The following is a 72,089-nucleotide window of genomic DNA, read 5'->3' on the forward strand; positions in this document are numbered from 1 at the left end:
TCCGTGGGTTTTTTGAAGCGGAATCTAAATGCTTTCTCAGAAGAAGAGTGTGCTAAGGATGCTTAACCACGCCATGTATCTTTTTTTTACAGAACACTGGAGAATTACTTGTGGCGACAAATTTAAAAAAAGTGGAGAGGTAATATTTTTTCAGCTTCAAATCGATGGACATAAATTCTTAAACATATGTATGAAATTCAATTTGATATATTCGTGTGAAAAAGTCCAACAAAAGTCCTGCATAGGACAATTTCCCCAAAAACTATACTACTATAACTCTAAATAAAGTGAGGACGAAGATGGAAATACGTTAGTTGAAAGTTAGTTTGATTAGCTTAGGATAGTTTAACATATGTAAGGATAGGCAATCAAAATATATTAATATCAATAAAATTTTCTTTGATTTTTTTAAACTATACGTTTTCATTCCGATACCCTGCGCAGTTGTTGACCATGAAAAATTTTTCATTTTTTCAGTGAAAAGTGATGGCACGCTTGCTCTGCTTGATATCAGGCACTCTTCCAAGCATCTCCTTCGATAAATACATACAAGGGGCAAATAATGAATTACATTTTAAATATAAAACTGTTTGCCATAACATTTAAGAGTGCTATTTTAGCCCCCAAACTCTTTCAGTTAAGAAAATGCTTTGATTTAATGCCCTGATTCGATTTCTTGTTGTCGCTTCAAATAACATTTTTTGCATTGAATTGCTTTTTTTATTCACTTTACTCTTCGAAGCAAAGCATGCATGAATGCACACATACAATGCATACAAACACATGTAGGTGGGACTGAACTTTATTTTTACCCACTTTGCTTTATAGGGGCTACCATTCGGCGTGATTTACAGACATTTCCCTGGAGTGTAATTTCGTAGATGAGTATTTTGTTGCCACAGTTACTGTGTTGATTTAACTCTCACTTTCGCATTTACAGGTGCGGATAAAAAATCAGGACTCTCTTGCAGTAATGTTTTCGCTAAAAACTTATTAAGAACGAAATAACATTCTTTATACTTTTCATAGAATATATTTGGTATTTAATTATTTATAATGACGAAGCAAAAATTATATAAATTTTAATATAAGTGGTAAATGTTAGAAATTCGAAAAACATCAATTAATATTTTCTGAAACTCGTTCACTTTAATAATACATTATTGAACATTCATAAACACTAAACGAAGGGCAATGATAACTGGCTGCTGGCCCATAAGTCAGCAAGCATCTACATAAAATGGGTATCCATAACAATTCATACTGTCATAGTTGTAATCAATCGGGGAAAAAGGAAACCATCTTCCACTCCCTTTGAGAATGCCCTGACGTATGGAAGCCGAGGTTATTAACCCTTGGCAAACCGCTTTTTGAGAACCTCGAAGAGTTGGCTGGTACAGACATAAGCAATCTTATAAGGCTTCCCAATTGCACAGATTGGATATAGTCATGTAGGAATAATCGTACAACTTGTTGGTAGCGAGGATGTGGCAACAAAATGGTGCGGGATCGCTAATTGGATTCTTGGTGAATCACCACTTAAGCCAACGAACCACCTGTCATAAAGACACTAAGGCATCTCCTTCAGGCAGATTCTGGAATCGGAATGAAAGTGAAATTATTCCAAATATGAGTTCCGTCATCGTTCGGTTGACGTTTGGTTGTAACATTCAATTTGTCAAAATTCTTCGAGCTTCGAATTCCACTCAACTCGGTCTTAGCCTTCTCTCAATACCTGCGCCCTTTAAATGCGCCAACAGTTTTTTATGGGTGTAGAATACGTAAACTAACTAGCTAGTTCCTAATTATGTCAACCATAAAATTATACTGCGAAACTTTTATAAGTTTAGCATGACTCGGAATCGTCTTGAGAGTTGAGCTCATATAACTGTGAACAGTGCTGTCTCCTTCTTTAATATAGTTTACTGTCCCAGACATTATGATCAGCTGCTGAAAATGGTAAGAGGAAGAGCAGCCTAGATCAATTTGTTACCATCTTGTCTAACATTACGTTGAAAGTTGTATTACTTCATCCACTCAGGACATTTCTATCGTATTTTCTTTGCTAAACCGTCAAACCAGAATATTAAAGCCCTGAACGAGACTATTCCTAATTTTTTTCCTAATGCTTTCAACAGGTCTGAATTTGTTTTGTGAACTTATGCGCTGCATAAATCCTCTTCGAACCGACCCTCCTATTCCATTACTCCGGCATTTTAAAATTCCTTCCGGAAATATAAGATGACCAATGCGCAAAATCCTACTTTTTCCCCTATTTCAGGGAAAGTATATTTGTATTTCTGTTGAATCAAATCTTTGCTTTTGTCCCGTTGGCGCATTTTTTGTCTCTAAGCTGTTCCACTACTCTTTTCAAATGACAAATAACTTATGATTTAAAAGGCGCGTATTGCGTCAATTTATGTATCTTATACCTGCTAGCCTCTATAACCTTATAAATGTAAGCTTTTCACCTGCACTTACCTATTTTTACGTTCGCCACTATGCTTTCTCTGCTTTTGTTGGTATTATTGCTGTTACGATTGTCGTTTCAAATATTTTTGAGTGATGTGTTGCAGTGGCAGCCCTCATCTGGCTTCCTGATGGGAATTGTGCAGCTCTTCATTTTGTCTTTAAATCCCTTTAAAAAATTCAGTAGACTGCTGACATTTTTTTTTCTTTTTTGGAGATTTAGTTTCTTAACAGTTTTAGTTTCTTTTCTTTCCTCTTGCTTTTCTTAAGGTTTGATATACAAGTGAACATACATACATACATATATCATATATTGCAAGAGTTCGGGACCTTATGAATGTTGCTTTGCTATGACACTCGTATTCTCGGCTTTGCATAGGCGTAAGGGCTGAAATGGCGCGAGGAGATGAACGACAGATGATGTATATGTATACATGTATGTATATGAGTGTATGTATGCATGTGTGCTCGTAAGTAAGTAGTTTGAACAGTAAATTTTTATAGGCTTGGCGTACGAAAATCGTACAATATTAAGAAGTTATTTAACGGTGATTTGTAGCAATACATTCGGATTTTAAATGTTTCTGAGTTCAAGTAATAGCGGTTGCTTTGGTTGCCAGCTTTTAAAAACGCTGATTTTAGGTTTTCCTTTATGTGTTTTAAGGTATGTATGTACTCGTATATACATTCATGTATATGTAAGCTTTTTGACAAACTCGCTTAGCCAGAAATGACTTATAAATTTGCTAATTTTTTTCAAATTCACTTTCGACCAGAGTATTTTCAGAAATAAGTGCATCTCCTTGCCATCTGAACATTGATTAGCAAAAATTTTGACTACAATTTGTTCAATACTATCGAAAAGTATGAGCGAAAATGGCGGGATTAACCCACCTAAATCTGGGAAAACTGACTTCAGATGAAAGGATGTAATGTCAATTTAAACGTTACTCGTGCGGATAATGAGACATCATTTAACCACCTTCTCTTTCTAAAGCAATCTTTAGCGCCGTAGCAGACTGTAATTTTTGTGGCAATCCCTATGCGAATGTAAGATATAAATTTTGTTTCTAAACTGTTAATAGAGGTACCTATAAAAGAATGATAGATTTCCAGGTTTGTCCTTCAGGTATGATGAAAAAAGAAAATTCTGTCCGCTTATTTAACACGTATTTACCAACACAATCTCAAGTTTTCGTTTTTTCGCTGTCATGACCCGTCAGCCATTCAGCTGTAATTAAAATTTAATTACGAGTGCAATATTAAATGCGAAAATATGAGGTTCTTCAAAAACTGGGTGAGTTTGTAAATTTAGCGACCCACGTAAATATATTCGGTATTCTAAATATGTGTTTTGTTACATTAGTCACATGTCCCCAGCATACATACATTGATATTACCAGCTACTTACCATTTATATGTGTACTTTCTGATTTTTCCTCCGAAATTTGTAAATTCTGAGGAAAAGGACTATCATTTGAACATCGCTCAGAAATTGTCGAATGACGACAGCAATGAAGAAGACTTGCTGAAAAGGGTCGTAACTGGTTAGGAATAGAGGCTATGAGCTTTGAAGCCTTATCATTTCGATGGAAGCAGCCAGAGGAGCAAAGATCTAGAAAATTACTTCAAGTTCGGTCAAATGTGCAGGCTTTGTTCACTGTTTTTTTCAGTTACAATGACGTTTCGCATCGTGAGCGGTCACGAAGAAATATATATAGTATTACGAAGATATAAGATGATATTAAGAGCTCAAGGCACTACAAAAAATATGGATAAATAAATATTTTCGAGATACCGGTCGGTCAGGGATGCCCACTCTCCGAAATCTTCTTCTAAAAGAAATACCTTTATTTTATATTTTTTTATGCCCGCATTTCATACTAGAAAGGAGATGCGCGCGTTACATTTGCAAGAGCAGCCGAATCCGGTGGTTCTGTATCATGAATGCCACTAATTAGTGAATGATTATTTGTTAAAAAAATAATAATATTTGTTTATTCCGTCCGCGTTTTCCTATCGACCTATCGACAGGTCAAGTAGAGAAACTTCAGGTATTGTTATCTAGCAAGTCCAGCTGGTTTTCTTTCAGTTACACAAAAGATGTTAAAGCCTCAAAAAACTGTTTATATTGCAAAAAATTGTTTTATATTTCATTTATCAAGTCTCGGATAATAGAAAATTGTGTTTACAAATTTTGAAAATCGGCCATTGTGGTACAAAAATAAATTATTAATTACTTGAACAGCACTTTCTAGATGGCAAAAAGAAAAAATAGGCGAAAAAATCCGAAAGTGGACCCAAGACAGTATAATAATGACTGCTCGAAGCAATGCGTTAGGGATACTTACTGCATCTAAAAAAAAACGTGATATCGCATACAACACTTCATAGGCTTGATAGAAAAAATATTTCCAACAAAGTTTGATTGCGAACTAAGTTTTCATGGAAGGTTTGAGGAGGAACTTGTTAAGGATCTGTTAGAAATCGGCTCGAGATAATGGGATCTCCCAAGGAAGATGTACGCTCTCTGGCCTTCTACGGGACAAGGCAAATGCCATTTCTAATAAATTCCCATTGTATATAGAAAGTGCAGGCAAAGATTTACTCGATGGTTTCTGTAAGCGCCATAAGGGTGTGATAAGTTCCCCTTCACCAATCAGTACTTGATCTAATAGAACCAACGGATTTGCAAGTGGAACCATTAAAGAATTCGAACTCAGGTTGTTTTTTATTAAAAGTGTTTATGAAGTCCTATTTATGTTTCATTTTGTCAAGCTCTAAATAACTGAATCCGGTATGGCTTTTTGTTCACTTTAAAGATTCTTTATTTGAAAATCAAACAATAATGGTTCCAAATTGTGGAACTTTATTTTAAAAATAAAATTAATAAATCTGTTTGCAAAGTTCATGGAGCACTGGCCTCCCTTATTTACGGTAATGGCGAGAGCTATCGAGCCATGCTGACTGAATTTTTGTTTCCAAAAACTAATCAGCTAAGTATGGACGCGCTTAAAAATCGATGTATTGCAATATTCAAGACATCATTGACGGCATACGGCCAGATTTATTGTAGTACGAAGAAGTAGTCAAAAATTGGACTGATCGAATGGACCATGCCACTCGTAGCCGCGGTGGACATATTCCGGATATCATATTCCAGAAGTTAATACCATGAAATCATCTACCAGATTTTAATAAAAAAGGAGTTCCAACAATATTTCTGTTCTGAATGCAAACTAAATTGGACGCCATCCACACGAGTTTATCTTCCGTTTGCAGTACATTTCGTGAAGCTCGGCGGTATTTAGTACTTATTAATGTTCAGTTACGAGTACTAAATTGAAATTAATAACATTGGCAATTGTGCGGCAAGAAGTAATGTTCGGATATTAATATAATATATAAGATATGTAACTACCCCAACGTTAAGAAACTTGTGAAATAAAATGCATCGTTTTGTTTTTGTACATTGAGTGTTCCTTTTTTATTTTCCTAGTTTCTTTACTAAACTTATTGCTTTATATAGGAGGAGGTGTATACATAAAGGTGTAAATAAGTATAAGTTTTTTTATATGTGTTGTACATTGAGAACACAAAATAAATCTTTCAATTTCTAATTTTTAGTTGTTTCTTCATTTCTAACGTTCAATTACAGTTATAATAAATACTACATTCGAATTTTCAATTATTACTAATATATAAATCTCTTAGGTATTTAAATTTTCTAGTGCTTTACATTTGGCGCGCATTACCGTTTAGATCCTTATAATTTTATTAAATATTGCTTCCACATACCGTAGTTGGCTCGCTAGGAGCCTTTAAAGTGTATAATATTGCAATTTTGGTGGAGGATATATATTCTTAATTATTTTATTTATTAGTACATGTTTCTAAAAGAACCCTGCAGGGAAAAGCCAAACTAGTCCGCACACATTCTAGTACAGATTCGGAGACAGATACTAGAAGGAATAAGAACTTGTTCGTCATTGACTAGAATATTACCAGTAGTAAAATGATAAATTTCTTGGTAAATTAGTTGATTTTTTAGATAAGAAAGTTTAAGACTCTTTTATTTGTGTTACTGAAGTGAATACCTCCAACTTATAGTGTAAAATTTGAACCAATTGTGGAGTGTTATCCAATTAATTTTAGGAAAGAAAAAAAAAGCAATTCTGTATACACTTTTAACATAAATAATAGTGTGATGGAATGAATGTTTTTCATATTTTTACTAATATAAAACTGGTTATTTTAGAAAAATTTTGTATTCGATTTTTTTTGGCTAGTACGAGCTGGTATTCGCTGATGTATTACCCATACAATTGACATTTCGTAGAACATCGCCACGTTAAAAATATCCCTCGCTAACTTGACGTTTACACGGGGCAGTTTTACAAATTCAATTGCAATACATTCACACTTTCTTAGTAATACATTCACAATTCTCTCATCGTCTTCGTCACAGTCTATAATTTTTCGACGATAGTAAATTTTGCAAATGATTTGATGTAACTTGTCAATTCCGCGACGTTTTGTTATAATTTGCGCAAGAAAGCAAAACCTAATCACAAAAGAGCGTGCGATTTGTATAAATTTATTATAATTTGGGGATATTGGGATCAATTAAAAGTGACCCCAAGCAAATTGAAGTCACAGTCACACGAGACTAATGGCTTAACACTAGACTTACGAGTGTTGATTATGCACCTATTTTTACTGAAGTGAGCCAATTTGACTTATACAAACAAAAATTGAAGCTTTTTGCAAAAAACAGGTCCAACTATATATACAGATGGTTCAAAACAAGACGGCAAAGTGGGATTTGGAATCTTTTCCAATTCCCCTCACATCAATCTATCATTTAGATTACCCGACTACTGTAGCGTATTCCAAGCGGAAGTATGCGCTATCTGGTATGCTGCGAAAACTCTCTTAGAAAATAGAATATCACTAGAGGATATCCGCTTTTTCACCGACAGTCAATCTTTCAGTGCTCTCGGACCTGAAAATCGAATCTCTCATCAAATTCTCGAAACGAATTAATATCTTTGACCAAAATCTACAATAAAAAATCTCGGTTAGGTGGGGAAATCATATAACATAATGAGCTCTAGGGCAACACAACGGACCCAACTTGCGGTCTATGTGGCACTCCGATGCGGGGTCACCCTTAAACCAACCAACCAACTAAATTGAAATAAAAGATTTATTATTAAAAACTTCATGGGAAACATTTTTTTTTGCATATAAACTCTGTTTTGGAAATACATTTTCCGGAAGTGTTCTCGACATCGTCTCTATAGCTTTCTCTTAGTTCTTCAGCTAATTGGAAGGTGAAATCCTTTCTTGAAATCATTACATCTTTATATAGAATCTAAGCATTGATTGTTAGCAGCATCTAGCAGAATCATTCTTAGATTTCGCAAGTGAAAGGCTTGTAAAAAATTGTCTGTTGTGATATCTCCGCCACAACCTAAATATGGCACTTCAAGCTTAGTTTTTTAGCAAATAAAATTTTTCTGATTTGTTCCTATAATAGCAGCCCTAAGTAATTAAATGTAAAATAGGTATATATTAATTGAAATACTTTGTCAAATAAATATCGAAATTACCTTTTATAAAATTATTTCAACAAAAAATTTCTGTTCACACGATATATAAAACGGAATTATGAAAGAGTTGGGTAAATAAGACACCTTTTGACACCAGCTACCTAATAAATTGACAAGATTAATCAAGAATATTTAAGCATCAGCTTTCTTTAGAATCCTGATAAGAACTTTCCTTATGTAAGCCATAAGTTTAAATGTAAAATCATTATATGAGTCAATTTGGCTCATAGCCGTAAAAATAGGTATATAGTACGACATTTACCTACTTTTCATTACGTAACTAAGAATCAATCTGAATTTGGTATCCCCGCAAAACTAATACGGCTATGTAAGATGACGTTGCTCAACACCAGCAGCGCCGTCAGAGTTGGGAAGGACCTCTCCGAGCCGTTTGATACCAAACGAGGTTTCAGACAGGGTGACTCGCTGTCGTGTGACTTCTTTAACCTGATGTTGGAGAGCATCGTACGAGCCGCAGAACTTAATCGCTCAGGCACAATTTTTTATAAGAGCGTACAATTGCTGGCGTATGCCGATGATATTGACATCATCGGCCTTAACAACCGCGCTGTTAGTTCTGCCTTCTCCAAACTGGATAAAGAGGCAAAGCGAATGGGTTTGGTGGTGAACGAGGACAAAACGAAGTACCTCCTGTCTTCAAACAAACAGTCGGCGCACTCGCGTATCGGCACCCACGTCACTGTTGACAGTTATAATTTTGAGGTTGTAAAAGACTTCGTGTATTTAGGAACCAGCATTAACACCGATAACAATGTCAGCCTTGAAATCCAACGTAGAATCTCTCTTGCCAACAAGTGCTACTTTGGACTAAGTAGGCAATTGAGCAGTAAAGTCCTCTCTCGACGAACAAAACTAACACTCTACAAGACTCTCATCATGCCCGTCCTAACGTATGGCGCAGAAGCTTGGACGATGACAACATCCGATGAAGCGACGCTTGGAGTGTTCGAGAGAAAGATTCTGCGTAAGATTTTTGGACCTTTGCACGTTGGCAATGGCGAATATCGTAGACGATGGAACGATGAGCTGTATGAGCTTTACGACGACATAGACATAGCGCAGCGAATAAAGATCCAGCGGCTTCGTTGGCTGGGTCATGTCGTCCGAATGGATACAAACGCTCCGGCTTTGAAAGTATTCGATGCGGTACCAGCTGGTGGTAGCAGAGGAAGAGGGCGGCCACCTCTGCGTTGGAAAGATCAGGTGGAGAAGGACTTGGCTTCACTTGGTGTGTCCAATTGGCGCCGGTTAGCACGAGAGAGAAACGACTGGCGCGCTTTGTTAATCTCGGCCAAAATCGCGTAAGCGGTTATCGCGCCAATTAAGAAGAAGAAGAAGAACTAAGAATCAACATATATTATTGTAAAAAAATGATATTTCAGTTTTACTCGTATATAGCAATAGAATTTTAAATGAGTTAAATTGGCTAAGTCACAAAAACAATTTTTATCTTGTGCAAACCCAAGGTAAGATGAAAAAATTATAGGACACAAACTGGTAGTATTCTAGTTCACATCTTATATTTTTCCCTGCAGGGAAGTACAGATTGGGCATGCATAAGTTAGATACATTACTAATGGAGGGACTAGTTTTACACTCAATTGTTAAATAAAGAGTTACTTACATCACATTTATCAATTTGTTTGAGTGCTCAAAGTGGCCATACTTTTATGTCCATAACTATGATTGTAAATGAGAGAGTTGGACATGCTTAAAATTCTTGTTACTTGAGATTCCGTAATACGAGTGCAGCGATAGTCCCTTCGTCAGGAACTAGGGACTAAAAATCAGCAAATACATAATTTAGTTCTATCTTGAGTATTAATCACCAGTATGTAAATATTTTCGGACCATTTTGGAACTCGGCTTCGGAAGTGGTCTTCAATTGCTTGAAGGCCTTCAACGTTTTGTGGTATAAAATTCTATTATAAATTATATTAGTAGAATTTTTTCTAAAACTCTGTTTTTCTCTATTTTCCTCATCGAATTTTCAACAAACAAAATCAAAACACTTTCACCTGCCAAATTCTAATTGCGTAAGCTAAATTGTATGCAATTTAAAGCTCAATTGTCTCAGCAAATTGGGCGGTTTGAAAATAGGCTCATAGAGGTTACGACCAATAAAAGTTCTGCTGTATTTGGATTACCATTGACCCAAAACAATGTTCTGGAAAAGGAATATAATTTCTCGTATTCTGTGGTAATATTCCATTAGAGTAAATATAATTCAGAGAACTTGGTGGATGCCAATGAAATTATTAAAGGAATAAAAAGAGATCATAAACTTTGATTTTTTTAACGTTTCTGGCACCACTCTTATACACATACACACTTACACCTACAATTTATCTTTAAAGAAAATATAGATTCACAAATTTTGTGAATAAAGATTCGTTTGTAAAATTCTAAGTAGTACTCTTAGTTATTTCTATTCGTTAATTCCGAAAATCGCATCAGCAGCTGATAATGAGATTCCTAAGCTTCCTACCTAATTTTCAGTTAACTTGCACTGTTGAGTTCTTATATTTCTATGCTTTAGTACTTTTGTGATTTAAAAGGAGTTTTGATTCTTACAAGTAAATATTCAAATAACGTTGTACAATTTGCTTATTTATGTTTATACACATCTAGTTTCTAATGGATTGTCAGTGTAAAAGTATCAGGTGGACTTTGAAATGGCTCAATAGTCGCGGGGGGTTTATTCACTAAAATTAAAACTTAACACTTTAATAAAAGTTTTCACCCTAAAGGGGTAATTGACGAATTATTGGAGTTTTGATTTCTACTTACTTTAGAATAATCATACTATTTAAAAAATATTAGTTTTTAATTCAATAATAGTCAGGTTTTTGTTAGGTTTGTCCAAATCTAAATATAAAAGAATACTCTTTGTACATACAGACATGTATGTAAATAGTTTGATTAAGCTAGTCCACCGGTTTTGCAATTTCGATTTCGATTATGTCCTCAACCTCTCCCAAAGTAGGCGGACTATTGTTTTCACTTGGCGTTGCACTGAGTGACAACTTTGACTCGGTAGTCATCTCCATCGATTTCCAGTTTCCTGCTAAAGTAGTGCGACCCAACAGTACTCGCTCTTTCAGCGGTATGCTACAGATCTTATCAGGCTCCTCCAACGCCCCTAAGCTGCATGTTGGCACCACTCGATGGGGAAACCGCGGGGATCCACGTATTCGTTCACGTATAGTGGCCTGCGTTTGTATGAAGGATGGTTGCTGATTCGTGGGTAGCTGGAAGTTGACTTTAGTCTCGTGCACTTTGGTATAGCGCGCCACACCCATGCGCTCTAGTTCGATTTCGTCGAGGGGCAGTATCAATCCCATATGTGTGGGCTCCTCAGGTGTTTCGGCGGATATGGTTGGAATTTGGAGAAAGTTAGGGTCAGGCGTGGCAACATCCAAATGTGTACCACTTTTTGCAAAAGGCAATCGTTTCATGGCTTTGAGATGTGCACCATTGGACTCCGTCGTGCAGTCATCGCGACGCACAGTCTGATTATATATAGCATTGCAGGAAGCGGCCTGAGCGGTAGGCACATGCCGTGTAAAGAGTCCCATATGCGATTTGAATGCTGCACGAAGACTCTTTTGCTCGCCAAGACTGCAGCTGGAACCTTTATTGCTGGAAGCTGCTCGAGAAAATATGCCACGTAAGCGATTTATAAATCCGGTTTTGGTTTCGGTCGCTTGTCGGTGCGCAATTCGTAAGTTGTATAAATCTTGCTCGGCCAGACAAGTGGCGGCACTCTTGCGTTCCTCTAGCTGGGGTTGAGAGGCAAAAGCGATGGAGCGACGCATGGAAAGTTGCATATACTCTGCGGACGGCCAACTGGCACGTGGTATTACAGGTGGCAAGATGGATAATAAGAGATTTGGAAGTATGTCAGAGATGCTAGGTGCGCGTGATTTGTTACTATTGGGTGGCAGCGCCGGAAATACTGGAGGGAATGTTGGCGAAGATGGTCGCATGAAGATAGAAGTATCGCTAGTAACGGTTAACTCGGGCTGCACGAATGAAAGTCAGTAAGTAAAGAGAATGGTGCAGTATCGGCGTACGGATTAGAGAAAGGTGAAGCAAACAAAATAATCGAAGTTATAATTTTTATATGTACTATTAAAAAAACATTTTGAAAAAATTCTAAACATAGGCGGGCCAAAAGTAATATCTTGTGGATTTGATAAATTTGTTTGAACTTACTTTCTGGTGTCCTCCTCCTAAGGAAGATGAAGAAGTTGCTGCTGAAGTAGTGCCCATTTCAAGCATGCGCTCAAGCTTCCGTATTTCCTGATCCAATGTTGCTATTTCCTTCTTATAAACACGATTTTGCACTTCCACGCGGTATTGCAGTTCCCGTCTATCGTCGATTACAAACCGTCGGGTGTTGCATTCCATCTTTAAGCCCATACTGTGTATCACTGGATCGACAATAACGTCTGAGTTCGAAAAAGGGGAGTTAAGGGGAAATTTAAATATTTTTTTTTAAAGGGAAAGACTCCGTCAAAAAATAAATAACAAGCAAGTAGTATTTCACTTTTTTCAAACTTTGTGAAATAATAGTCTTATGCTCAAAATAAAGGCAGTGGTTTTTTTAATATAATAGCTTTTAGTGAAATTCATTTTCATTAAAAGAGTTTTAGAAAAATTTCAGACAATACATGTAGTTTCGTACAGCAGTTTAATACAATATTATAAAGAAAATAAATTTTAAGATTTGTCTCAAAAATATTGTATAAAGCTATTTTTTGGTTAATATTTAGTTGATCTGCCCTTTTTTCAATATTTTGTAGTTTTATTTATATTTATATTTGTATATTATTCCTTAAAATTTCGTCTTCCATTTAACGTACGCACCGCTACCTCATATTTTCTATGTTTCCAACTATCTTTTCTAATAGTAGGCAAGTTTCATTAGACTGCCTTCAATTCTTTATTCGCACATCTTGCAATTGTTGGTTTTTAGTCTACAGTCAACAACAACTCGAAAGGAAGGAGAATAAAAAGCTTCGTCCACGTTTCGGTCGCTACGCAGTTATTATTCGGGATTACCAATGATGTAATGATGACTTGTAAAGAGTGGTTTCGACGCTTCCAAAGTGGCAATTTCGAAGTGAGTAATAAAGATAATGAAGGGGCACCGACAAAAATCGAAGATACTCAACTACAACAATTATTGGATGAAGACGCATATCGAACCCTTGATTATATATGTAAAGAGTTGGATGTTGACAGATCAACCGTCTGTAAGCGTTTGCATGCGAAGGCAACGGTCCTGAGAGCAGGTAACTGAGTGTCACATCAATTGAAAGAGAGGGCTATCGAGAGACGTTTGGTGACGTGTGAGATGCGGTGAGATGCGTCTTGAACGGCAGAAAAGAAAAGGTTTTCTGCATTGCATCATCACTGGCGATGAAAAATTAATCTATTATGATAACCCTAAGCGTCGAAAATGTTGGAGTCCGCCAGGTGAACCAGGGTCATCGACAGCGAAAAAAATTTCTTCAAAGGTTATGTTGTGCATCTGGAGGGATCAGAAGGGTGTCATCTATTACCATATGAAACCCTTAGTGGCGATCATTACCGCTTGCAGCTAGTGCGTTTGAATGGGACGGTAGATATGACAAACTGATTTTGCTGCATGATAACGCCATAGATATTTAAAAGGACTGAATTGGGAAATCTTGCCTCACGCGTCGTATTCCCTAGACATTGCACCTTCGGATTACCATCTGTTCCGATCAATGCAGTCAGCCGTTATTGAAGAGCGGTTAACTTCTTACGAGAGCATCGCAAAATGTTTAAATAATTCGTAACTTTGGCTAAGAATGAACGCAAACTTATTCCCACACCAATATTAAACTGATTATTTAGGAAGAAAAGAGGTTTACATAAACCCAGAGAAGAAGAATTGTGCTCAGGCTGCTTTAGAATATAAAGAAAGTTTTTGTTACACAAAAAGTTTGTTAGCTCCAGTTATGTTATGCCAACTGAAAAATACTTTGCGGGCGGAGAAGCGGGTAACATCTATTGTTTTTGTATATCTATATTTATGTCAAAAAGAAAAAAAATGATATCTGGGATGTCGCTACCAATTTTTAAATAAGGAAATTAACAAAAATTTTTGAAAATAAAAATTTAAAATTCTTATACTTTTTATAAGTATAATACTTACTTCGCCCCCAAATGTCGTTGAGTTTTGGTATAAATGATAGGCACAATGTTGCCGTTGTTGATGCCAGTATAAGTGATGTTATCGTTATGAACGCCAGAGTGACGCGTTCTGAAATTAGGTTGGCCAGAACCACTACTATCGCGCTTGTGATAACTACTAAGTACACTGACACGCCAATATATTGCGAATCGTTGAGCGCTGGTATAGTCACGTGACGTGTTTCCCACGCCATGTATACACCAACAATGAGCAAGAGACCTTTGTACGCATATAAAACGCCCAGCCAACCTTGCGTGTATTGCGAGCGACAAACTTCTACCTGTGCAGGCAGACAAAGTAGAGAAGAATATAAAAAAATCTTTAATTAGTTATGATTTTAAGGTTTGATAATTGATTTGGATTGATTTCATTTTTCATTCAAATATTCAACTACTTTTTTGACCCTAATATTGTAGGGTAGATAATACTCGTACCGAATTGAATAAATTTTTTATTTAAAACGGTCCAACAAAACACAAAAAAAAAAATCGCTGAACTCATCAACATCTGGCTTTACTAGGTTGAAAAATTAGTGAAACTACTCCAGCAATGCCGAAAGTTGGCTTGCTTGACGATAATTTGGTGTGGTTTATAAGCGCAAGCCAGTGACTGGTTTCACACCCACTAAAAGCTTTCAAATTACCATTTCAATGGTGTTTGGACTTGCATTAAATTTAAAGCAGGCAGGTTTAGTTGGATTATATTATATAATATAGGTTATACTGTGTGACTAAGTACATTTGGAAATATTGCCTGAGTGTTTGGACATCCACAATCTCATTCCAGTTCCATATTGTGACCATTTCATGGCACCCTAGTACAAGCTGTAGTCCTGGCAAAATTAAGAAAAATTGTATGGGGATTCCCATAACTCTTCGTATTAAAAATGAATGCAAAATATTTAGCGAAGCGCTTACCTCCATTTGGAAAGCGACCGAAGAGTCGTTACGTACGTTACGCTACGTTAGTACGCAGTTATCGGAATCCCACTATGAAACTTACAGGAATTACTGATCACAGTCAATTTGTTTTCCTAGAAACTTTAACCAAAAAAAATATTTTTTTTTGCCAAACAAATGTTTTTAAAGAGACATTAAGACATTATAAAAGTGTTAAAAAGAACCGAAGACAATTTACTTTAAAAAAATTTGAATCCAAAGTGTTAACATTGAATAAATCTGAAAAGTAGGTATTCAATTTGTTTCTACATTTTTACTGCTTACTTCTTATTATCCATCAATTTTCAAAAAATCTACAACAACCTCCAAAATACTTGGATTACTTGACATTTAATCGCTTTATTATTTAATCTTGAAATCTCGTTTTATGCCTAAAAGTTTTTTATGGGCAAGTTGATGTGATTTGCTAATTCGTATGCGATTGACAATTTTTTTTAAATAAAATCAGGCAAAACTGAAATTTAAAATATGTGCAATTTTTCCGTTTTCTTTTTAATTTTTTAACTACAACTTGTGCTAGGCCTTCGTTTAAGTGCTTGTAGTTTTTTATCACTCAATGGTTTTTAACTTTGACAGTTAAACAAAAAAGAATTATATACAAAAAAGCAGTTCACAGTTTTAGAACAAATTAAATTATTTTTACTTGTCGAAAGCCTCTGTTGGCAGTTGACAAATATGTGCTATATAATCACTTATAAATATAATTGAAGTAAATAAATATAATTATATTCCAATCTTTATGCTTAATCAATAACTTGGGTAGGGAAAATTTTGAAATTGTAAAATGCAAGCAAGACGTCCTTTCGAACCCAGCACATCTCGCTTCTTTAAATACAAAAAGGAGAACTGAAACACGACTGGGCTCCTGAAGGATACATTATTAGTCAACATAACTACTTTTACCATTTTGTTGAACTTTGTGGAAGAATAAGGAAGGTAGGTAGGTAGGTGAAATGGTTGAAGTACCACTCTGGCACCCCCAAGTAGCACTACACCGCCGTTTGGATACCATTAGACCTGTAGATAGGCATTAGGCAGATATCTACAGTCAAACAGGCTTGTTTATGTAATAGTGAATATTAATGGCATTTAGGTTGGTGCACTGCCCGAGGCTGTCGAAGAAAGGAGTACCCAGTGACCTAAATTGTCTCCTGCCAAACTCGAAAATTTACAGAGAAAGTATTCAATATGTTAATTAAAAAAATAATAATAACAAAAATGAACGATTTGCGATATATGTACTATTGATTTATTCAAAAGATCAAACACTCCCGTTTTTTATGGAACATGATTTTATTCATAGAGATAACTACAGGGAAAAGAGATCGGAAGAGAGGCGCCTCTTCAGACGCAAGAAACGAGAACAGGAGAAGCGTGAGCGTGAGCTGCTAGAGGAGTACCGGGGCAGGAATGATGCTCGAAAATTCTATCAACAAGTCAAGCGTCTGACACAAGGTTTCAAGACCGGAGCATCAGCCTGCAAAGATAAAAACGGAAACCTGGTTATGGATACACAGTCCACACTGGGCATATGGAGGGAACACTTCTGCAATTTACTTGCTGGCGATGACGCACACAATTCCGACCCAGTAGAAGATGACCCGATACCGCCAATGGACAATAATTTGGACGTTCCACCACCTAGTCATGCCGAAGTCAGTGTTGCCATTCAGCGGCTCAAGAATAACAAAGCGACTGGCGCTGACGGCTTGCCCGCTGAATTGTTCAAGACTGGCGGCGATGTGCTGATAGGGAGCATGCGTCAGCTCATCTGCAAAATATGGCTAGCAGAAAGCATGCCCGACGATTGGAATCTCAGTGTCCTTTGCCCTGTACTGAAGAAGGGTGACCCAACGATCTACACCAACTACCGGGGCATCAGTCTTCTAACTATCGCCTACAAGGTCCTGTCTAGCGTCCTATGTGGAAGACTTAAGCCGTTTGCCAACACACTGATCGGGCCTTATCAGTGCGGCCTCAGAAGTGGTAAGTCCACCACCGACCAGATTTTCACATTACGCCAAATCCTGGAAAAGACCCATGAAAAGCAAGTCGACACCAATCATCTCTTTGTCGACTATAAAGCTGCGTTCGATAGCCCGATAAGGGATTGCCTGTACGCCACCATGTCTGAGTTCGGTATACCAGCGAAGCTCATACGGCTTTGCAGAATGACGTTGACCAACACAACCAGCTCCGTCAAGGTAGGAAATAACCTCTCCGAGCCATTCAATACCGTTCGAGGTTTCAGACAAGGCGACCCACTGTCATGCAACCTCTTCAACTTCGTGATGGAAGGAGTGCTCCGAAAAGCAGGTGTGCATCGTAATGGCACTATTTTTTACAAATGTGTCCAGCTCCTTGCGTACGCCGATGACATTGACATTATCGGCCGCTGTAAGCGAGATGTCACGGCTGCGTTTTCTGCTATCGAGAAGGACTCATCACGAGTGGGTCTGGCGGTGAACGAGGGTAAAACGAAGTATATGTTGTCTACAACGCGGAACACACGGCGTGTAGGAACGCACGTCATTGCGGACAACTATACTTTCGAAGTTGTGCCAGAGTTTGTTTATCTTGGCACCGCCGTTAACAGCAACAACGATATCAGCCTGGAGATCAAACGGAGAATCACTCCTGCTAATAGGTGTTACTATGGGCTAAGTAAGCAATTGAGTAGTCGAGCCCTCTCTCGCATGACCAAACTGACACTTTACAAGACGCTCATCATACCCGTGTTGCTTTATGGCGCAGAGGCATGGGTAGTGTCACAAAGCGATGCAGGCGCTCTTGGGGTGTTCGAGAGAAAAGTTCTTCGTAAGATCTTCGGTTCTGTGCGCGTTGGCGAAGACTACCGTTCAAGAATGAACCACGAGCTGTATGAGCTCTACGCCGACATTGACGTAGTTCAACGCATCGCCATCCAACGCCTGCGTTGGCTAGGGCATGTCGTGCGTATGGATGAAGAAGCTCCAGCAAAGAAGGTGTTCGAGGGCGAAGTCCAAGGGAGCCGACGAAGAGGAAGACCATTGCTCCGGTGGAAAGACCAAGTGGAGGAAACCCTATGCTCACTTGGTATACAGAATTGGAGAAGGCGCGCGCGGAGCAGAGGCGCCTGGAGAGGGCTAGTGAGGTCGGCCGTAACTCGGTAACGGGTTGTTATGGCCACCTAAGTAAGTAAGTATGATTTTATTCATGTAGCTCTCTTTACAAGAGTGCATCCTGTAGACCCAGTTTTCCAAGGCCTTGGTTACGGTTGCTGGCTCTATCTCAAGAATAGGTTGCTCGATATTCACGTTAAGGGACTGCATCGTTAACGGATTGTTTGCATAACATCAGTTGTTCAGGTCATTCTATAAAAACAAGTCTAACGGCGTCAAGATGCAGCTCCGAAGAGGCCAATTGCCATCGCCGAGATGGCTGATTACTGAACTTGCACGCGAAAGATCGATTGTGGCATGAGCTGTGCAGAAAGATGCGCCATGCCCTCTAATTTCGACCACATAAAATCGTTTTTCATGTCTCAGTAGCCCTCATCATTGACACGAATAGCTTTTCACCATTTTGAAAGGAAAATATGTGTCAAAAATACCACCGCTCCGAAATCCGCTCGATGGCTTTTCGATGATCAATTGTGAGCTTTCCGATCCCCAGCCTTGACAGGTTTCCTTATGATATTAAGATAGTGGCCGAGATGAAAATGAGCATCGTTAGAAACGATAATTTTGACTTTTTTTCATTAAAAGCTTTGTTTGGAATACACAATATTGGCTTTGGAAATAAGTTTGCAATATTTTCAAGTGTTCAAGAGTAAAGCGATCCATTTCATTTCGCGGAGATATACTACCGACTATTTGTCAACATTTCTAGCAGGGAAGAGCTGTCGCTACAAAAATAACATATGATTAAAAAATAATAATTAATATATGAATTGTGCAGTATATTGAGCTGATTTACACTGTGTGGCAGCATTTTTGGCGGAGGGTGAAACATTTTTTTGTGGAATAGTATATAACATTTCAAAACCCCAAAAGGGTTCAGCTCAATATTATTGTTATTATGCGGGGATTCAGCACTGGGACTTGAAATATTGTGCCGCTTTATGAATTTAGAATGTTTATCTGAGTCCAACACCCTGAAGAAATTTTAGTACAATGACGACAGTATTCCCATCATCACCCAGCTGTTTCTGTACTTATTCAACTCAGCCTATTAGCGTTTAGTTAATGCTTATAACTAACAGGCAGAGGTGTGAATTTTAGTCGCCTCTTACGACAGGCATCCGTTGACGAAGGAAAATTCTAACCCCTTAACCCGCTGATGGTCGCTTTGGGATAGTCCCCTTGGAAGTTGAGGCATCCTTGGAGCACAGTTGTCTTGCGCTTTCCATTCTTCCATTCGTGAGTCTGTTACTGTACGGAGCTTAGTTTCTGTAGGCGTCGATCCAAATTTATCACGTGTTTTGGTATATTTGCTCACAGTCGTCATTGCTGCTCTCCAGGTGGGAACTGGTATCTGGCGATGATTTGTCAGTTGAGATGCGGTTTTCAAACTCGCCAATATTTTTTATTTAATTAAAAATTTACTGAGGCTTTAACTTAAATGAGCTATAAGTAGCTTAATCTGCCATCATTACGAGCATTTTAAAAGCAATTAGCAACGGCTCAGCTAATAGCGAGTTGGCGACAAAATCGAGAGCAACGTTAGCGCACACAAGAAAATACCGTACATTGGGCTTAATGGCACCGACATTTTATTGCACATTTAGGAAAAGAATAATTGGCGAACTTGCCCAACAGTGCGATTAACAATCGATGTATTGCATACGCCATACGGCCAGATTTATTGGAAAAAGTAGTAAAAATCGAATTGACTATGTAACTCGTAACCGCGGCGGGCATATGCCGAATATCATGTTCAAATAATAAATGCCATGAAATTATCTTATAATACAAAAATCTTTCCTAAAATATTTACTTTCTGGAGCTCTTAAAAAGAGCACCCGATATAAGCAATTCATTACATGCGCGTAAAAAACTTGGTTTAAGTGTAAATAGCGCACACAAGAAATTGTCGTTGTATTCCCTGCATATATACACATATATATATGTTGTTGCTTCATTGTCACAATTCTATTGTCAATATGTCATTGCCAATATCAATAGGTAAATTTTATAGGTACTTGCTGAAGCGGGATGTGCAATCAAGCTGATTATCCTGTATATCTTGTCGCTGTACTCACGTGCACACAACCACTCATGCCTATCTAATACCTTAATTGAATACTGTTTAAAATTTACGTACATAAATGTGTGTGGACGTGTATAAATATAAACTCGGTATTTCACCTGTGGCTGATAGACGACGCTTCGATCAATGCTGCTGATTTCCAATGTTAAATTGTGCAAATGACGTTCCATAGGATCGACGAATACCCAGAGGGTGACGAGGAGGGCATCCACCACCAATAGCGTGCAAACCAGCATTATTAGTTGCGCATCCTGTAGCATTTTATCCTTGAAGACACTGCCGGTGCGTGTGAAAATGCGATGCACCCGATATGTTTTGGCGAACATCGAACCGAAAGCCAGCGAGAAGCCTGCACAAAGCAAATAGACACGTGCCTGCAAAGGTGAAGAAAAATTTAAGCAAATGCCGAGTTGTGAGTTAAAAAGCAACCACAAGAGAAATATTTATGTCTACACATATGTATGTATACAAGTATATTAAGGTGCACCATACTCCATAATAAAATCGGTACTGTGTTTTTTATCGGAATTATAATATTTTTACACTTCCGCCAACATTTTTTCGAAAAAGATGACGCTTCACATTACATGGGCTGATTTGAAAGTACTTCCAAACTTCTCACTACTTTTATTCCGGTGTTAAAATTTTTTAACAGTTTTAGGCAAACCCTTTGGGCATAAACTGTTCAAACATTTAAGGGGAGTTTTTGGGGAAAATATTTTTAAAAACTAATTTTATTTATACCTCGATTTTTCGAGGTACTTCCAAATCAGTCCAGCTCAGCTAAATCTTTATATTTTTCCGAAATACATTTAATACTCGTAATAATAAATTTTATAAATCCGTCGGAAAAGCACTAACTTTTTTGGCGAGGCACCCTAATATGCATATGCACATATATATCTCTGAATTTGTTAACGCTGAGTTTGAGATTATGCAAATTAGAATTCGGCATTGTCTGTAGCAATTTGGTCTGGCTTGATGTGGGTTTGGTTGGTGTTGCCTAACAATTTTTAAAATTTAAGGAATTTATTTATGTAAATTAAGGGGATTTTGCCTCTTTGGTTATGATTAGAAGTAGAAATTTATTAAATGAAAGGGATGCGACAGTTGTGCTAGGAATTGCCTAGAATTAAATTCCACTAATAACGGTTTAGCTATATTTCCTCCAATATGCTGTTCGTGCCTCCAGAGCAGTAGAGTCTTAAGTCGCGTAAGAACGGCACATGCGTGTCCCAAACAAATTTTCCATAGCAAATACGTACTCAGATGATTGTCATTGACTCCCAAGGATCGATGTATTTTGCTGTATTTGAGTACGGTACTTGATTGCCGAATATGCTTATTGAGGGACATGTAATTTTTTTTGCTTGTAAAGTTAATATGTGCAGATTTTGAGTTATTCAACGCAATTTTCCATTGTGTTGTCCAAGCCGCTATTTCATCGACAGCGTTTTGGAGTTCCTGTGTTGATTTTATTTCGGTGTTATCAACAGTAAAGATTGCAGCGTCATCTGCCAATGTGGCTATGAATGAATCTCTAGGTGATGGCATGTCGTATGTGTAGAGTAAGTATAGAACTAGTCCAAGTATGCTGCCTTGTGGGACCCCTGCTTTGATTGCCTTTAGTTCAGAAAATTCATTTTCATATTTTACTTGAAAAAATCTGTCTTGTAGGTATGACCCTATAATGTCACAGAAGTCAGGTGGAAGAATGCTTCTTAATTTTTTAACTAGACCTGCGTGCCAAACTTTGTCAAAAGCCTTAGCTACGTCAAAAAATATAGCAGAACAAACTTGTTGGTTTTCAAAGGATTTTTCAATTTTACTAGTTATTCGATAATTAGCTAAACGCTACAAATATATAATCTTAACAGCTGCTTCTGTCAAATTGCTTACGAGCTGAGCAGCTACAAAATTATTCGTTAGATGAGCAGCAGCATCGAAAGTATTCAATATTACGATATAAATTTCTACGTATGTATGTACGAGGTGTGTTCAAAAAATAAGGGGAATTTTAATTTTTCTCAAAAAATATTTATTCATCAATTTCTATTTTATCTCCTTCAAAGTAGTTTCTCTCAGATATAATACACTTGTGCCAGCATTTTTTCCAATCCTCGAAGCAGTTCTGATATGCACTTTTTGGTAGGTCCTAGAGTTCTCAGCGATTCGGTTTTTATCAATCGTCGCAAAACGCCGTCCTTTCATAGCTCTCTTCAATCTTGGGAACAAGAAAAGGTCGCAGTAGGCCAAATCTGGTGATACCGGTGGCTGAGGCATGATAAGTTGTTGTCTTTGGCCAAATAATTCTCACAAGTAATACGAGTCAGTAGGTGCATTATCATTATGCACGAGCCATGCATTTTTTCCACAATTTGGGAGTTTGTTTTTCGTATTGCTTCACGCAAACGGCGAATAACTTCAAGGTAATACTCCTTATTTACGGTACAACCTTGTGGTGAGAACTCTTGATGCCCTACGTCATAGTAATCGAAGAAAACGGTTAGCAAAACTTTGACATTTGATTGGACTTGGCATGCTTTGTTTGGTCTTGGCTCTCCTGGACTCTTCCATTGGAACGATTGGGCTTTGGTTTCGATGTCATAGCCATATACCTATGATTCGTCACCAGTTATGACCCTTTAAAGCACATCGGGATCATCATTGACGTCATTCAGCAATTCCTGAGCGATGATCACGCGATGTTGGTTTTGGTGAAAATTCAGCAATTTTGGAACGAACTTTGTTGCCACACGCTTTTTGCCCAACATTTCCGAAAAGATTGCATGGCATGAGCCAACCGATATGTCGTTATGCCGACATCCTCAGCAACTTCTCTAATTGTGATTCGCCGATTATCCATAACAAATTTTCTTCACTTTCTCAACATTTCCATCGGTTGTTGATGTGCTGGGGCGTCCAGAGCGAGCGTTGTCATTCACATCTTCTCGAACTTCTGTGAAAAGCTTGCAGCACTTCTAAACATTTTTTTGACACAGAGTACTCTCACCGTATGCCACTGTCCACATTTCAAATGTTTTTGAGCACTTAATTCCATTTTTTTCTCAAAATTGAAAATAACTCCTTTAATCCATTTTTTCAATAGAAAAAAATCGCCGAAAACGCAAAACACTAGACTTATTTAAGCCTCTCACGAACAAACTAAACATGTTGTATAGCTAAAACCGTGAATATATCTTCGAGACGAGTGTACCAACATAAAAAAATAATAATTGAAAGTCGAATGTACACCTTGTGTATTATTGTTAATGTAGGTATGAATTTATTTGTATATAAATATAAGTAGAAGTGAATGAGAATCTTTCTGACTGTTTCATCCTTTCGTTGGTAAATACTTACTGTGCAAACATTTGAGTACGATGTTTCTGGTGTGGGTAGCGTAGAGTAGTCCAGTCCGAGCAGAATCACAGCAACATACACACAAACGCAGCCCACTGCAGAAATGTTACTCAGTTTCGGGCTTGACAGTTTAATTGCTCTTTGTGCAGAAACATTTGGTTTAGCAAAAAAAGAAAAAAAAAAACGAGAAAAAAAAGAATATCAAAGTTAGAGAGCTTTTTGAATTGACGGCACTTAAAAAAAAAGAAGACGAGGCAGTACAACAAAATGAGCTTCCTGGATACTTGTGTTAAGCACTTTTATGATGGTTTCACTTTGACTTCGTTCTTCTCATTTTGCAGTGTTTTGCCCCTTTCTGAAACTAATAAAATGTTTTCATTTACAACCTGTTACTTACTTCATTTTCCGAAAGTGCAACGTAAAGGCGAGAAAAGCAATTGCCAGTATGATGCCAACCACTGAAAGTGTGGCTATGGTATAGAAGGCACTCGTTGCAATAGTGGCGACACGCATTTTGAATATCCGTCTGGCGATTGGCACTTGCCCCGTGTGCCAGCGCACGGAACGGCAATAAGGGCAGTGAAAATCTAATCGATGAACGGCTGGATAGTAAAGAGCAATGAGAGTGAGTGTGCCATTTTGAATCTGATAGAAGGCGGTGGTACCGACCCGATCAGGGCCACTAAATGAAACTGGTCCCTGCAGAAGAGTTGAGATAATGAAGCAGAAGGGGGATATTAATAAATAATAATAAAAAGATACTTGCAACGACCATTATTACGCTTGTATATGATAGTTTTTTGTTGTATGATAACGCACAGCCAATAATTTGAAGCATATTCTTTATCGCACGCATACTTACCGACACGCCCAAGAATTTCAATTTAGCCATCTGTTGGAGAAATTCTCGTGCCATATCCGCGCGCATATAATCGAATTGATTGAGTTTTGATTGCATGCCCAACTTCTGCCAACGGTCTTCGGCGGCTCGTAATGCCAAGGCAATTGCCCAAACGGCGTCATAGGTTTGTGGCGCATAATTCGATATAGCAATGCCATTTAGGGTGGGTATGTTGTTGGTGTTTAATGCATTGTTGAGTGATGAAAGAGTTCTCTGGAGTTCAACAGCATTCAACTTTCGCTTTTTGTTGACGTGGCGTGCATTCGGTAGGCCGCCAGATCGTTGGCGCAACTCAGACAAAAACATTTCATTGTTCTGTTTAAAAGAAGAGGAAGTTTTCGAAAAGAAGAAATTTCTAAAATTAATTGGGTCCACGATGGGGAGGTACAAACCCACTGAATTACATTCCAATACGGTTTTGTAACCAGTCTATCAATATTAAATTAAAAGGCCATACTCATTAAAAAAATCATAGATCAAATTACATCAAAACCATATTGGTAAAACATTAAACAATTTTAAATAAAGTGCTTGGATACGCTCGTTTAGTGTCAGATTCTGAATTGAACACAAAAGTAGACGTAAACAATTCATCTTTACGTGGATGTACCATAGGAAAATAATATTCCATATTTTGAATAGTAGGCAAAACAATGAAAAACAAACAAATTTAAACGAAAACAATTTTGCTTTTGTTGTGTTATGTTTGAAATGGCATACACCACCAATAACATCATGAGCTACACCATCGCCACCAACATCTACACTATCAACAATAACTTCCATAGGTATAAAAACACTAATAAAGAAATAAGTAGATTGATTATGCAAACAATGCAGACGAGCGCTAAAAAGTTAGCTTAAATAGATAAAAACTTTGAAAAAATACTGTTTCTTTTTAATCCTTAAATTAATTACGTATAGTAATTACGCATTTGATAAATACTTTCGTCTCACATTTTGCTACTACGTGTGCGTTGGGGAACAATGTAGATAACTCCAATGGTATACGAAATCGTCTGGAGACAATTTGTTCGTCTGATCTTTTGTTCGCAATATACTATAGAATTAGGCTGTTAAAGTGATCCCTTATAAATGGCTGTAGCAAAAAGGAGTATGAGCTAAAACTTCGGTTATTTTCTAAAGGTTTTGTGAAATCAACTATAAGAGAATAATAAATGTAGTAATAGGAATGGACTTAAACCCGATTTTAATGAATATTTAAACGGTTACTTATACATACGAGTATATACTTATTCGTACGAATGTATCTGTGTAACATTCAAATTTAGGGCTAAGCTGCCTTTCTAACGATCGCTTTTTTGCGTTGTCAAAATGTTCATACCCGCCCATCAAAATGAAGGGGCGTAGGAATAAACAAAGAGTTCAAACAAATACTTTCGAATCTGAAGTTTAAGCCAGTTTTTAGGTGAAAATAGAAAATAGTCAATATGCCTTCATCTATAAATATTCAGCAAAGGAGGGAATATCACATGAGGACACATTCTCATACAGCTGAATATTACAATTCGCATAGATTTTGGGAGAAATTGTATAATGATTAGCAGAAAATTTTTTGAAAAAAAATTAGAAAAAAAAACTCGTCAGTATGTTGTTTTATGATTTTTGAACAGTGGCAATAAATAAAAGGTTCCTTTAATCATGTTTGACAGCTCCTAATCAAATTGTCAATCTATAGTTGAATTAATGCAGAATTACCAGCTATAAAGGGATTAAGGTCCAGTGGTGTGCTTACAGAGCCTTGATTAGTCAGTTTGTCAGCCAACTCGTCCCCTGCAATATGGCAATGTCCATGCATCCATATAAGACAAACTTTGTTGTGTTTTGTAACACTGTTCAGTTTTGTCTTACCTTTACCGACTAATTTCGAAGAGCAGCGCGTGTTAGCAAGGGTTCTTCGTGCAGCTTGGCTGTCACTACAAATTCTAATATTACTGCCACAGTAGTTTTCGTAATTAGCCGCAATTAAGCTACTTTCAAGATGACATAGACTTCCGTTAAGAGTACCGTAGTCATCTTTTCTGTAGCGTAGGAGTAGTTAGTGTCTTCGTCTAAGTACCATCACTGATTTCGGATCCGTCGAAACGAAATCCCGTTAATGGGATAAGTGTCTCGGATCAAAACCATCGTACTTCCAAACGAAGTTAAGATAAGGCACCCGATTGCCCGCTGGCATCGAGAACAGTGTGCACCAGTCCGACAACTGGTGGCATAACTCTGACAGAAGCCAGTATTTTCTTCGTTTCCCCAGACTCCCTTTAACTTGAGCCTGTACGCCGCCTTCATCCTTTCCTTTCGAATTTGAAGGTCTTGAGAGCCGTGAAAAGAAAGCATAGAGTTAAATACGCTTTATAACAATTCTTTTATTCTTTGTAAACTAAATCAAAACCACATTTCTAAAAACTGAAGCGCATCTTTTATAAATTGCATAAATTCCTTGACGAAACCTATTTCTTATTACCAAATTAATTCCACTGCTAAATAAATACAATTCTAATTCCATTTCCCATTCAGTAAAAATCCATCTGCTACCACCAACTTGTTTAATCAAATAAATCATAATCGTTGACCAATCAGCCACAAAATAAACAATCAAACAAACATGTAATGAGCAAATCAACACAAACGGCCTATAACATCAGGAACGTGCTGATGTGTTTGTAAATATATGTATACTTGCACGCTTACGTATTCGCAACTATGTAAATAAAATAAATAACCAAATGAAAACAAACAAATTCATGCAATACCATGCCAACCCTCCTTCGGTGCTATAAAGCTACAAATGTCCTTTTCGGCGACAATCGTTTTTATTTCTACTTAACACCCACTGCACTGAAGCTGTTTTTTATTGCGAGTCTAAAGCCATAGAGAATTCCCTGCTTTTGCATGTCTTGTATTAGAAAATATTATGGCAGCACAGTGAATTGTTGATGTTGCTTTTGTGACTGTAATCGACTTACCAATCCACTGTAGCTGGTATTATTTCCGACAATCCTATTGTGACTGGCGATGATAATCAAATTCTCTACAGCTTCTTGCAGCTCTCTGGCGGTACAGGTGGTTCCTGTGGCCGCTATGACGTTCCACCATGGCGCGCCCATACTCTCGTGCAATATCCAAGCATAATTGGCACCAAACATGCGTAGACGAAATGCTTCACAAAGTACTTGTGGCGCTAAATCCTGGGAGAAGCTGCCTATAATAATGCGCGTATCCGTTTCCTGCAGGCAGGTTGGTGGTAGACAATTGGTCAGATGACAGCGGAGACCGTCAGGTGGCGATTGCGATGATTGGTAGAGGATATGGAAAGCGTACAAGTAATTGTGAAAATAGGTTGATTGAAAATTAGGTTGATGAAATTATAAATATGTAGATCAAGTAAAAAGTGGTGATCAATTTGTCCTTTTGTTTCGACAAATAAATTGTAACACAGAAAGGACTTAGACAGATTTAGATCAAATGTATACTGTTTGATTCGAAAACTTTTGTTTGTTTTGGAGGAAATATTAAATGTAAATGTAAATCTTAATTGAATTAAAGAATACCAGCTTACTTCCATATATCACTTTTAATGTAATGCTTGTGCAAATGGTTCTGAAAGCACTAATTCATGCCACTGCGACTCTACGATGAATTTATATTAATTTTACACGATTTCCCTGACTTTATAATATTTTTCCACAATTCTCCTACAAAAGCGTGTTGAACCTTCGATGTCAATAATTTGAACTGACCGAAATAGTTTGAAACTATCGGTTTGTTATTGCTTTTGATACTGTATTAGGTAGGTAAACTGGTTGAAGTGCCAGTCTGGCACTCCTCAAGTAGCACTAAAGCGCCGTTTTGATACATTAGGAGACCTCCAACGGGTAGATATCTACAGCCAGCCAGAGCTGTTGATATAATGGAGAAGATTGATGGGATTTAGGTTGGCGCACTGCCCCAGGCTGTTGAAGAAAGTAGCGCCCAGTGACCTTAATCCGCCAAACCCGGACATTTACAGAGAAAGTGCTCAACAGTCTCCATCTCCGAAAGATCCCCACAACTTCTGCGATGGGGGTTAAATGGTAACCCTAGCTTTTACGCGTGTGTGCCGATCGTTCCGTGACCGGTAAACACAGCTACGAGTTTGGAAATTGAATGGCGAGGAGCACAAAGTACTTTCTGAGTCCTTCGTATATTGTACTGGGGCCAAAGGGTTTTCGAAATAGCACATGAAGAAATGGAGCTCCATCTTTTCTGCGCTTTCCTGAGAAATAATTTGTAGAGTTCCCCTTTAACAACTGTCAGGGGGCCCTATACTGTATTGGGCCCATAAATTACACATATTTTGTTAATTGCTCCGATTTTTTAACTCGCTTGTACTAATACTGAAGAATGCAGCAAATTTTCTCTTTTTCTACCAACTCTTTGGCCCGATGTACAGAATGCAAAGGTGAGGCAAATATAAAAACCGTTAATCGGCTATCAGTGAATTTGAAGGTATTAGCTAATTTGTTGACGTAAAAAGGTATATGACAGCGAGTTGCTTACAACAGAGCTCCACTAAAACTATGTAAGTATGTGCTGGTCATGTGCGAAAAAATCAGTGCAGCCACTGCCTATGTAACTTCGTTACCGTCTGAATAACGACTCATTGAAAAAGCGTAAAAATTCGTGTGAAATGAGCAGGCGTAATTGTACTGTCATATATATACTATGAACTATCAGTTAAAGTTACTCTCCCAATTTTGCTTTGGTTGACCAAATCACGTAATCTCGCAGAGTTAAATAAATAAAATAAATAATTGGCGCGCACACTTCTGTTAGGTGTTTGGCTGAGCTCTTCCTCCTGTTTGAGGTGCGCGTCTTGATGTTGTTCCACAAATGGAGGGACCTCCAGTTTTACGCTAACTTCGAATGGTAATGATTTTTACGATTAACTTTTTCATGGCAGAAATACGCTCGGAGGTTTGCCATTGCCTGCCGAGGGGCGACTTTTTCTATAATTTTGCTGTTTCATACACAGAGATTCGAACCGAATGGTAGTCACGCACCAACCCATTCAGGCACGACAGCCGCAAAGTTACTAAAGTTAAAGTTATACGAGTATAATTCACATCCATACAGCTTATTTTTAAGCTATTTTAGAAACCAGTGGCCACCGAAAACAAGTTAGTTTGCATAGGAATAATTTGGATAAGACCCGGGAAAGCAGTCCACCAAGCACATAAAATACCAGTCTTCCATTGGGGGGAGCAGTAGGTCTCTGTATTTATTTAGAGCAGCTCGGCCAAACATCAAGAAAATTTCATAGACTTTTTACCAAAAATCTGATTTTTTTTGGAAATATTTACTTGACTTTGAAAAATCGTCTTTAAGTCTATTTCTTTGAATTTGAACTTATCTGAATCTACTCATTTTCCGACTTTCGATGATTTTGGCAAACTTTGTAAGTTCAATGGAAGAGTTCGCGGAAACAAATTCATACGGATTTTTAAGTGTCACCATCTTTTTTTTTTTTGAAGAAAAGCGTAGTATGATATTTTTAGATATCATGATAGCCTTACAATAAAATTATTTCTGATGCTACTGACCTGATATTTATAAAAAAAAATTGTTTTTCGCCGTTTTAGGTAAGAATATGAAAAATAAATTTCTAGAAATCACGGTGCTGTACAAAAACAAATTGAATACTTTTTTTTTAAATTTTTACTTATATGTAATTAGAATTACTTGTTCATGTGGAATCCGCGATTGGGCTGCATGTGACATAACTTTTTATCACACATACATTACCACATCTGTATTCTTGTATATTTTCACATACACATCTATGTTTGAGTCAAAAAAATAATAAATTTATGGGTGTTATGTGTGAACAAACTTAATTCGTCTCATTTTAGCCCATAGTTAATATACCCATTATATCAATGTGTGTGTACATCTTATTAATACATACACATTTATGCCCAGCTGAGGGCGAGCAATATACAAATATACCTACTCTCAGCAGAAGCAATTGCTCCTTGAAATCCGTCGCTGCAAAAGTGATGGTTGCCGCACAAGAGATATTTGCCGTCTCCAGTTCAGTCACTAAATCATTGACAGCAAGCGAATGGACCTCTTCATTTTGGGAAAATGTGGTCACCGTATCCCAGCCAAAGAAACGAATGAAGGCTATACGCGCGGGATTATGTGATGAGTCTGGCGCAACGGTGCGGTAAAAGTTGGGGAACTCTTTGCGGTCACTGAGCGCTGGTGAAGTGGAGCCAAATGAAACCTTTAAGAATAAAAACCAATGGAAAGACATATACTTACGCTTAAATATATTAAATAAGCAGTCACTTGTAATTTCTGTTAAGGTATGTTCATATGTACATAGTTGTGTTGTATAATAGCTACAGTATAAAAATGTGGATTTCAAAAGGCCAATAGCAAATTGTTTTTCAGCAATTTTATTGAAAGTTTAATTAATTAAGGATTACTTTTTGTAAACAATTGAATTGGAAAGAATCATTGAAGTGGAGGAAGGTTAGTGGAAATGCAAGTCATATAAATTAAAATCAATTTTCAAATAAAATATACCCAAGAAAATATTTTCAACCGAGCTGAAACTACGTGACTTTGGCACGAAATTATTTGCTATATAAACGCTGAGTTTCTATCGCTACGCACAAATGTAAAGTCTTGTAAAAAATAATTCGTTTTTTAACGCCTTTGGGCAGATTGCGCGTCCACGTGTTTGTGTAAAGTTTGCATTGCTTCGACATCATTTTGTTGAGTAAATTTTCTAGTAGGTTTCCATCAAAAATGTGCCTTAATGAATATATTTTTGGGTCAATGAGCACTTGGAAAGTGTGTAGATTAATTAGAAGTGAAAGATTTGGAAGCGAAAAGAAAGAAGAAAGCTCAGCATCTAATGAAAAGATACTCCAGTTGAAGAAAGCTGAAATTTGGAAAACTTTGATCCAAGGATTTTGTCGAAGGACAATACTCCATAGAGCGATTTCCTAACAGCAAATGCAGGTGGACATCTGGAAAGCTCGGAAGTGCAAGCGTGATTACAATGTGAGACAATGAGATAGTAGATGAGTTAGCAAGAATAGGTTCCACACTAAACTCAACAGAGGCGGTAGAAGTTGCTATCCCATTCAACACAAAAAAAACATCCATTGCTTCAACATCCAGAGGACGAACTACCTGCTAGGATGCTCTCGCCCAAATATTTCACGTATCACTGCAACCCTTACAGGTCGCTGGAAGGTGGGGAACCATGCAGTCAGACTTAACTTTCACTTCAATCGCATCTGCAGAAGCTGTCAGGCAGAGGGGATAAAAGAAAGCCTTTTATGCGAATGTCCAGGTTTAGCTAAAGCCAGACTTCGCTCTACAACAAAAAGGATACCACCCCAAAATTTTGACCAGTTTCGATTATTTTGCTTTTTTTTAATGTTTTTATATTTTTTTATAAGAGATAGTTCTAACAAAATTCACACATACCCAAATTTCATATTTTAAACAAAAATTATGAAAATTCCACAAACTTTCCATTACAATTAATTACTATTTCTAAAAAACGTGTGGTACGCAGCTATGTATTTTATATAGCTCATTAAATATTAGTATAATAAAGCAAACTTGAAGTTTCTGAAAATTCCCGTTGACTTATGATAATTTTTTTCCTTGGATAATATACGCCCTGTTTTTTATATGTAGAAAATGCGTAACAAAGTGAGGGAAAGATATTATCAAAAATCAGTGAGACTTTTAAGTCCCTTTAAGCCTGCACTTTAGTAAACTAGAGCTAAATAGGCAATAAAAATGCATAACCAAACAACTTCTAAAAGTTCTGAAAAAAGTGTGAAATTTTGATGGAAACTGGATGAATGTTTAACAATTTTGCACAAAGTTTGAAACTTGGATTTTTAGTTTTTTTATAGAATGAAATATATTTTTATAAAAAATAATGAAAATTAATTACAACAAAAAATATATACTTATATGTAGTCAATATATCTGGTGTCTCTCCTTATGGTTTCATACATTGGCATGATGCCGGAATATCAAAACAATTGACAAAATTTTGTCGTTCAAAGCGCAAGAGCAGTAATTGATCAATGAGAGTATTTTTGAAAGTTATCAGTATCTCTGCTGCAAGCGCCGACTTAATTTATAACGTGATCTCTTGAAAGAGAAGCAGCTAAGCACACAACGAAAGAATTTCTTAAATGAAATTGCATGAGCATCTAAAAGGACATAAATGCTAGCACCCAAAAAGTATCAGCTTTATGAACTAAAATACCTTTCTGGGCGGTTAGAAGGCAACAGACTTGTCGCTGTAAACAAACGTCGTTGAACTTCTGCTTATTTAATAATTCCGTTGACGTCGTGATGCTAAAATAGCATAAAGAAGGAGAAGCAAATCGAAGCCTATTTTTCGTGTTTACAAAAACTAGCCTGAAAAACAGTTCATAAGCGATACTCAAAAATTAAGGGATGAAAAGGAAAAAAACTTAAAGTTTTGATTTTTTCATACAAATACAGTCCGCGAAATTTCGTTAAAGAGTCTTGTTTCTCCTTAAAAACGTTTGAATAGAAACTCTAAAATAAATAATTTTTTATATTCTGTAATATTTATCAGAAGTCAGACCAATAAAAAGCTTGTAATACTATTTTTCCAAAAAAAATATCAATTCTTAAATGCTAAATGCGAGAAAAGGCACTGCTACTGCAAAAAAAAAATTATTCGGAAAACGCATGAGAAATTTGTTTAATATGAAAGTAGTAGTGAGTCCAACCTACGAAAAAACTTCAAAACTTCGGTTTGCTAGGGAAACAAAACCATTTTCTCTTCGGCACTGATGTGTTAAGAAGCGACCACTTTGGCTCCTTGGCACCGCAAGATCTACTCAGATTTCATTGGAGGTCGGGTAGATTCAAAGAGAATTGAAAAGGGAACCAGAGCGCTATATGGTACAATGGACTTAATGATGTCTGAGTACTGTACTTGATAGCTGTCCCGACAAAAAACAAAAAAATGGCATTTTGAAATTTCGAAAAGGGAGTTCGAGCCCATTCTTTCATATCGGCATTATGTAGCTCTTGTACCGTTTGAAACTTACGTCTTCCAACGTATAATCAACGATAAAGGTTGGCTTCGTGTTTTCGATCGAATTTAAGACCGAGAATCGTGAGGGCTAATCTAGTACCTGAACTTTTTTCCTGACCTAATTTTTTCCAAACTAGCCGATTACCACCGGCACAGTAATATATTAGCACACGAGGTTTGTACATTAGTAAGTTTAAATCACTTACAATTTTCGATGCCGTTACATCGTTTTCCATACCAGCGAGTGACTTAATATAATGACAATTTGTCTGTTTGTTATGCCAGTGGTCCTGTGAGCATGGACTCGAGAAGACCTAAATAAGATCAAAACTTTAAAACCAGCCGTAAATACAATGGATTATAAACACAACATTTTCATTTGAAATTATTGCCTTTGATTGAATTTCGCAACGAAATGAACTTCCAAGTGAAAATTGCAAACATTGCGAAGAAAGATCTAACGGTACTTAAATTTTTTGAGCAAACCATGAATAAGTAATTAAAACGCAAAACTTTGAGAGCAAAAACCAGCTCTATTACCATTAAACCAAATATTAAGAGCATAAATGCAAAAGCCTTTAGTTGGATTTCGAGGAGCGTACGAGTGTCGTTTGAAAAGTTGGTGCAAAAATAAAAACTACTTTATTGTTTGGGGTAAATAATTTTGGGGTTTTCGACATAGTCTCCTTTTAGTGACTTCGTCCAGCGCTGTTCTAGTTTGTTCTGGTCCGAATAATAGGATTTGTCCAAGTCTGAAAAACAGTAATCACCTTGTTGTTTGAATAAAATATTTTTCCCCTCAGCCATTTCTTCAAATTGGGAAACAAGTAGTAGTCCGAGGAATCCGAGGCAGCCAATTTTGGACAATAGGTATGTAAAACTAGTTGGAACCCTATTACCATTAATTTTGCGACCACAACTGCTAACGCGTGAGCTGGTGCGTTGTCGTGATGGAAAAGGAAAATAACTTCATTTCCTCGATTCAAACGAGTATCAAATACAAAGATATATGTACATCGATCGGGCTAAAACTTATTGTGTGTTCTTCCACCTACTAACTAAACATAAACTCGACATGCGCTAGTAGTAGCCATCTTTCTGACTTTGTTCGTACTTTTCAAACGACCCTTGTATCTCCATAAGCAAACGGTTAAGTTTGTATTTAATGATTGGTGAGTATAGCAGCTTTGACAAAAATTTTAACAACGCTCTTTGATGTTAATAACTCTCCTGCACTCCTTCTTCTATATAATTAGATTTACATATTAGCACTTGAAGTTGTTTTGGGATCAAAAACATATTTATATGAGTTGAGCTTGTGTTTAATTTCGTTCTCCCTTATGCGAGTATTTTATATGTTTGTATGAGTGTGTGGAGGCCGCAATTATGTATTACGTTAGCACGAATCAGCTGAGCCCCAAGGTATGAAAAAACTATCGTAATCGTAAGTATGAGGATATACGAACCGAATAAAACTAGAAGTGTTAATTTCTCTGCGCTTAAATGAAAATATTGAATGAAAAACTTTATTTTAAATTAATAAGAAATTTGAAGCAATTATTTTGTGTATAATTTATCTGAGTTTTAGCTTACTTTTGATTAATGACACTCAACAAAACTTTCTCAATTTCGGACTAATTTAATGAGATTTATTACACTTAAGTTTCATTTCGCAAATAAGTTTTCAGACAAATCTCACTCAAGTGCAAGAAAATCTATATTAATGAATAATTTAATGATAAATTTTATTCAAATTCACACTAATTTCGCCCATTAGAATTTACCTGCACAATACTCCAATGCGGCACCACCTTGGCCAAACTCTCCGTCACCTCAGAGCAAGCGGAGCCCAGCAGCATAATCATCCGTGTGTCGGGTTGCGTGTAGATGGCATGAAAAAATCGATCAACTCCAACGCCCGGATCACACTGCGCCAGACAAATGAGCATTCAGACAGAAAATTTAATGGTAGACATAAGAAAATGCTAAAATACTAAATTACAATGTGTTAGAGTTGTTATAATACATATTTACATGCGTGCAACAAACGTGCGTGTATGCAAAAGTGAGTGAATGTATTCCTTAGTAAGGCAACTAAAAATTGTATGCGAAAACTAAGTTCACGCAAGAAAGGCAGCATATGAATTTGTAGGGGAATTTATTTATGTAATACAGGGCGTATACGTAACCTTAGGTGACTATTAACTTACACACATACGCACATACCTACACTTCCACAGGTATTTTCTGCACGCCAAGTATTATGAGGCCAAATCTTTCCTAAATAGCTGCGTATGCGGTACTAAGCAGAATATTACGTTGCGTTAACTTGAATATTTTATAACTATTTACGTATTCAAGTTCGAATCGAGCGTTTTGTGAATAAAGCATATCCTCGTGCACATAATATACGAGTAATTGTATGTATACCCACATATGTATATGCGTGTAAATATATCTGACTATATTTATGATTCCTTGGAGCTCATGCCATCTACCACCATTGAATTAGAAAATTATAGAACTTTCATTGCTTCATCGCCCTAATATATTAGGTCTGGTTTTTTCTATAGGAATGCATTATGGTAACTAATTTAACAGCCATCTCATCGTTTTATTCAGTTTTTTATAATAAAAAAGAATGAATGTCGTGATATTCTGCATTACCTGTTTTAGTGTACAGGCCTATAACTTACAAATAGGGATGTTTTTAGCAAAATCAAAGACCAAATACAAAAGTGTAGTATGGAAAATATTATTTAACGGTGTTTAATACTTTTTTCGTCCCTCTGGTAATTTGTGGTTATTTTACCAACAAAATGTTTATTCTTTTGAGACCGAGCAAGAATCATTCCAGTCTTTGAATGTGAATAGTGCTTCTGAAAGAGCATACTGCAGTGGCTGAAAAAAGTTAGATAAGACTTCTGACTCACTATTTTGCAAGTAGTCATTGTCCCCCTTTATCTTCTCTTCCTTTTCTGTTTTTCTTCCTTTTATCCTTGCCATTTAAGTACTTGCCCACATGGGGTCTACCATATAAACGTGGCCGTTTTCTACTAATACTTTCTTTAAACGAATGAAATAATTTAGGAATAGATTCTAGGATTATTCATAGGATTAAATTTCATTTTGTTTTATGATTATTTAAAAACACACCCTTAAATTCAGAAAAACTTCAAAAACAAAAAATTAATATATTCAAATCCAACGTTGGTTGTTTTTTTTATTTTAGTTCTAATGGCAAAACTAAATAAGCAAAATTGGATCCTATAACCATTTTGGAGTATAATTTGAAAAAGCCCCACAGTGTGCCGTTTTGGATAGGTTTTGTATATGACTTTCGGCGTTTAGGGTTGCCAAAAATATCAAATTTTCGTTCCCACTTATCGCTTAGAATAACCTACTTTAAATTAACTAATTTTTGTAGCCACAACTTACTGCGTCCTCCGTCTATTGTACTGGGTTTTCAAAATAGCACACGAAGAAACGGAGCTCCATCCGTCATGAGCTTTTCTGAGAATTAAGTTGTGCAATTCCACTCTAACAACAGTGAAGGAGATGTCGATGTCTAGGTAGGATACCTCTGAGACCAATTTAGCCGATCCATTCAAGGCAGACTAATCAACAAAATAATTTCCCTCTATGTTCTTATGTACTGGGACCCAGATCAGAAAAATGTTACCTGCACACCCAAGAAATTTGATCTTCTCTTTACAGGAGTTGATCAGTTTGGATCTGCTCCATGTTGTCGTTAGTGCCTTGATCACAGCATGACTATACGAAAAAATGTTAATATCTTCCTCGCTGCCGTGATTCTCTAAGTATTCTGCATGCCTTCGTGGAAGCTCAAAGGAAATATGTAGATAGATTGGCTGAGCTTAATATTTATAGTTACATGTATTTTGGTTGAATAAAAAAACTTTCTCTGACGTTTTTAAAACTTAGCTAAGCAGATTTCTCTACCGGACTCAACTTTTCCCCGAATAAATTAGCTATGAGTAACTGCCTGATCTGCTGAAATTCATGAAATTCATTCTTTATTTTAGCATCACAAACTTTAGAAAACCATTGCTATCCATGGGTTTGACAAAATTTGTCATTATACCTATTTTTATTTGTAGTGGTGCGAATAGTACTTTGGTGAGCTAGATTCAGAATTTGACACTTGGTAAACGAAAATTTGATTGTATTACGTATGGTAATATTATTAGAAAATACAGAAAAGTTATAAGTAGCTGTCACAACAAATCTGTGTGTGATAAAAGAGAATTAATATCTGATTTGTAATGAGGCAGCCGCCGTAGCCGAATGGGTTGGGGCGTGACTACCATTAGGAATTCCGAGAGTTCGCTGGTTCAAAGCTCGGTGAAACACCAAAATGAAGAAAACGTTTTTTCTAATAGCGGTCGCTCTTCGGCAGGCAATGACAAACCTCTGAGTGTATTTCTGCTATGAAAAAGCTCCTCATAAAAAAAATATCTGCCGTTCGGAGTCGGCTTAAAACCGTAGTCCCTCATCCATAAATAGGAGGAGCAGCTCGGCCAAACACCCAAAAAGGTGTAAGCGCTAATTATATATACATATATAATAAGGGAATGAGAAAGGTAAAAATTATACCAGACCCGACCTCAATATACTTAACATATGTTCGGCATGTGAAGGTAATCACCTCGATATTCACCGTCACTTCACATGAACGCTTAAATCTATTTATCTGACATACTTTTTTTCTTCTGGTCCCATCCCATCGAAACAACCGGTTTATCGATGCCGACTTTAGCGTTCTACCACAGAGTACCGCTCCATGAAGTTGGGCTCCCAAAAGGATTTTTACCATGGTTTCAGATTTTTGGTTTCCTGGGCAGAGCGCTTTAATTGTTCCCAAAACCAACTGAAGTATTCAATGGCATGGCTCTGTTTCGAAGCGTAGATTAGCTTCCAAGGCGGCGTTTTCGGTGTATTTATTGCGGAGTGTTTGAGGTTATCAATACATGTAATCAAGGCAAAAACCATCGTAGTCTTGAAAGACAATATCGTGCACACTGTTCCTGCATGGTCGAAAAGGTAGTCAGAAGTTTGTGTTCCAGTACCTCCTTTTTTCTCCTACTTTCCTTTCATTAATATCATGAAACTAACTACATTATAAATAATTCTAATTTTCTTAGATCTCGTGTTTCTTCTTCTGAGTTCGTAAAACCATATCCTTCACATATTCATATACGCAAGCATACAAACATAAAGATTCGGTCATTAATACCTAATTGTGCACGCACAAATTGCGCTAAGTACTCAACTAAGTTTTACCTCCGCTTAAGTATACATGTACACTACTGTGCAATACCTCACAACTTTTCGCTCATAGTGCTCAAGTAATATCTCGTGTACTACTGCCAATATGCTCAGTGTGCCTCTAGTAGAGATTTTTCGATTGAAGTCGAAGGCAAGCTGACTCCCATAGCACTGGCAGACGCTTTGGAGATGGAGGTAGAATCTTCCTATTGGAATATGGCAAACACACCTCTACAGATTTAAAGCAAGCACGTTTTTCCAGCTTCTGGCTTAAGGCAAGGAGGGCTAGTTGTTCACGACTTTCCAGCTGGATTCACCCGCCTTCTACTCTGTTGTAGGGTAGTAATGTTAATTCGTTTTTCGAAATATAAACATAAATAAATTGAAAATGAAAGGAAATAAAATAACATAAATGTAAAATATAATACCGTGCCAGAAAACTCAATATTTTTTTATCCAGTTACATATATCCGTGATGATATGCCAATCTACCCTAATAATTCATTATATTTGTTCTGGCGAAAAGTAACCTTGCGATGTTTTTTGGCTGTAATTTAAAAAAAAAATGAAAAACTTTGATTCTTCTTGTGGATTATTTTTATTTGGTCTTTTAATTTTTTTTACTTCGAGTCGAGAATATGATGTCATGTAAATGGCCGCCGCCACAGTTGATTGCCATTTGAGCCCTTTTTATGGCATTTTCCATCGCTTTGTCAAAAACTTCCGGCGATAGGTCCTCACATTCTTGACGGATATTGTCTTTAAGAGCTGCAAGAGCCTGAAGCTCGTTGACATAAACCCGCGACTTCGAAAAACCCCACAAAAAGAAGTCTGGAGCGGTCAAATCAGGCGCCCGGGAAATGCATCCTTCAGCATATCGGTTGTGGCACGTGCAGTGTGTGCCGTTGCAACGTCCTGTGGGAACCACATGTTTTCCATCCCAATTCATCAAGTTGCGGCAAAAAGAACTCGTTGATCATTGCTCTGTATCTCGCACCATTCACAGTAACCGTTTGGCCCGCGACGTCTTCGAAGAAAAAAGGTCCGATGACTCCTCCAGCGAAAACAGCACACCATGCAGTGACTTTGAGCGGGTGTAATGGCTCTTCGTGGGTTACACGCGGTGCCCCAGAAGCGTAAATTTTGCTTATTTACGTACCCGCTAAGATGGAAATGGGCCTCATCACTCATGATTATTTTTGATGAAAAATCATCTTCCTCTTGGTGGTGATTAAGGATGACTTGAGCGTTAGACGCGATTGGCGGTCAGCAGCTAACAGCTGATGCACCGTTTGGGCTTTGTACGGAAACATCTTCAAATCGTGTACCAAAATTCGCTGTAAAGACCGTCGACTGATACCCATTTGCGTGGCACGTCGTCTGGTCGATGTCGAAGGCGCTTCCGTGACATCCTCGGCTACAGCAGCAATATTCTCTGCAGAACGGCTACTCCGGGGTCTGCCACGCCTGGCAGCATCTCGTGTTGTGCCAGTCTCTTCGAGGCCAGCGGCTTAACGTCGCAGTGTTTCACCAGTAGGCGTTGGACGGCGAGGAAATCTGCGACGAAATTCACGTTGTGCCAAAGTCACCGACCGATTATTGGTCAAATAAATAGTCAGCAATATTCCGCGTTCTGGAGCAGTGTAGCGTAACATTGTTTATTAACGTGTATTTCGCATGTGTTTACTACACAAATGTCAAAACAGAACTGACATTAGGGGCCAATCGCAAAATTTATAGCATTTTCTGATAGGAGGATTACTTTAGCGCCACCTGTTATTTGTCCTGGCGAAAAGTAAACGCGTTTAATATCCATATTAGTATCATCAGTAAAGTATCAAAAGTGTGTAAGTATTTAAAAATATTTATTTAAAATTTAGTCCTTTGAAAAATTACACAAAATATACAGATAATGTATTGTGTAACAATTAAAAATATATATCTGCATAGAACTACAGAGTGGTAAATGACTATGAAACTTGAATGTCCACGTAAGTTTTCGATACATTGAAAATAAGTTCTACCATACATAGTATTGTGGAGTACAAACATGGGTCTTGCCAAACCTTAAACACTTTTGCTCATTTAGCTAGAAAACTACCGATCCACAAACAATTTTCCCTTTGGGGCTTTTGCTAGTATATTGCATTTATAAAGGGTCTTTCAATAGACGAGCTTAGATGTTGCTTTAAAATAAAGCATGTAAGCATTTAGATTCTTTCAGGTTTCACTATTTTTATTCAAAATACGGGTGTCAACAATTATATGTAAAAATTAACTTAATTCAATTATCCACCATGGGTGGTTCTATAGGTAAAATGCGCAGAACAGTCGATTCATGAATGCCTAATTGTTGAGCATGTCGAGATATCGATGTTGAAGGTTGTTCAGTAACACTTTGCGCTACAGCAGCTATATTCTCAACAGAACGTACAGTTTTTGGTCTGCTACTTTTTTTCTATCCTCGGCAGAACCAGTTTCTCAAATTTTTCACCAACCTTTGAATTGTCGACTCATTCGAACGATTATTTCCACCAATTTTGCGATTTGTTGTTCTTAAAGATCGACCTTTTTCATAATATGTAGGTAGGTAGGTAGGGTGGCTGTTACGTAGGTCCATTGTGATACCACTGGGGCTTATTCTTTCCCTATTGGTTCCTTTTCAAACCATCCGGTAGCTTTAATATGTCCGCTTTGCCCGCTACATCAGTTAAAAATGCCGTATCAAGAGTGCGGAGCCTCCTTATAACTAAGCTTTCACACTCACGTAAAAGATGTCTGACTGTTTCCTCTTCTTCTGTATTAAGACAGTTTCTACAGACATCGAAGTACGGGACTGCCTACCTTCTAGCGTGGCTGCCTATTACACAATGACAGTTAATACCCCTATCATTTTTCTTATAGCTTCCCTGTAAATCTTAACAAGCTTTTTGATCGACCGTTATTCCAATTCGGCCATGTCTGTTTGCTTAGTCCGCATGTTGTGAGGTTTTGCCAACTTGTATTTACCTTATTGATGGTTTCCCTATACGAGTATACGAGTATAAGTAGCTTACAAGTGGCTATAGGCATAGGTATCCGTGTCTTATCCAGTTGTAGATCAAGCGTTGACTGTTTTTGACGAGTGTGTTTTAGATTCGAGCGCTTTTATTGCTGCTTGACTGTCCGAGTATATGAAGACTTCATTTGTGGATAAAAGTGACTTCCTCCTGATATACACTACAATGATCAGTTAGGCGAAATGATTGGCTAATTCCGAGTTTATCGGAGTAAGCCCCTCCACCTACTCTGTTGCCTACTTTTGAGCCATCTGTATAGATGTTTGTATCATTTTTCCTAACAACAAGCCTATTATCCCATTCCTCTTTGGAAGGAAATACTGTGACGAAGGATTTATTTAAATTGATATCCTTGGTGTTACAGAAATTGGTTGTACCATGAAGAGTGTCCTTTCTGGTTCTTTAGCAGCTGTTTGCTTACCGAATTGCTCTATTGGTAATAGGTTAAGCATAATATTTAGTGCCTCTGTAGGTGTAGTCCTAAGGGCCCCGCAGATGCAAAGACTGGCCATTCTTTGAACATGTACCATGCTTTTTTAATATATAACTTATTTAAAGCCAGTCATTATACTAGTATACCATATGTTAGGATTGGTCTTACAATTGCTGTGCAAAGCCATACATACGATAGATGGGGAAAGACCCCAACTTAGTCCTATTAGCTGTTCACAAGAGTATAGTGCTATTGTCGCTCTTTTTACTCTATCTTCGACAATTGACTTCCATCTTAGTTTTCTGTCTAGTATTAGACCTAAGTAGCGGGCCTCATCACTAAATGACACCGTTTCACCTGGAGTCGGAGGATATTTGTACTTCTGTGTTTCCTAGTAACCAAAATGAGTTCAGTTTTGTTAGGGTTGGCGCTTAGCCCATTTGCTTTTGACCAGTTTTCAACCATGTTTAGTAAATCTTGCATGATTTCACAAAGTGTATTGGGTAATTTCCCTCCTACTACCATTGCAACATCATCCGCATATGCTACGACGTGTTGTCCTCCCTCATCTAGGCTCTTTAGAAAGAAGTCTATTGTGAGCAGCCAGAAGAGAGGGGACAGCGCCCCGCCTTGTAATGCTCCTCACTTACTCTTTTCCTGATCTTTAAGGCCCATAGGGTTACGATCACAAATCTGCTCAGGAGCATGTTTTTGATCAACTTGATTCTTTCGATTGTTGATGAGTACATTAGGAAATTCGTTGCTGGGAAAGGGTGTATCCACTACCAATTTCGTTTCAGGTTTTTTGAGGTATCCAGAGGTGACTTTTTTAAAGGATTTTACGCTGTCTAGAAGCCTCTGTGGTTCTTTCGATTTCTCCACAGAACCACTCCACAGATTTTAATAATAAGTTTCAAAAATTTTAAAGCTTAAATGACAGAACGTCATGTAAAATTGTGCATCTGTCTACTTGATAAATCTCTAGGAATTATTAGCTATAGAAATATGATTTAGAAACATTTTTTTAATTTAAAAACAGTTAAACGAAAATGGCCTTAAAAAATATAAGTTCCTCTCTTCGTATAAGAAGTGACACAAATTTGCACACCACTGTATGCAGTATCTTTATGTGTATGTATGCCAGTGCTTAACTACCCCCACTTATCGCTATTGCTCCTTAATTTACTTGCGCAATCTTTAAAGCGCTTTCATAATCAAGCTTTAATTTTGTTAGCACATTAAAAGTTGGTTGTAAATGATCTAACGAAATTGTTGTTAGATGTGCGAACTTGTGTTCAAATATACTTTACTTACACACATAGTAAACGTATGTGTATTAGGCCGGGTCGATTTGTGGGGAGGCAAAAAAATCGCCCATTGCTCTGTGAAAATCATATTCTAGGGATCAAAATAAGAAACTTTGCCGAAGGAACCATACCCCTAAAACGAATTCTGATGTCCCCCAATTTGGGTCGAACTTTTTAGTTTCTTTTCTGTAACTCACTTAAATTAATTTTTTCATCTACATATGTTCTCTTAAATATCTTAAGAGAAAAAATAGATATTATTATAAATAAATAAAAATAAAGAAAAAACATAGCCAGTTAGCTGATTTTTTCATGTAAAGGTCAAAAATGGTGATATTTTAAAATGATTGTATGGGGAACCCCCCAGGAGAGTTCCAGGGGGTGTGCCACTGGCATGGGTGGATCGGCCGTCCAAAGTTAGTGGGGGTCGGTCATACATTTGGACTCGATTGGAGCACTCTAAAAGGGTCAAAGTGGGATTTTTCAAAATTTGCCCCTACCTAAAAGTTCGACCCAAATTGGGGGACATCAGAATTCGTTTTAGAGGTATGGTTTCTTCGGCAAAGTTTCTTATTTTGATCCCTAGAATACGATTTTCACAGAGCAATGAGCGATTTTTTAAATCGACCCGCCCTAATGTGTATATACATAGACGTGTACGTAAGCGAATTTGTGATTAAGTAGGAAAAAGTTGTTCCGTATTCAGAGAGGCATTAATATGGAGACATGAAAAAATGATGGCGTGGCATGATTCGATTTTCAATCGCTAAACTTAAAAAACACCTGAAAGTAAACCTAATCTCTACCATAAATTTGTATATCTGAAACACTTCCGTTTCTCCGGTTATTCGTGATTTACTTCAAATGGTCTTCGACTTTTCGCTTTCAAGGACAGCTTTTTTAATGTTAGTTTGGTTGAAAAGAAATACATTATTTTCTCGGTAAATGGCTCGTAAAGTATATATCGATCAAACAATTATAAGTTTATGCTCGTTGTCAATGTGACATTTCAGACTAAAAAAAATTCTTTTGTTATTTTTTGTTTGTTCCAATTTTTTGTATGTTCCATTCATTTTTGTGAGTTTCAGGGTGTTAACAATGGAAGTCAACAAAGAGAAAACTCGATACATTTTACAGTTTTTCTTTGATTAAGACAAAAATGCAAGACAGGACGCTGAAATTGTGACTGGTATTTATGGTGCCGATACTATAACAGCTATTCAGCAGGGAGGATGGATTTCCCAAGCCTAATATTTAAGATTCCGGTTTCTTTCTTTTTTAATGGCAAAACACTTCCTTGACAAACTGTACGTAATTCTGGAGGGGCTTTCAAAATTATAAAGTGATCCATGGCGATGCTTAATTTTACCTAATAAGAAATGAGCCCCCGGAGCTTTTTTGCTCGAAAACTTGATTACTAGGTAGTGTTATACTAAGGCGAAACGAAATATATCCCTTTACGCTGGACAACTTCGGAAAATATTCTGAGGTATTACCGTAGATATTAAAGAAAGCAACTTTCAGTGCTTTTACCACAAAAACTTAACTTTATACCTTAGGTCCATAATTAAAAATTTTTGGTGACAGTGTTTCACGAGTATTTTCACCACTTCCTTTCCGTTTTACGCATGAGTCAAAATTTGTGTTTGAATAAATTATAAATTAGTATATGAACTCATATTTACGCTCTCACATCACTCATAATAAATTAACTCACTTGCGTGTCGTTGGTTAACAGCTCCAGTGTATAGCCAGGCAAAATTTTCTTCCGATTGATATGTTCAACCGCCATTTGTGCGGCACTCAACTCACTCCAGCCGTCCAGACGTCGACCTTGTCTGTTGGTAAGTTCGAAGAGGCCAAGCAAAACAATTCGCCGGCTATTGCGCTCAATTCCTGCCGGCGTCATGCGACGTTGACTTTCAAACACTTGATTAACTTTCAAATTATTCTGAGGCCAGTTGGCCGAAGTTCTTGTCGGGCTATGGCTAAAGTTTATTTTCTCCTCAGCCAGTGTGCCACTTTGCGTAGCAACGCTATACTTGTTGTTACCATCAATGCTGGGCGTAGGTAGTTTTCCTTGTAGGGTATATGGAACATGTGTGCTTGTTTCTGCGGTTGTTGTTGTACTGTGTACCACGTCACCAGTTGTAACATTTGTAACACTTGTAAGCGTAGACAAATGAAGTTCCATATTAGGGCGGCCTTGTGTCTGACCCATGGCAGAATTTGCACTTGCCACACTTTCATGGCTGCCACTGCTGTTGCTTGGGTTTAAATATGTTGCAGGAATGTGATTGCTTTCGTTTGAGTGTGGTTGTGTGCTTTGTGCTGACGGTAAGATTTGCTGCTCTCTGGTTTTTGTACTATTTTTATGGGTGGGTGGGTAGTGGCTTGTTGTGTTAGTGTTCCTGTGTATGCTGTGTGCCTCGGCAGTTAAATACCTCGTCGAACTTGCCGCGTTAATGCGAAGTGGTAAAAAGTTTGCTGTACCAATCAGTGTGAGGTAGCATAACTGGACCGTTCTTAGCCAATGCCTGTGACGTTTTTGTGGTGGCTTTGGCATTACTCGGGCGATCAAAATATAAACGGTAGGATTTGCCTGCAATTGCTTGTCATTTAAATTCTTCCTTGTACTTCTTAAACAGCAATCAATTACGGTGGTTATAAATTCAACCAAGTATTTGGTTCATAGGTTTTGTAGCGAGCGATCTAGAAGGAAAGAAATTTCGGCCAATTACATTAATTTTTGATTACCCAAATGTTTTTATTTTCCTACTCTTTAATTATGAGTGATCCACTGGTTCACTGTACGCACTTGAATATAACTCAAAAGGGAAGTGGGAATCCAACTCTTAAATCTTCAAGGATTTCTGATCATATTTTGAGATATTATGAACAAAACAAGAAAAAAAATTAAAAAAAAAGAGAAACATAATATAATTGGGGCAAACAAATTGTTGCTCGAATTTTTTTCCAAAAAGTATACTTTGTCCTAAAAACTAAAAAAAATGTCTACTACCTCGCCCAAACTACTTTGATCATTTAACATTGAATCGCTCAAATGTAAATTTATTTATCGCTTATAAAGCACCGTTAATTTTTGCAACGCCTGTGTTATTTTTGTGTTAGCTAAAATTTTTAATGATTTTTCGCAGACTTGTACGATTTGCTAAAGCAGAATGAGGTGAGCATTCTGGCCATGAGGAAAAACGGTGCAAAGTGTTCATAAAGAGCAGCTCAACAACACAATTTCCGCTTTTTACCGTCTTGACGTATAGTATGATGTGACGTGCAACGAAGTATGCAAATAACAAAATAAAAGTGAAATAAGTCAAAAACGAAAACAATCTTTCAACAAAAACGTTCATTTTTGAAAATATGAGCATTCGATGAATTTCAATGTTCAATGTTCAAATATATTCTATAAAAGGTACCCGTCGGCCGGCGTTGCTCAGACGTATCAAGGCGTATTAATTAAAGGTGGTGGCAACAGACCAACAACAATGTATTGTACGTTTGATTGTCACAGGAAAGTATTAGCAAAGTAGAAAACAAAGAATGAATTCGCCTGGTTCCTTCTGTGTTGACAACCATAAGGACAGGGCAAAAGAAAAAAAAAAACAAATCAGTTGAATTACCGATACCATCTTTAATAATTCGCCTTGAGACTTACTATACGAAAAAATTAAAAATAGTTTTTGTAATTTCTGTCATTGACAGTTGTAGTATCATTAGGTCTGTTTATGTAAAAATTATCCAGTAACTTGGGAGTTACTTATTTTCCGAGAACTCACTCGCAAAGAGAAAAGAATGAAAAATAGTTCATGAATGCAAAACTAGCAACAATTTGCAAGTTTTACGAACAGCTGATTAAATTGTTGGTGGCGAAAATCACAAAAATAAAAATTGTTTCAGTTGAGCTACCTCGTATTAAATGAAAAAAAGTATGCAAATAAAATGCAAAATAACGAACTTAGCATTACATGATTTTATTTTGGTCACACTAATTTGTTCCATTTCATCATCGCTGTCAATTAAAGGAAATTCCATTAGCAATGGTTTGTTGTGGCAATCACAGCTTTTTCCATGGTTCCATCTATGTATGTATGTATATATTGCCACATTAGTTAGTAAGCTAGAAATACAAGCATGAAACACAAGATACCTTCAATGCTTTTAACTCATATTTCGGAAACCACAGTAACGGTGACTGGAGAATGCGAGTCAGAAGTGCATATCTCTATATCATTGGCCGATTTCTATTTAATATATTTTATATATATCAAATAAACTTTACAAATTATATACACTTACATTCTTCATTTTAATCACCATTTTTATTTAAATTTAGAATTTTGATTAAATTCGCAAATTTTAATTTGTGTTTTCTTTCACTTTGCGATCAGCTGCTTTTCGCCTTGTAAATTCTTAGAAGAAACTTGCAACTTCCCCTCAAAATGAAATGTCATTTTGTTCTCACACTTTACACAAAACTTTATAGCTTGTAACAATTGTTGCATTCTGAATTGCGTTCGAAGGCTAATCGGTTGAAATTTGTAGTCTGACGTGCCCGACTGACTTGTTGTCCTGTTCGGTCATTCATATTTTGGAGCTGTTGGTTGCTTGCTGCTGACTTGGCTAACGAACTTCCCTTTTCTGCATTTTTGTAATTTTTTTAACTTCATTAATTAAATACAATTTGATAAAAATTTTGAAAAGATCACATGTGTAAGAACTGGCAATATAACCCATTACTAAAAGTCTACATTTTAAATCTTTGTGGCAGATCAGTAGGCATACAAGTTTTAAGTCTGCGTGACGGGTTTGACGCCCGTTGCTATTTCTTCATGAACAGATAGCTCTCCAAGATTACGATTAATTATATCGTTGCCCACAAACTATGGCGCGTTGGCAATCATTTGCAGTATTTTTGACTGAAACCTTAGCATAATGTGAATATTTGATTTTGAAGTTGCGCGCCAGATTTGCACTCCGTATGTGCACATTGGTTTCAGTAGTGCTTTATATATGAGCAGCTTAATGTCCAACGAAAACTCTGATTAATACTCAAGTAGCCAAACCAGATCGATCATGTTGTGATAGATGGAAGACACGCTTCTAGTGTATTAGATGTACGTACGATCCGAGGGCCCAACATCGACTCGGATCATTACCTTGTTGCAGCCAAGCTGCGCACCCGCCTCTGTGCAGCAAAAAACGTACATCTACCTACGCAAAGAATGTTCGACATCGAAAAGCTGCAATCACAACAGACAGCCAGAAGATTCGCCACTCGACTCTCACTCCTGCTCTCGGAGAGCACTGCCCAACAAACCGGCATGCGCGAGCAATGGAGCAACATTTCTCGTTCACTACGTACCGCCGCCGAAGAAGAAATCGGATTCCGGCGAGCCCGAAAAAACAATTGGTACGACGAGGAATGTCATGCTGCCGCAGAAAGAAAGGATGCCGCCTATAGAGCCACGCTGCGATCGGGCGCAACGCGAGCCATGTGGGATCGCTACAGAGAGCTGAAAAAGGAAGAGAGACGTATTATCCGACAGAAGAAACGAGAGGCCGAAATACGTGAGTGCGAGGAGCTTGAGATGCTGGCCAACAGGAACAACGCCCGAAAATTTTACCAGAAAGTCGGCGGCTTACAGAAGGTTTCAAGGCCGGGGCGTTTTCCTGTAAGAACAAAGACGGCGATCTGGTGACTGACGTACAGAGCAATCTTAAATTATGGAGGGAACACTTCTCGAACCTGTTAAACTGTGACAGCTGCGCATGTCATAGAGAATGTGAAGATCCCGATACCCCAATCGTTGACGACGGAATTGTCGTTCCGTTACCCGACCATGACGAGGTGAGAATAGCAATATCACGGCTAAAAAACAACAAAGCCGCGGGCGCCGACGGACTGCCGGCTGAGCTATTCAAACATGGCGGCGAGGAGCTGGTAAGGTGCATGCATCAGCTCCTATGCAAAATATGGTCGGATGAAAGCATGCCTGCCGATTGGAATTTAAGTGTGCTCTGCCCAATCCATAAGAAGGGCGATCCTGCAATTTGTGCCAATTACCGCGGGATTAGTCTTCTAAATATCGCCTATAAGGTTCTAGCGAGCGTATTGTGTGAAAGGCTGAAGCCCACCGTCAACCAACTGATTGGACCTTATCAGTGTGGCTTCAGACCTGGAAAGTCCACCATTGACCAAATATTCTCAATACGCCAAATCTTGGAAAAGACCCATGAAAGGAGAATCGACACACACCACCTTTTCGTCGACTTCAAAGCTGCATTCGACAGTACGGAAAGGAGTTACCTGTATGCCGCGATGTCTGAATTTGGTATCCCCGCAAAACTAATACGGCTATGTAAGATGACGTTGCTCAACACCAGCAGCGCCGTCAGAATTGGGAAGGACCTCTCCGAGCCGTTTGATACCAAACGAGGTTTCAGACAGGGTGACTCGCTGTCGTGTGACTTCTTTAACCTGATGTTGGAGAGCATCGTACGAGCCGCAGAACTTAATCGCTCAGGCACAATTTTTTATAAGAGCGTACAATTGCTGGCGTATGCCGATGATATTGACATCATCGGCCTTAACAACCGCGCTGTTAGTTCTGCCTTCTCCAAACTGGATAAAGAGGCAAAGCGAATGGGTTTGGTGGTGAACGAGGACAAAACGAAGTACCTCCTGTCTTCAAACAAACAGTCGGCGCACTCGCGTATCGGCACCCACGTCACTGTTGACAGTTATAATTTTGAGGTTGTAAAAGACTTCGTGTATTTAGGAACCAGCATTAACACCGATAACAATGTCAGCCTTGAAATCCAACGTAGAATCTCTCTTGCCAACAAGTGCTACTTTGGACTAAGTAGGCAATTGAGCAGTAAAGTCCTCTCTCGACGAACAAAACTAACACTCTACAAGACTCTCATCATGCCCGTCCTAACGTATGGCGCAGAAGCTTGGACGATGACAACATCCGATGAAGCGACGCTTGGAGTGTTCGAGAGAAAGATTCTGCGTAAGATTTTTGGACCTTTGCACGTTGGCAATGTCGAATATCGTAGACGATGGAACGATGAGCTGTATGAGCTTTACGACGACATAGACATAGCGCAGCGAATAAAGATCCAGCGGCTTCGTTGGCTGGGTCATGTCGTCCGAATGGATACAAACGCTCCGGCTTTGAAAGTATTCGATGCGGTACCAGCTGGTGGTAGCAGAGGAAGAGGAAGGCCTCCTCTGCGTTGGAAAGATCAGGTGGAGAAGGACTTGGCTTCACTTGGTGTGTCCAATTGGCGCCGGTTAGCACGAGAGAGAAACGACTGGCGCGCTTTGTTAATCTCGGCCAAAATCGCGTAAGCGGTTATCGCGCCAATTAAGAAGAAGAAGAAGCCAACAAAGGCAACGAAGTTTTAGGTGCTTTCAAATATTTGACATCGATAAAAGGGAATTTGTTTCAAATTTTTACATTTTGTACCGTATGTTGGTATTCGTTTTCTTTAGCACATGTCTGTACCGTCCGTAATCTATTAATTTCGAGGCTCTTATTATTTCTGACAACTCTATTCTATTGGTTTTTTTGTGTATTGTTACTGATGTTCTGTCATTTCGGCGGCATTTTATCAATTGTAATAAAGAAAAAATTTTTATTCCGATAAGAATTTTCACTCCCATAATACAATATTATATAAATAGTAATATGGTCAATTAGAAATGAAACTGTCAAATTAATCGCTAATGAAAAACTGATCAGGTCACAGCAACATCTATCGTACATTTTCGCATATGCCCTCTAAACTTTGCTTTAGTGTATGCCCTATTGAATCTAAAAGCCTCGCGCAAAAGGAAATTCATATATTATATATATATACTATATATACATATTACCCCAGATTTACTGTTCCCTGAATATACTTATAGCATAATGAATTATATGGTATTCCATGTTTAGTTAAGGCATCAATTTTTCACTAATGGTATGGGCAACACAGGATCTCAGAAAGTTGATTAGGTCAAATTTTTTTATCAAACTTTCAACTATAAACGAGTATGACAGTATTGGCTGATGTACTAGTCCTTTTGAAAGCCTATAAACAGCTTTTTCTCCCACTTCTTGATTGTCGCAGTAAACGTCTAAGCCATTTTGACCAATTTCAATAAAGCTAACTGGCGCCATCTGCCACCACCAGTACCGTATGGAATAGGTTGGCGCATTTGTGTCTCTTCTAATGACATGATATAAGATAATGGATCTTCCGTATTAAATATCGGAAAGCGATATTGCCAACTCAATTAGAGTTTAGAAGGGTATCTTTAAGTCGCTTCGGGCCATTAATTGCACCTCAACCGTTTTTTTTTGCTACTGGTGTACAAAGCGTCCGCGTCATCAGCCGAAAACAGCTGGTCTACATATCGCAATAGCTTGGGATTATTCTTACCAAAGACTGACGCTGCAGTGAACTTACCCTGTTCAGTTTGATAAAACGCACATTTCATCATCACTGGATCAAAATTTAGCAGCTGGGTTGCTCCACACGTGATTCATCAGAGCTGGCATAGAGTAGGTGCAATCACTGAAGCGAATAAATGCACTTAAAACTCATATCGAGTGGACCACGCGTTATGGAGCCCCACTGTCACGGCTACAACCTCCGCTTTAGGGCTAACCAGTAACTATTGTACATAGCAGGCTATCTAACCAAGCTAGCATAATCTGCTCTGTTTGGTAAGATATCTCGGAAGTTTACCTACGTCAAGTCAAATACATGCCATAGCCTGTACCGCCTTCGATGGAGATCTAGCCTGGAACGACACAGCCGACCATCACCACCACCTTGCAACACGTATAGTGGAGTGTACAATGAGGCCAAATTAGACAACCACACCTGCCCTTTGCAGCCCAAAACGTGATAACTGTCCGGAGCAGCATAAATAAGCCCTTCATTGGGCATGGTGTGCCCATGCTAGGTCTGCTACATGTAGTGCAGTATCCGGTAAGACTACGGTTGGTAAGGAACAGTGAATTTGACAATTCAGATATTGAACTGGCGTATTTGTAATGGTTTGTTTTCAAATATTTTTTTTTCCATTTTATTCAGATCTCTATTATAGGTAGTTCTTGTTTCAATATTATGTAAGGGTACATAACTTTTAATTTTTTTTTGCTTAATTTTTAAATTTACAAAGCGTCGCTATTTTTACACTCATTTAATTCTCTCACTTATGATTACATTTATTTCACATCAAAAAAGTGCTTATTAATATATTTTACTGCAATCTGCGCAATCTTCTTTATATCAATCATGCAAGTAAGAGGTTGGAGTGGATTTTGAAGAGATGTAAACACTTCAGCTCTGAAAGCATTCGAGGTATAATGTAATATGCAGTGCAAAGGATCTCTAAGTTTACTTGAATTTGCCCAAAACGCTTTAACTTGTCATATCGCTAACAAGGAGAAGAAGATATCTGATAACCAAGCTGTTGATAACGGTAGCGAAAACAATACATTTCAACATGAAAAGTATTTACACTTCCTAATAAAAAAACAAAATTTCGTCTTGAGTTTTATTTGAAGCATCTTTCTTCTAAGTGAAATTACCAAATAATGCTATACCGACTGCACCTATTTACATATTTGCGCATTTATGAATAAAATAGTAAAGCGTGCCCAGTGCATACTTCATCATATGTCGATTCACCAATACGAATATAGGCATTACAATGCAGTCATCGCCTCGCCGTCCATACACACACATACGAGTTCAGCCATAGAAATGAAGTGAAGGAGCTTCTCTTTTGTGGTCGATTTTATACGAGCGTTCGCTTCGCTGCCCTCCAGCTGTTGGCGCGTTTTCGTGTTTCAACCAATTTAACAATACACAATAACCATGGCTGCATGAAGGTGTGCATGCATGTGTATCCATGCTGAGATTTTGCAGGCACTATTATAAAACAGTTTTCTCTCTATAATGGCGTGTACAAGAGTTTATTGTTACTGACGCACCTTTGGGCGTGTGGTAGAGTGTTCATGCATTCGTGTTTCATGTATGCGAGTGCGCTTGTAAATTTCATTTTTATTCCATTGCCGTTTCTGCAGTATTTGCAACACTCTGACTTTTGTGAAGCACGTTGTTGACACTATTATTGTTATTTTTAGTTTGTTGCTGTACGGCTTTTCCTTGCTGCTGTGTGAGTGGTATTTTCTGTGGACATCTCTGTGGTTTTCATTGACTATGGCATTTTACTCGTACACCTGGTGATGCGCTATTTTAAACGACACGCCAACAATTTGCATCATTGCGGCAGAAGCTTGTGGGTAAATGTGTCCATTTCGGTCAGATGATCAACAATAAGTTGGATGGTGCTGATTTTCAGCTCAAGATATTCCATTGTAAACAAACACAAATGCGCTGTGAAAGATTACCTCATTTTTGCAAACGTGTTTAAATTACTCACATATACACATAACCATTACATATTTCAGTTAGAGTTCAACGTGAGGTTATGGTGCGAAAAAAAATCCTCTTAAAATACAGAAGTTATAGAATTTTCAACAAAAGTGATTTTTTAAAGTTTATTTTGTATCATGAGCGGAGAAAATGCGTGTTCTTCAACAAACTGCCATGGGAATAAATGTTTCCTTTTTGTAAAACGAATAGAATCTGAATTTTTTTATATATTGCCTGTTTTATCAGGTTATGTGAAGGTATCATAGTTCCGCTGTCATTTGGTCGCCTTTTTAATTACTTGAAATTAAAACAGATTTCACCTTTTCGCGCTACCATTCCTCAATATAGTGCTGTAGGATTTAAGTTTTTTAATTTCAAAATATCAAACATTTTTTTTCATTTAATATCAATAGCGATGTAAAACCAGGTGATGCTCTTTCAACAACCATCTTCAATCTAGTTTCGAATTATGCTATTAAAGACTTTACGAGATCGGTGTATCTATTTTAGAGGTCCGCTTTGAGTATGGCATACGCGCACGCTACTGCCGCCATTGTAGACGCTACCTAGACATCTCCTGAGAGGTAGAAAAAAATCGAGATTGGCAGGACTGACAATAAACATAAACAAAACCAAATATATGAAGATCTCAAATGTGAAAATGAAAGCATCTGGAGTTATTGGCAGCGATCACTTCAGTTTTTAGAGCGAGTCTAAGTTTACATACATATCTCGGCGTACCAATAAGTAACGCCAACAGCATTCAGGACTGTATATCTGACAGGATAATGGCGGTGAATCTTACATACAACGCTAACATATATCACCTGAAATCAAGATCTGTCTCACGTAGGTGTAAATTCGCTATTTATAAAACGCTTATTCGAGCCCGCACAGAAATTTGGAGCATGAATCTTGCAGACGAGGAGCACAAAATATTGGTTAAAGTATTTGGCCCAATACGCAAAGAAGATGGCGAGTATAGTCTCTGCAATGGCGAAGATATTGTAAGATTTATCAAGTCACAACGCATCAAATGGGCAGGACACATTAAAAACTGGAATTCTTTAGCGCTGGATCATGTTAATGACTTAATGACCTAATGACTTTTATCTGACACTTAAGAGTTACATCCAAGACAGAAAATTCTAGGTTCAATACAAGGCGCATGTTCAGATATCCAACCTACGGGCGGGGGCTTTCTTCAAGGCAGTGTCTTAGGACCCAAGTTGTATCTCTCATATGCGGCTGATCAGAAAAAAGCATGATTGTAACAGATGCAAAACTAAATTTACACACCAAAGCAAAATATCTGGGAAATTTTACTAGCTGTATGGACCTCAGCATAGATAACTAGATGTGAAACTTATTCATTTTGCGAGAGAGCGCACCCATGAGGACGTTTCAAAACTTGGCAGCACTCACACATTATGGGATGTTGAACAGCTGATAGGCGAAATGGCAGACTGCCAGAAGAAACGCGCCAAAAATAACAGGCGAAAACAGTTCGTTTTTGCTTAATGGAGAAATAACGTGTTGAAATGTTTATAATTATTTGTCTTAAAATTAATTAATCCACTTTTTGACTTCTACTTTTAATTAGTCTTATGCACATAATGTAATTTTATTGAAAACTGTGTGTTGGTTTATGTAAATTTGTATATACGTAAATATTCTATGGTTGAACGCGTAGGTAAGGGAACTGAATTTGTGTTTGAGATATTTTACAAAAATTAAAGGTAATCTGCTTTAACTTATTCTGTTCGTTGTTTGAGAATTTTTTTTTTGTTACCCAATTTCTGTGTTATATTAAAAAATCGCAATAAGTCATGTTTTTAATTATAACTTATGTTTTTCGCGTTCATTACTTTATTATTATTAAATTACTTTTGTATTTCAGTTTTAAATAATTTCATTTACAAATAAATTTTTAATTTTTTTGCTTATTTATGTAGTATATGTAGGTGTTTACGAGTGATATAAGGCTATTGGGCAACCGCACACTAAATACTAACCTCAATGGTGGTGTGGAAACTAAAAATTAAAGACCTTTGGTTCAAAAATACCCAATTCATGTTTCTACCGGTGTGGCAATATTGGAAAATGTTATAAAAAATGCACATTTTTCAGCGCTCTCACGAGAAAAAGAGTTTCACATCTAGTCATCTATGGACCTCAGTTCAAATAATCATTGCAAAATAAAGTACGAACGTCTATTGCACCTATATAGAAATACGGAATTTTGGTTTTCGGCACTGCTGCACAATAATCCAAGTATACTACACTGATGCACTTTGTTACTCGTACATACCTATCGCAGATATTCATTCCGGTCTTGATTTCGATATTATTGACGAGACGATACAAAGCACTAGCAGAATATACATAAGCAGGCTATTGACGCACACAAATCCTGAGATGGGAAGGCTCCCAAATAGAGAAAAATGTACTTAAAGTCGGGTTCACCGTCAAACACCAACAGATCTTGCAAAATCTGTGAACTTAATAGTTAACTAATCGTATTTGTCATTATTTGTTAGTCATTTGTTTTAAATGCTATGTATATTTCTTCTAAATGCGCTCGAGGGCATTAGCTCTCTCATTCTCATTCTCAATCTCCATTCCATTTCATTGCAAATTGAATTACTTATTGTCTAACGGCAGGCGTAATATGGAAGCAAATAAAAAAATAAGAAAAAAAAATACCAGTCTAACGGCTAGACGCGATAGAAGTGAAACCTTCCGTAAAACAAACTGAGAGAGAATGAGACGAAAGCAGCATTAGGAGCGGGATAATTATAGGTTCATTATATACTGCTATAAAGTTCATATTTTATTTTCTTCATTTTATTATTATTCATCCTCAATGTTTTCAATTTGAGCAAATGATACGAGTGGCTTATGATAGCTAAAATATTATATGATACAAATGCTTTGGTTTCGATGTTGTCAACATATCTTTGAAATACCGCGTCAATTGTTGTTTTTGATCGTGTTGTCGATTCAGTGCGATTGTTACACATTTTTAAATTGAATGTTGTATTGAGAAAGTCAATTAAAGGAACCGCTGTGTCAAATGCAAAATTTACGTTGAAATCGCCACTTAAAATCATTGGAACTTTATTGTAATCTTTTCTAAGTATCCGCGATACTTCTGGTGTATACTTTATTAAATTTTCGTGAATGAATTCCGTGATGCTATTTATTGATTGATTCGGTGAAATATAAATTGCCACAATTAAAACTGTTTTTCCATTGCTCAATCTGGTTTTTAGTTTTATTTTCTTTTTGTTTTTTTTTTCTGTCGATATCCACGACACTTCTCTGCATTATTTTTCGGCATAATTGCGGTAAATATTTAAAAATGAAAATATTTACGAATATAAAAATACGGACGCAATACAGCACACGCGGTTGCTATTATGAGGGTCGTAACGCGTATATTAAGCAGGTCTAAGCAAGTATTAGGTAGTGTAGTATAGGTATACATAATGCCTTTTCGCTCACCGTGGCTCCGTAATACGCAGGCGCGCACACATACGTACTAGCATACATACAAACATACACACGTATGACGCTTGAACTAAACACCAAAGCAAGTAATAGGCAGTGTAGTATACATACTACAATACTCACTATACTAGCGTGGCTCAGCAGTACGCAGCCACACACATATACGTATATCAACATATAACGCTTCATAGCCAAGAGTGTCGCTTTTTCGTTTCAACGAGTCTCAAATCACTCCCAACGATTCTAAAGAAGTTTTCACTTCAAAATTGCAACTTCTTTGTAAATAATTCTCTGAGTTGTAAAGCTTTTCAGCTAAAATTTTGCTTTTTGAAATAAAACTTCAGCTGTTCACAAAAATAAACGAGGTAGGATCACTTTTGTTCGCCAGTCGTTTCTTGCTCGTGCTAACCGGCACCAGTTGGACAGACCAAGTGAGGCCAAGTACTTCTCCACCTTATCTTTCTAACGCAGAGGCGGCCTTCCTCTTCTTCAATTACCACCATCGAATACTTTCAGAGCTGGAACGTTTGTATCCTATCGGACGACATGACCCAGCCAACGAAGCCGCTAAATCTTTATTCGCTGCAATATGTCTAAATCGCCGTAAAGCTCAGTTTTACATTCAGTTCTCACAAACGCGAGGCGCATTTTTTAATATTAGCGATAAAACTTTCACCCTTCAGTTTTCTTTTTTTCTACAAGAAATATATAATTCATACTATTACATAAAAACTGTTAAAAAGTGTGAAAAGAAATGGATCGCATGCAACCATGCACACAAATTAGTAAATCCTGATGGATAAACGACATAGTTTAAGTTGGTCCAGGTTTTGCAGAGAATAGAACAGCAGCTGAGAAACCAAATTGACAGCCGAAACTTATCGGTTGGATGGATTGCCGATTTTCAGTGACACAACTGAAATGATAAATTTCAGAAACTCTTTTCAGCTCCTGAAAGCTGAACTAAAATTGGTGAAAAAAACTGGCGAATCGCGGCGCACGTTCGCAATTCCATCTCAGTGGTATGTAATGAAATAATAGGGCAATAGCTGCCAAATGTCCGTTTTGGTATCTGCCATGTGTCAGAGACACGGATTTACATTTTTAGACATTTTAAATTTTTTATTCACAAATAAATAACATTTCACAAATTTCACGTATTTCATCACAAAAGTTCAAACAATTTAAGGAAGAAACAATTTTGCAAGCAAGCAATTTTTTTAGAGTAATAGCAAAACTGCCCCTAAACGTTCAAGCAATAAAGGCAACATTGTAAAATATTATATGAGGTAGCTGAATGTCAGAAAATGTAGAGAGGAAGTTGCCTTATTCCATCACCTTTTATTACTCTGCTATGGCGAATCCTCTATCAGAATCTGTAACGGCATAATGCTTTTGCACCTAAGTATGTAGGTATCATTTTTCAATCTCTCATAAATTTATGTGTTAATGTAAAATATGATAAAATTTAATGTTGGACTTTAAGGCTGTACAGAAACCATATGTTTGTGTGTGTGTGTGTGTGTGTGTGTAGGAAAACAGGATAAGCTCTGGACGTGACTCTAACAAAATGTTCACCCGCACAACTGTTTATTATTTACTCGTCAATCATACCAGTTTCCCGATGTAAATACAATTATGCCACCCCATTTAACATCGAGCATAACTTGTGCTACTTTTCACCCATCATATACAAGGTATGCCCATTTCGATGATTATTTTATTTGAATATTTAAGTTAGTAAATATCATTGCTGCTTTCACATTTCACATCGGAGCTTAATATTTACAGAGGCATAAATTGGCGTTAAAATCGATATTAAATGTATTTTATGCTTTTGATAACAACAAAAGCAAATTGATAGCAAAGTAAATAATGTTGTTACTGTTGGCACAGTAAATGCGCTGAGGAACATTTTCGTCAATGAAAATTTAATGTCAATGTTCTCCTTTAACTCTTTTTTATTTTCACGTATGACAACTGCAACTAAAATTTTACTGGTACTTTTTGAACAAAATCAAAAAAATTAATATTTGCGGGTTTTCGGAATAGTTAAAAACTTTCTTAGCACCATATAGGCAACTCCATTTCGTGTCATCTAAAGTGGCTTTAAAATCAATAAAAAAATTATGCGTCTCGCTTTTGAATATCGTCACGCTGAATATTTGGGTTATAGTAGATTTACCACGTCTAAAGCTACACTAGATCATCCTTCTTGTAGATTGGTTAGAACACACTAAAACTCGTCCGGGCATGTTCTGAAGGCCCTCTTCCTACCAGATGATTTTGTAGGCTCGCCGGAATCCAAAGATCAAGAAATGTGACTCCATAGCGCGGGGACCATTTTGTCCGGTAGAATTTTCCTAGAACATAAATTAGATTCGAAGGAGTAATCTGTTGGCTATTTGAAGCGATTTCATTTTCTCAACTGCCATTTTTGCGGCGGCAGGTATTTTTTATGAAGAGCTTTGTCGTGGCATAAATACACTCGGAGGTTTGCCATTGACTGCCGAGGGGCGACCGCTGTTAGAAAAAAAATTGTTCTTCTACATGGCGATTCGAAGCTGTGCAGTTCCGAATAGTACTCACTTACATACCGACCCATTCAGCTACAGTGGCCGCCTAACTGATTCATACTGATGTTGAAAGATATCAGGTGGTTTATATCCAAACTTACAACTTCCGCAGGCACAGGTTAGAACCATGCCTAGATATTAATCTCGCATAAGCATGGCTTTTTTTTGTTTTTTTGAATTTATTATATCTGCCAACTTTCGACACTTCGTAATTTTTATAACAATTATGGGAATATAAGCGTAATATTAAATCATTACTTAAAGTACATTTCTTTTTACAGAATAAGAGCGATAATGCATGTAAGAATTATATGACATAGGACGGATAAATACACATACGAATTATATGACATAAAACGTAGAACTGGTTGATATTTATTTTAGTGATGAAGTATCTGCTAGGGATGTCGGAGTTATTCGTTTTAGTCTTCGGGTTTGCAGCTCTGAATGTGGAATTCTCAGCATTTCTTCGTTTGCGTGTGTTAGTAGTCTGTGAATATGATTTGTGCTGCATTCTCGAATGACGTCTTCCACAAATTCAATTTTGAGGTGTATATCATCATTGGTTATATACCAGCCTGCGTTTGTGATAGTCCTTAGGATTTTTGATTGTAGTCGTTGCATTATTTTAAGGTTAGATTTGCTTGATGTTCCTCATAGTTCGATGCCATATTTCCAGATTGGAGTTGTAAGAGTTTTGTAGCTTAACAATTGATTACCAAGTGAAAGTCGCGAGTCGTTTCGTAGTAACCAGTAGAGTTGTCTGAATATGTTTTTAACTTCATTTCTTTTTTGAAGTATAGGGTTGTTCAATAGGTGCGCTTCAACTTTTTTCCGATAGGGAGGGCGAACGACGCAATATTTTTTATTTTTCGCTTGTCATTTGTAAACTTCATTAGTATACATTTCATCATGGAACGCTACACACTTGAGCAACGATTGCAAATCGTGCAAATTTTTTATGAAAATAATCGTTCTGGTGCTGCTACTTTAAGAGCATTACGGCCATTTTACGGTCCATTTAACAAGCCGTCCCGTTTTGGGGTTATGTGAAGTCATTGATCTACACTAACAAGCCGGCGACGATTTGTGAGCTCAGAGCCAATATTGAACGCGAAATTGCTGGAATTTCGACCGATTTATGCAAAAGAGTAGTCGAAAATTGGGTTCAACGATTGGACTTCGTAAAACGTGCACGCGGTGGTCATGCAAAAGAAATCGAATTTCATACTTAAATGTATATGTTCAAACTCTATAATAAAAAAAAAAAATAGTTAAAAAAGTCAAACCGTTTGTGTTTTATTCAAAAAAGTTCAAAAGTTGAAGCGCTCTTACTGAAAAACCGTATATATGCTCCTTTCAGGTCAGCTTTTCATCAATTATTATGCCTAAATATTTGGCTTTTGTATTTAATGACTTTATCATTTATAGTCAATATTTGGGGATTACACTTTTTGTTTGTGTATATTACTTGAATAGTTTTATCTGTGTAAATTTCGATTCTCCATGTATTGAACCAGGCCAGCGTTGAGTTCAGTAGCTGTTGTAGTTTATTTGTGGCAACATTTATGTTTTTGATGATATCAAATATTGATATCATCGGCCTTAACAACCGCGCTGTTAGTTCTGCCTTCTCCAAACTGGATAAAGAGGCAAACCGAATGGGTCTGGTGGTGAACGAGGACAAAACGAAGTACCTCCTGTCTTCAAACAAACAGTCGGCGCACTCGCGTATCGGCACTCACGTCACTGTAGACAGTTATAATTTCGAGGTTGTAAAAGACTTCGTTTATTTAGGAACCAGTATTAACACCGATAACAATGTCAGCCTTGAAATCCAACGTAGAATCTCTCTTGCCAACAAGTGCTACTTTGGACTAAGTAGGCAACTGAGCAGTAAAGTCCTCTCTCGACGAACAAAACTAACACTTTACAAGACTCTCATCATGCCCGTCCTAACGTATGGCGCAGAAGCTTGGACGATGACAACATCCGATGAAGCGACGCTTGGAGTGTTCGAGAGAAAGATTCTGCGTAAGATTTTTGGACCTTTGCACGTTGGCAACGGCGAATATCGCAGACGATGGAACGATGAGCTGTATGAGCTTTACGACGACATAGACATAGCGCAGCGAATAAAGATCCAGCGGCTTCGTTGGCTGGGTCATGTCGTCCGAATGGATACAAACGCTCCGGCTATGAAAGTATTCGATGCGGTACCAGCTGGTGGTAGCAGAGGAAGAGGAAGGTCTCCTCTGCGTTGGAAAGATCAGGTGGAGAAGGACTTGGCTTCACTTGGTGTGTCCAATTGGCGCCGGTTAGCACGAGAAAGAAACGACTGGCGCGCTTTGTTAAGCTCGGCCAAAATCGCGTAAGCGGTTATCGCGCCAATTAAGAAGAAGAATTTATGTTTTTGTTAGAGGTGATTAAAACGGTGTCATCAGCAAAAGTTGCAATCATGCCACTGTCACTTGGGCAGGGTATATCATGTGTATTGATAATGTATAAGAGTGGCCCCGAAATGCTTCCTTGTAGAACACCTACTTCCATACGTAGTACATTAGAGCATTCGTGCTGATATTTAACGTAAAAATATCTTTCATTAAGGTAAATCAGCAAAAGTAGAGAATAGTCAGTTGGAAGTATTTTTATTAATTTGTGCAATAGTCCGGCAATAGTCAAAGGCCTTAGCCACGTCAAGATAGACTGCGATGCAATAATTTTTGTTGTCAATTTCATTCTGTATTTTGTTTGTTACTCTGTGTACCTGTTGCATCGTTGAATGTTTTAGCCGAAAGCGAAATTGATGAGAGGAATGATGTCGTTAGGTTGTATTAGGGGATCAAGGCGGTCATAAATCAGGTGTTCAAATAGCTTCGACAAAATTGGCAAGAGACTTATCGGTCTGTATGATGAAGGCTTGTTGGCATCTTTATTTGGTTTTAGCAGAGCAATTATTTCAGAAACTTTCCAAGGCAAAGGGAAATATTTGAGTCTTATTGACGAGTTAAATATTTATATTCCTTGGATATGTAATTCCATTGTCGGGTTGATCCTTTATAATTTGTCCATTAATTCTGTCGTAGACTGAAGATTTGTTATTGCCTATATTCTTAATTTTTGTCAGTATTTCATATATGGCCCCTTTTCTGATTTTTCCATTTTTGAATTCAAATGTAGCAGGTAAAATATTTGGTTGCCTATTTTTTGGATTGTAGAAGGTATTTTTGAAGTGTTTCGCCTATGTGCAAGCTTTATCCCAATGTGTTTTAGCCCACGTATTATTTTCGGTAAGAATTGCATGTCGGTGAAGTGTTGTTTTGTTAACGTTCTTCGTCGCTTTCCATAGTGAGAATTTGTTATTTTTTGTAGGGTCTAAATTTGCCAGATAAGATTGTAGCTTTTTATTTTCAAATTCCTTTAACATCTGTTTAAATCTTTAGTTATTTTGTTAAAGATTGTTTTCCATTGTTTCCTTAGATTTTTTTTAAATTTTGTCTTCTGTCTAATATAGTCCGGAATATATTTTCTTTTGGTTGTGTGTTTGACTATTGGCATTGATAAGGTTATTGCGTGAATGATTGCATTGGTGAAAAACGCAATAGCGCCGTCGATTTGTTGTTCAGTTTTAAGTGGTAGGTACATTGCAGTCAATTGCGCTTTTAATAGTTTCTCGGAAAATTTCGCAGTCTGTGTTTTTATTGTATAATTGTGAGAAATGTACTTGGGACCCAAGAGTTGTTTCATACCTTAAAAATATTGATGAATGATCTGATGACAAGTTTAATTGTGAGGTAATTTCTATATATGTACACCTTTGTACATAAAAAAGTCGATAAGATCTGGCTTTTTACTCATATCGGTAGGCCAGTAGGTAGCGTCACCTGTACTTATGTAGTCGCTTTTACTTTTTTGTATTGCATCCATTACATTTTTTCCTTTGGTATTTGTCAGTCTTGATCCCCATGCTGTGTTTTTGGCGTTATAGTCACCTCCGCAAATAAACCTGCTGCCGAGAGTTGTGGGATAGTCGAAGTATTAGTTCGTCGAGTTGTTGTGTTTCGGTGGAGAATATGCAGCTGATATCATCAGAGGCCCCTTTTGGTCTTCAATTTCGACAGTTGTAGCTTGGATGTTGTCTTTTTGAGTGCTTTTCGTAATATTATAGCTGGCCCCCATGTTCCTTTTTGTCCGGATGATTGGTGAAAAATATATTGTAGTCTGGAATAGCTCTTTTCCGTAAAGTGGGTTTTGTGATTGCATGATGTTTTGGATATAAACTACTTCGTGGCCATGTTCGCTAAGCTCTTGAGTTATTTCTTTTATATCAGTTGAGTGGTGCATATTACGCAGAATTACCTTAAACCCCCTTTTTTCCTTTGACTTGAAAGTGCAGCATTGCGTTGACTTCTCTTTTAGTAATTTTATTATTGATGTGTAGCTTACTGAATCTATGTATTGCTTTGCTTGTATTTTTATTTCGTTGTTACTTAAAACGTTCATTTCATATTTTACATGTTCGATGCAATTTAGTGTTTTGGTAAGATTATTGATATTTTCAACATGTTGAATATATATGCGTGGTGGTTCGGGTGTAGCATTTTTCTGCGTTGTCGCGCTGTCACAATCTGAGTGATCCGTATCGGCGAAACGAGCGAATCGGTTTGAGTCACTCAACCAATATGATTTGAGAGACGTTAGTGATTTTTGTTTTTTTTTTAAATCTTCTTCGCATAAGCATGGCTGCTGAGGTATTGGTGCCGCGATGATTCCAGATTTCCTCCATGCATACTATCTATCGCAAAACGAATTAAGTAATGCTAAGTCTGACCACACAGATACCTAGCGGACAAAATATTCGAAATCTTCACTTTCACGCAGAAACCATCTGACGGTTCGTCTGCCAGGTCAGCCCAATAGCCAAGTAATTCATGCAATGTCCCTTTGATCAGTTTGCTAAGTAAGCTTAATATGAAACTATTTGAGTCCGACCAAAAGCGAATGTATTTTCCTATTAGTTTCGAGCGCATAATTAGCGAGTTTAGAGCCATAGTTGCCGCATGGATCTAGGAATAAATATTATATTTATTTGCTTATAAGTTGCTACATTAGTGAGCATACAATTAACTGCTTCTTTGAAAGTGATACTTGAAACACGCTATAGTAATCCAGTAGCCTTAAATTAAACTTAATGGCGGTCTCAACGCAGAACACTCCTCCATCAATTTTACTATCCAACTACGAGTCATCCGTGAACAGATTCAGTGTGCTCTGCCTCCAGATTCTACACCTCGTCTTCTCTGCCCCATCTTGTTATTGGCGTTCTAAATTTCTTTCTTGTGCCATTAAATCTTTAAAGCTCATCTACATGCAACTTTTCTGCCAAGCGTTGTCGTTCGCTTCGTTTAACGCAACACCGGAAACTCGAGTACATCCCACAATGAATGTCTTGGCAGCGAAAGCTTTAAATTTAAAAATGGATAGATTTTGATTGGAAAAGTTAGTAAAATTTATTATTTACAATAATAACTGGGCCTTTATTTCTGCATAGCAAACGTGGTGATAATTGCATTAATAAATACAATTTTAGAGTTGATAAATAAATGCAGCTACTTAACTATTTATAAGCTTTTGCATTTTCCCTCCACTTAAATTTGCCTTACCCATTTGGTTTTACTGATATTCTGTTTGATGCTGCGCTAAACTTATATTTTCGATTGCGTTTAATAAAAAATTTTGGGTTAAAACCAGTTAAATTAAAACAAATACAATACAATTTAATATTGAACTTCGAAATAAATATATTTTTAGTTTACTTTTAATTTCTTACTGAGACAATTAGAAGACTTAATCAATTTTAAATCGCAAAACTTTTATTGAAAGTATGTACATGTATGTGTGTATGTGTGTATGTATGGATGTACGTACAGATATCCAACAGTTTTACCAACTTTTCGGCTTTCCGCCATACTCCTCAGAATTCTGGTAACATTTGAGAAGTTTGCTTTTGTCAGTCTTTCATGTGTTTTATTGTAAACCACTAAAAATTCGCTTCGTTGACTTTGATTTAGAAGAACTTTCAGATTTTGGTGAATGCCTTTGTTATTTTCTGCGTATGAACGTAAGTCAGCATGTGGAAAAGTTTTCTTGTCTTTTTGCTTCTCCAAATCATTGAACATCATTCAATTACCACGGTTTCTCTAATTGTGGAAATATTATATTTGGAAACTTTAATGATTTTTATCTCTTTACTTGGTGGACAGTTTTGTTGGTGAAACAACCAAATGCCACATTTCAACTTAAAAGGGGGAACTCAACTTCAAGTTGTGCGAAACTTTTGCACCCAATGCACCTACAATCAACGGTATGTTTCAGTATTCGGCGTCACCATATAAGGGCAAAGGTATAAGTCTTAGACTTTGGCTTCTACTTTTCCAACCGCTCAAACTGCTATCAGAATAAACAGAAAGGAAATAGTGGTATACTTTTTCCATTATGGCACGCTGCTTTCATCTGAGAAGAATATTTTCGTCGGAAGATATTTTTGTGCAACATTTTATTCTTCTTTCGATCCTGCAAACTTAATATGTCTCACATTTTAAATATAAGGTTCGAAATGACTCATACGGATAAAAAATATTGAGTTATCTATAATGTTCCAGAGAAAAATGCGCCAGTAAATTTTATTATAGACTTTTAAAGAGTTAACTACAATAGTTAATGTAGTTTTATGGGAGTTTTTTTCAAACAATTTAGCTCATCCTAAGACCAAATTACGAGAAATTTAATGCACAATAAAAGAAACTACTGCCGTTTAGGGATGAATTGCATGAATTTGAAAAGGCCGAGCCAAGGAGCACCAGGAGATTTGGTGGCTCCTAAAACACCCAGGCTAAAGAGCCCATTGTATTTAAAGCTCTGGAAAGGGGGTAGATAGTCAAGGAGGGAAGGGAAAAGTATCAGAGAAAGAGATAGGAAAGAATAGAGACAGAGATAGAGATAGTCAGTCCTGTGGGAATTTTCCAGAATCTTTGGCAAATCTCTAAATATCCTCCAGTTTTAGAGAACGAATATTACTCATTCTCATGACATCGGAACCCAATACTCGTAGCCTTGCTATAGCAAAGGCAGGACACTCACAGAGAAAGTGCTCAGAGCTATCCGCCTCCTCCAAGCATGACAGGCATACCGGGTCCTCGATGATTCCAATGGTGGTCATATGGTGACCCCATGGGTTGTGCCCTGTAATGATGCCGACCATTAACCGAATATCATTCCTTCTAAGTTTTAGTAGAAAGTTTGACAGTTTTCTGTTCGGACTTGTCACAAAACACTTTGCAGTTCTGCAGCGTTCCAGACCGGACCATCGCTCTTTATGTAGATTGCCTACATAATCGCTGATCCAATTCTTGCGTTTAGGGATAATGCGGCATGTAGTTCAATAGTCTACAGCTCTTCCACTTTCATGATTGCTATACCGTACGCTTGCCTTTTTTCGTGCGGTTTGTTGCACAGTGTAGTCGACATTAGAACGCTCGGAAAATATTGATAGTATTCAACTAAATACGGGCACAGGAAATAAATACAAAATAAACACTATGATGCGATAAAAATATTCTCTTAGGTTTTTTATCTTCTAACAAAAAAATGGCCTATTAATAAATATAGAAAATGTTCTCTTATAGAATATGCAGTGTATTTGAGGATATATAAGTACCTACATATACGTGGCTATAACTTTCCAAAACCATTATATTTCATGTTGCTCTTTTCAGATATGAGAAGTAGGAATACAACTTAACTTAAAAATGAAGTGACGCTATACCTATGTGCAAATATTATATATGCGCTTCAGAAATCTCTAATTTTCTTAAGTGCTTCCGTTCATTTCTTCATATGGTTTGTCGTGAATTGAAAGCATCAAGCGGCGGGGCAGAATCTGTTGCAAAAAATGCTTGGAACGTGGGGGTCTTAGCCGATGAGTTATACATAAAGATTTCCTGTATAAGTCCTACGATATGCGCTGAAGACAGTTTATGTATGAGCAAACTGGACAACAGCGAGTTATTCGACGAAACCGCTTTCTAAAAAAATTCAACACGTTGAAGCGCGTGAGATGTTATGGTTTTTTTTTCTGATAAACAAAATTTTGACCCAGGCCAATGACAGATAGCTATGTTCCAATTCTATAAAGGTTCAAAAGGTACAAAGGTTTGTCATGTGCACGAAGTGTCAGCCACTGTAATGGTTTTAAGTGTTGTGAGCAACAAATGATATGCCATGCCACTACACTTTTTACTCAAGGGTTTTGAGTGAATCCTGCTGCATATATCCAGGTTCTAGAGATAGTTGTGAGCCTCTGTATTGATAGTGTACGCGATGACAGGACATACATCTTTCAGTAAGACTTAGCTCCTTCACACAAAGCGATGGCGACACAAGATTGAATGGCTGAAAATTTCCATGACCACATAACACCAAATTTATGGCCGCCTAACTCCTCAGACTTTAATCGCCTGGGATACTACGTATAGAATGTAGATGAGCGTGAAACCAATAAGCATCTTCATAACACCATTTTTTCTCTGAAGTTCCAGCCAGTACCGTTATGGTCAATATGAACAAGGAGCATTTGATTAGGATATGCAATCGTTTCCGGACCCGGATCGTGGGTGTTTACTGCACCTAATGGAAATTTTATAGAACTATTTTATAGATATCTATTTTTATATAATATTTTTTAAGTAAATATTTTTAAAACTAAGGCATAGCATCAACATAAAACTTGTATCGTGCGTTGTCGAAAAATCTATAATATTTACTTAGAACTAACAGAATATTAACATTATATGGTTTTTGGAGACGTTTTGTTTTTCAGCATAGGGGGAGTATTGGACTGCATAACATTTTAGGGTAATTTATTTTATATGAATCTAAAAACATTCATAGAACTAACAATGAAACAATTCATCTTGAAAAAAATTTATATTTTGTGAAAATAGATTTTTGTAACAATTTTGTAGAGCCGAAATTCGATTGTGCCATTTATTGTCTTGTAATACTATTGCCCACCTTACCTACTTGTACTATTTAATAAAAAAATTTCAGTAGCTATTGAACAAATTTACTATAATTTATATAAAGCGAGATTTTTCGGACAGAAATACGTTTAGGTGAAATTCGTCTGAATCCACTTTATCAAATTTTGTAGACACTCACATCTCTATATAGGTCATTTTTCATATCCGCTAATTCGACTAATAATTAAAGATGCATTTTATGTATATGTATATGACTGTAACCTAATATACGCCGGGTGTATCAAGCTTGACTTCGCTTGAACTCTGTGTATGTACATACATACAGTGGTCACACAATTTATTTGTACACTCCCAGTTTATAAGCAGATACACCTGATACTTAGAACGATTTACACAAACGAATAAAACTTTAAAATATTCGTAAAAAATAACATTTTTATTCAATATTTAAGGAACCCAAACTTCCAAACTCATTTCTGGAATTAGAGAACTTAAGGTAATAAGGAAATAAAGCACAAATTTATGCAAAAATATTATTCGGACATACCCATATAAAGAATATTTTATTGAAAAAATAATAGTAACGAGTATCAGTACTTTGTTGATACATCGACATCGAAAAGCTGCAATCACAACAGACGGCCAGAAGATTCACCAGTCGATTCCCACTCTTGCTCTCAGAGAGTACTGCCCAATAAACTAGTATGCACGAGAAATGGGGCAACATTTCTCGTTTTCTACGTACCGCCGCCGGAAAAATAATCGGATTCCGGCGAACTCAAAAAGAGTTGGTACGACGAAGAATATCATACTGCCGCAGAAAAAAAGATGCTCCCTATAGAGCCACGGGCGCAACGCGAGCCATGTGGGATCGCTACAGAGAAATAAGAGACGTATAAAGAAGAAACGAGAGGCCGAAATACGTGAGTGCGAGGAGCTTGAGATGCTGGCCAACAGGAACAACGGCCGAGAGTTCTACCATAAAGTTCGGCGGCTTACAGAAGGTTTTAAGGCCGGGTCGTTTTCCTGTAATAACAAAGACGGCAATCTGGTGACTGACATCCAGAGCCTACTTAAATTATGGAGGGAACGCTTCTCGAACCTGTTAAATAGTGATAGCTGCGCATGTCACAGAGAATGTGAAGATACCCATACTCCAACCGTTGACGACGGAATTGAAGTTCCGCTATCCGACCTTGACGAGGCAACGACGAATATCGCAGGCGAAAGAACGATGAGCTGTATGAGCTTACGACGATTTAGACATAGCGCAGCAAATAAAGAACCAGTGGCTACGCTGGCTGGCTCATGTCGTCCGAATGGATACAAACGCTCTGGCTTTGAAAGTATTAGATGCGGTACAAGCTGGTGGTAGCAGAGGAAGAGGAAGGCCTCCTCTACGTTGGAAAGATCAGGTGGAGAGGGACTTGGCTTCACGAAATGACTGTCGCGCTTTTTTAAACTCGGCCAAAATCGCGTAAGCGGTTATCGCGTCAATTAAGAAGAAGAAGAAACTTTCAAAGGGTATTACTGCATATACATATAATTACATATAATACTGTGGGCAAAAAGTAAGGTGAATTTGGTTGTAAAATGAAAAATCTTTATTTATTCTTGTAAATCAACTTCATCTCCTTCAAAATAATCCCCTCTCGATGAAATACACTTATGCCAACGATTTTTCCAATCCCCGAAACATGCCAAATAGTCCATTTCCGGTATAGCCATCAGCACCTTCTTCGATTCAGCTTTTATCTCCTCAATCGACTCGAAACGCGTTCCCCGGAGTGGTCTCTTGAGTTTTGGGAATAGCCAGAAGTCACACGGAGCCAAATCAGGCGAATACGGTGGTTGCGGAACGATATGCGTGGAATTTTTGGCGAAATGGTCACGAAGAACGAGTGCAGTGTGAGACGGTGCATTATCGTGATGCAAAAACCAAGAGTTGTTGGCCGATAATTCTGGTCTTTTTAGACGAATTGCTTCACGTAAACGACGCATAACGCTCAAATAATATTCCTTATTAACAGTTTGGCCAGGTGGAAGGAATTCATAGTGCACCACACCACGAAAATCGAAAAAAACTGTCAACATGACGTTTATTTTTGAACGACTTTGACGTGCTCTTTTCGGTCTGGCCTCGACTTTAGCACGATATTCGCTTGATTGGTCGGTTGTTTCAGGGTCGTAAGCATAAATCCAAGTCTCATCTCCCGTAATGATGCATTTGAGCTTGTCCTGATAGTCTGAAAGCATTGTTTCACACACATCAACGTGACGAGTTTTTTCCAAGAAATTGGGAGTTTTCGGTACCAAACGAGATTTGACTTTTCGTATGCCCAAATGGTCTTTCAAAATGGTTTTCGCAGATCCTTTTGATATTCCGATCATATCAGTAAGGTCTTTAACAGTCCACCGACGATTTTTGAGCACTAACTCCTTCACTTTATTGACGTGTTGGTCATCTGTTGACGTCGATGGT

General features: G+C 37.5%; 1 protein-coding gene across 1 annotated transcript; it reads right to left on the reverse strand.

The window, feature by feature from the left end:
- Positions 1-10,958: 10,958 nt before the first annotated feature.
- LOC128863332 (uncharacterized) lies at positions 10,959-46,649 on the reverse strand. The gene is made up of 11 exons (XM_054102451.1): positions 45,728-46,649; positions 35,707-35,850; positions 30,818-31,093; positions 27,792-28,052; positions 24,769-25,122; positions 24,304-24,605; positions 23,907-24,045; positions 20,642-20,917; positions 14,296-14,614; positions 12,324-12,559; positions 10,959-12,130 (listed from the first exon to the last, which is right to left on the reverse strand). Exons 1-11 carry the CDS (start codon positions 46,574-46,576, stop codon positions 11,033-11,035), a joined length of 4,254 nt encoding a protein of 1,417 aa, XP_053958426.1. The 5' UTR covers positions 46,577-46,649; the 3' UTR covers positions 10,959-11,032.
- Positions 46,650-72,089: the final 25,440 nt, after the last annotated feature.

Source organism: Anastrepha ludens, chromosome 5 (genome assembly GCF_028408465.1).
Source record: "Anastrepha ludens isolate Willacy chromosome 5, idAnaLude1.1, whole genome shotgun sequence".
NCBI lineage: Eukaryota > Metazoa > Arthropoda > Insecta > Diptera > Tephritidae > Anastrepha > Anastrepha ludens.

Excerpts from the sequence above, each read along its gene's own strand:
- LOC128863332 (XM_054102451.1), bottom strand. The coding sequence starts at position 46,576 with ATGCCAAAGCCACCACAAAAACGTCACAGGCATTGGCTAAGAACGGTC. Across the intron at positions 24,606-24,768 it reads TGAAATTCTTGGGCGTGTCG|GGACCAGTTTCATTTAGTGG; the intron begins GTAAGTATGCGT and ends ACTCTTCTGCAG. Across the intron at positions 12,131-12,323 it reads TAGGAGGAGGACACCAGAAA|CCCGAGTTAACCGTTACTAG; the intron begins GTAAGTTCAAAC and ends TCATTCGTGCAG.